We start from the raw sequence: 72,089 nt of genomic DNA on the forward strand, positions 1-72,089 counted from the left end.
TTCTTTATTTTCAGTCATTCTAAAATTCACATGTATTCATCTAGAATTAGAGAAAGTGAAATGGATCTTGTCCAAGGCAACACACAATCCAGGGGGTAGAGCCAAAATTTAAATCAGGCCCATCCGATATTGAAGCTATATCCATTCTACCACATCAGTTGTGGTAAACTGAGAAGCTACCGAAGTGTCAGGTAGGGTCAATGAGCCAAGGAAATAGAGTGTCAGTACTAGGAAATGGTGGGGACTCTGGCATCTTGCAGGCCACATGCTCCACCTAAATGGGGCAGCCACTCCTCTCTTCCAGCTGATCTCTGCTAAGAGACAAGGCAGGTCCCATGTGGCGAGATCTTTGGATTTTTTTCAAGAAAAGCCAGAAATCCAGCTTTTGCATATTAAATCTCACCATATTTAAATGTTGATAGCTAATTCAAAATATTTAAAAGGACCATGCAGGTCATGAGAAGCTGATTTTGGATATCTACACCATTCTACACTGCCTCCCTACAGCCAGATTTCTGTCACCTGAATGAACCAACCAGCCATCCTAGTGCTGTTCCCTCAGGCCCCAGCCATGCGACACAGCCTCCAGCATCTGAATCTCCAGAAAGATGCCATGAGCTTTGATCTGATCGCTTCTATTTGACACACCAAAAAAATGAAACTGACTTAAAACAATTTTTCATAATAGTATTTCCCTGAGACATGGTTTAATCAGAACTTCAGATTTAATCAGAAGTAAAAAGTGATGACATGGCCCAGGCAGTAATTTAATCACTACCGCAGAAGCAGATATTTTTCTGGGTAGAAAGTTGGGATATCAATATCTTTTCCCCGAATGATACTTTACAGGTTATATCATGTAACATGAGCAAAGATAGAATAAGGTGGAAACTTGCATGTGCAAAAAGACAGATGCATGGTAAAATTCCAAGAGAAAAAATAAACACTCTTGCAAAAATGTTTATAAGGCTACAATTCAAATGCCTAACCACGCGTAAAAATGTTATTCTTCTAGGAAAATCTCACCCTCTACTTATGCACCTGCTTTCTCAATTTTTGTTTTGAGTTTTATCTAAGGAGTTAGAATTGGTCCCTTACCCCAACCTGTAACAACCAGGCCCTAATGGAGTAGGCGGCATTTTCTACAACACAGGAGAGTGTCTTTGTCTACTTTTACATAGTAAATCTCAATTCACTGGGAGAACGCTCTGCAAATATTTTGCACACTGCAATGTTTAGGTGTTTCCCAAGACTAATTGTTTGCTAATACCCCAAATTACCCTCTGCAGGTACAGGCGGTTGTTTTTCCTTCTTCAGCACAGTGCTTTTATTTCGACAAGAATGTGACAAAGGATTAATTGGACCCGTTTATTCTTCAAATGCTGTACTCTCGGGGAATTCACTAGTTCCACTTCTAATCAAGAGATAAACTGGCAAGTGGGTTGTTAGCCAAATTGACCACACATCTGCAAATATCAAATGTCTGCGAACAAGACCAAGAACGCTCGCTCTCCTTTCTGCTCAGATGGTTTCATTTAAGATCCAAAGGGTCAAGGGTCACAGCATGACCTCATCAAATTAGACCCAACTGAGAGAGGTGTTTAGCACAACAGAAAGGAAATAATCTGAAGGACATTAAATGCAAATGAAATTGCCATCTGCAAACTTCAAAAAACACCTGACCTAAAAAAATAAATCTCCCACTTAGAGCTGGAACCCGCCTCCTGCCCTCCTCCGGAGTGGACACAGAAGTTTGGTCTTGTCACTACCTAACAATCACTCAACCTGCCAAAGTCCATTTGCATTTAACGTTCCCCTCCCGACTTCTTTAGTTGAAAAATTTGGCAACGATCTCCGAAGAACAAGAAAAGGGATGTTCGAGCATGAATATTACTCCTTCGCCCCTTGTGCCTAGATGACCAAATTGGACACAGGAACCTTCGCTTTTTGTCACTTTGGGGCAAGTTTATGTGACCATCAGTGGGAGAATGGGCAAATTCATAGTACGGGGCTATGAGATGGAGGCCCTGAGGATGATAGGAATTACCGTTTATTTTTTATTTACTCAGAATATGTCTTTATACGCCAGGAGTAGTGCCAGGTCCTGGGAAAATACTGCTAAGCCAGGCAGACAAGGTCCCTGTCCTCACAGAGCTGACAGACAATTAAACAAGCAATTACTGCAAAGTGTGACAAATGCTGGGAAAGTGTGGTTCATCACAGTGGTCACTCTGAAATATCCAAGCACCACCCAGGTGGTCTTGTTCTGTCCTGATTCATTGTGGATAGAGATGAGAACAAGGCAGGCGGTGGCAAGCAACAGTGTCTGAACCCTCGCTTTTGTCTAGGGAACAGAGTTTGAAAAGCCCTTGGGTGACACTGTTGCGGCTCTGTCAGCCCTGTTAGGAGGCATGACCTAGGCAAGACAACTCACCCGCCGGGCCCTGAAGTCACCATCAGGCTGAAAAAGAAGACTGATAAGGTAGAAGGAGAGCTGTTCCATTGGTATAAGAACTTCCTAATAACGTAGACTTCTGGTAAAACCCAACAAACTGCTTCATGGGAAAGTGGGCTTCTCTCTGACTCTGTACCAGAAAGGAATGGAAAACCAGTAGCTAGAAATGGTGGGGGGCAAATGAGCGGGGATGGGTGACAACTAAAGCCAGTTCCAGCTCTGGCATCACAGAAGATGAGAGGTTTTTTAACTCTTTCTTCAGTTGTAGAACTATGATTCTATTCATTTGAGTAAAAATCACTGTGAACATCTTACCCATATTACATTAGAGGAAAACTCTCATTTTCCCAAAAACATCAAGTGGGTGGTGCTTCCCAGAGTCATCCAAGGCTTTGACCTTAAAACAAGTAACTTAAACATCCCCTTTCACAAAATTTAAAGTTCCTTGGGAGACTATGTCAAATAACTTCTTCAAATATCCTCCAATGCCTTTTATAGAACCTACGCAATCAATAAAGACTTGTGATTGTGATTAAAGTCTGTGAGATTTCTTCTGATGGCAAGGAGGGTTGTCCTTGTGGCATTGTCGTTTGTGTCATGCACAGCAGTGGGAACTGGGAGACTTTGGAGTCAACGGCTCAGCCACTTGCTAGCTCTTTTATCTTTGGCAAATTCCCTAAGGTTTCTGAAACTCAGCTTTACTATATATTGGTGGGATAGTAAAAAATCTGCAAGGGTTTTATAGACCTTAAACAACGATAGAAATGAGAGGGACTACCACTGTTCTTTATCAGTGTTAGGCGCCAGGTTTCCCATGAATTACGGTGAGGAAATATTGGGAATGGGAAGACAGATCTGACATCAAGACTCTTAGGTGTCCTTTTGTTGCCAAAGTGATCCGAGGGATGAGCGATTGACAAATCCTGCATCAGAGATAATAGTAAGCTCGCAGTTCTGCCTCCATTTTTCCATGACCTTCCATAGAAGGCAAGTAGGGATCAAGGCTCATAAGAAAAAGTGAAGGGAAAAAAAGATTACTCTCCTGAACAGTGCTTTGTTTGTCGTCTGGCCAGGGTCCACATGCATTGGTCTCAGCAACTCATTGCTTGGAGCTTGCTAATTTATCCTACGAAAGCATCTGGCAGTCAGAAAGAAAGAACTCTATCATGCCACAGAGCTAAATTCGAGAGATGGAGGAGGTTCATTCGATGATTCAGTGCCACCAAGTTTTGGGTACATAAGATCCTGGGCTTAGCACACCAGTTTTCTCTAGGACCCATGCCAGGAGACGCAGGCAACATGCATGTTGTATGAGTACACGGAACAGCGGAATAGAAGGGAGGGCAGTGACAGGAGCAGAGGGGAGTAGAAGGAGGTATAGATGAAGAGAAAGGAGGATCTGACCCCTCCCAGCTCTACCGTTATCTGTTTGGAAATACATTCATGAGCTGCATAGCAACATTTCAGTCAATGATGGACCGCATATACAACAGTGGTCCCATAAGATTAGCACCATGCAGCCTAGGTGTGTAGGAGGCTATACCATCCAGGTGTGTGAAAGCACACTCTATGATGTTCTCACAACGAAATCGCCTAATGACTCATTTCTCAGAGCATATACCCGTTGTTAAGAGACGCATGACTCTTATTTATCGGATAATTATCAGGAAGTCTTGGGGGCTCGGTTTACTCATCAAAACAAGAAAAGGATTGGACCAGATGCCCTCCAAAGACTTGGTAAGGATTCAGTGGAAAGTTCACAGGATTAGGCACTGGAAGGCCTGGGTTTGAAGAGCCAGCCCTGCCATTTATGGGCCATGTGATATTATACAAGTCACTTCTACCTCTCTGAGTCTTGCATTTCTCATCTGTAAAATATACCAGTCATATCTATCTCACAGGGTTGTAGAGAGGATTAAATGAGAAAATCAAGATGGAAATCCTTAGTTAAGTGCTGTACAAATGTCAACTGGTTTAGGCCCCAGAAGTGAAGGGAAAAGAATGAAGGAACAGAAAATGTGCACTGACATATACAAATGGTTTCTCACTAATAAGATGGATATGAAATATTAATAGCTAAAACTGGCTCGCCTGGAGCCAATGCATTATATTCAAGAATTTTTTCATCACTGAGCATTTTTTAATGCATCAATAGGTAAGAGAAATATAGATCCTGCCTGCTAAGTCAGATCCTGATGATAGGACTGTACATCCATGATGGTGTTTTGGCCTATGTGGATAGGATACAAAAACATATCCCATGTTGCTGTGATCAGGAAACTTCTCGGACCCAGTGGTGATATGGGATAACTTCATCAGCCTGGTGCTTGCTAGGAAAGGAGAAGGAGGATTTGGGCAGGGGGCCTAGCTGTCATCCTCTTGGGTTTGGGGATGACGACACCTCATCGATCTTGTGTCATTCCAGAAAATGGCCAATCGCCTCCCTGCCTTGGAACTGGGTCAGGGAGCAGCGGGCCAAAGAGGCATTTGTTAGCGGCGAGAAAGCAGTCAGCGCGGGTAGCGGGCGATTTATGAATTTGAGCACAGGAACGCTGGGTGTGGGGGGCGCACATCTGGCCACAAGATGCTCTCTGGCTGCCTTGTGGATGAAGAGGCTTGGTCAAAGGAGGTCACGGCAGGTTCAGGGGGATTGCCAAGGGTGGGGGCTGCAGGCAAAGTAAACAAGCTGCCCTCACGGCGTCAGGCTTCCCCAGAACAAGGATGAGAAAAGGGGGTGCGCATATTTATTTTCGAGATCACTGAAATATTTCTAAGCTCTTGGAAACTCAAAGTTGAGAAATCTGTCCATCAATCAATATTGAGAGTTTTGTATGAGCACAATGACAACAAAAAAGCCACCCAAATCAGAATACTGCTCTAACATAGTTACTAAAAGGGTTAAAGGAAAAAATATAACCCTGTGGGCTATCAGTAAATCAATAACCAATTCCACATAATTTCTATGTAATACTTCTTGTAGTTTTCCTAGGTTAATTTGAAAATTATTTTGATAAAGATTTGGGTGAATTTAATAAGATTTCTTTGTACAGAAGATAGCTCTACTATATATATAAGATAGACCTACTGTATAAAGGAGATCAACTCATTTTTGAGAACTATAAAAATGAGTCATTCAATGAGATAGAAAGGACTTTTTATTAAGGCAGAAAACAATCATGTTCTCCTGGTATTTCTTGTATAGGAGTGTTAAGTTTTTTATGCTTATCGTGGACTTGCACAGCACGCATCTCTCATACCAATTTCTGTGGATTATGTCACCAAATGGAATGCCAGCTCTGGTTCCACGTAGACAGACGTGCCTGGCTACATATGCAACTTCAGCCTGATGCATTTTCCCATTGAGTATTCCCCCTTGAGCATGGTCTTTCATCAAGCTCAATAAATGTTTCTCCTGGAGTGTTGCTCTGCTCCCCATCTTTGAGGTGAAAACATTTACTGTCAGGATATGAGGTACATTGTTAATAAAGATAAAGTGTAATTCATCAAAATTCTGGGGCCTGGAGTCAGCCTGAGAGAGGGGCTCTCATTCACTTCCTCACACACTGAAGAGGAGATGGGACATGTTTTCACACCATCACTGTGTTTTCTTTTCTTAGGTGACACCTAAGAGAAAATGCTTTGGTTACCAAAGATTTTGGTCCAGGTGTAAAATGTCTTCGGATTCTTTCTTAGAAATCTTTTCAACCAGAAGAAGAGAGGAGCGTGAGGAGAGTTGTCTTTCTAAGAAATGACCTATAGGCTGGGCCACACCAGGCAGAGCAGCAGACACTGGGGAAAGAAGGAGTCGGGTTACTGCAAACACTTCATGTAAATTCATGCTCTTCTGAAGACATGCTTAGCAGCGGCAAACAAATAGGCAAAAGTTTCAAATACTCTCAAGGATTTCTGAGTCAGCTATAACCAACCCAATGCTGATCCCCCCAAATTAGAATATTCACCATTGAAGTTTCAAGCTGGTGGCTATCTTTAAGACCTTTCTCAATTCTCATCACATAATTTTTTATTCATTTTCCACCCATGAAACAAAGACACCATTCCTTCAAAGAGAACCTGGTCAAAGTTTTGAAAATTTACTTCATAGTAACCATTAAGTTTAAGACAGAAATTGATATTTCCAGAAGGTAATACTAACACTCTATAGGACAGCTTAAAAACAGATCTGAAATTTATACTCAGAAGAGTTGCTTGGCCCTTGCTAAGGACAACATATGAATTTGTGAAGTAATTCACATTTTGAGGAAAAAAATTTTCTTCTTTCTTTGTACTTTTCTAAATGATGAAAATTCTTCATGATAAGTATGTATCACTTTTATAAAAACTAGTACTTTTTCTTAATTGAGGAGAAAATATATTAATAATGATTAATTCTAGGTACTGGAAATATAGATGATTGTTATTGTCTTCTGTGAATTATTCTATGTCTTTTAAATTTCCCAAAGTTAAGTATTAAGAGAAATACACAAGTAGAGATAATGTAATAACAACATAATCATCGTTGTCCATAATTTTAAGCAGGTTTTTTTAAGAGACATTTTATTGAACGTCATCAATTAACTAAACATACAAATATGTAAGCTTTCAAAATCTATCTTATTAAGTCTTGAGTGATAGATTTTCATCACAAAGATATATGAAATTTTTAAGCTCAAATAATTTATGTGTTTTAATTTAAGACATCTGCTTTTCATTTGACTAGTTAAAATACCTTCTGTACAATGTTTGGACGTTTTTTACTCAGCATCACTTTTGTTTGACCATCCTTTGAGTTTGAGAAGTTTTAAAAGTCCCAATACGTTCAATGTACAAATCGTTAAAAAAAAAAATGCCAATTGCCAACTCTGTCCCGTCACACTACATCACTCCCTGAGCTGCAGGGCCAAGTTCTCAGAAGAGACCATTCCTCATGTCATAAAACTGTCCTCTTCCTCGACAGCAGAAGCAGAAAAGGAGAGCAACTCAGATTTCCATGAAGTTTGCTTTTCTTCCTTTATGCCTCTTGGAGCATTTGCTTTATCCTTCTGGATACAAGCCCTTCTATCGAAGGCAATAACGTGTATCAACCTGCACTAGAACCCACTGGGTACCAGGCCCTCTCTAAGCACCACAGTGGAATGTGAATAAGACGCAGTTAAATCATCAAGGAGCTTGTAATTTACTAGGGGAGACAGAGATGTAGATAACTCATCTAGTAATGGCAATATGTAGTAAGTGCCTTGATAAGGCCACAAAGAAAAATGGGAGTGCCACTCCAGAAGACATTAATTCTAAGTGTGGAAGGGGAAGTTAAGGAGCAGAAGTTTTCCGAGCCAGTGTTTGAAGGGCGGTTAGTAGGGGATGCACATTCCAAAATGAAAGACTATAATGAGCACAAAGGACTGAACCAAGTGGGACGGGAAAACTTACGGCGTGTACAAAGAATCGCAAGAAGGCTGTTGTAGTTGGTTCTTGGAAGTAGATTTGGGAGAGTTGTAGTGAAAGATAAAGTTTGATAGAAACTTTGGGGTCTACTGTGAAAAGACGTGAACAGTGTATTAAGAAGTTTGAAGTTCGTTTTAAAGTATGCCTTTTTTTGGTGAGCAGTGTTGGCCCTGAGCTAACATCTATCGCCAATCTTCCTCTTTTTATTTTTCTGCCCAAAGCCCCAGTACATAGTTGTAAGTTATTCTAGTTCTTCTATATGGGATGCCAACACAACATGGCTTGACAAGCAGTGTGTAGATCTGTGCCCAAGATCCAAACCAGCAAACCCCAGGCCACTGAAGTGGAGCGTGTGAACTCAACCACTCAGCCACTGGGCTGGCCCCTGAAATTCATTTTAAATAATGGGGGAGGAAGGGCATTGAAGGAGGTTAGGCATAAAAAGTACGTGATCAGATCTGTACTTTAGGATAACTGGCCAATAGCATGGTTAGATGGATTGGGGAGGAATACATTGAAGACTTGGACCAGTTAAGAGGATGCTGCAGTGGTCCAAGTAGAATTTTTAAAAATGGCCTGAATTAAGATAGCAGCAGAAGACATGGAAGGAAAGGTATAAATAGTTCAGATCTTGCAGAAGATGGATGGATAACTTAGAGATCTTAAAGATGCCGGAGAGCTAGAGACCAAAGATGATCCCCAGCTTTCATACTTGAGGAGCCAGAAGGGTGGTTTTACCATCAACTGAAATAATTGAGGCTGCCAAAAGAATCTTCTAAAACTTGGAAATAAGCCTTAAAAATTACAGCATGACTTTCAATGTCCTCTTGGAGCATTGTCTAAAAATATCTGACTCTCTAGGGAAATGTAACTTTGACTTACTCTTTGTTATTGATTAGGGCCCAGAGTCAGTAAAGTTATGTTAACTTGTAGACTTTTATAAGTTGCAAATGATTTCTGTGTGGTAGAGATACATATGATTTTTGCGCAATGGAAAAGAGAAATCTAAAGGTAGTGATTGTATTGACCTGTAGGACATTAAACTGTTTTGCATTCTATTTAGAAATCTTATTTCAGCATTCGTTTATTCATATCCTCGTTGAACCAGCTTTGTCACCCTGGTTCCCTCATTAATGATTTAAATAAATATTTGAACATGCTCACCATATATCTTTATGAGAAATATGATTTTAACTTCTTGATAATTACACGTTAATGGACGTAAAACCTGTAATATGGAAATACCAAGGCTCTCTTTGCATTACTAACAAAACGATATATTAAAAATTATCCTGTGGCCGGCCCCATGGCCTAGTGGTTGTGTTCGTGTGCTCCACTTCATTGGCCCAGGGTTTCACCACTTTGGATCCTGGGCACAGACCTAGCGCCGCTCACAAGCCATGTTGAGATGGTGTCCCACATATCACAACCAGAAGGACCTACCACTGGAATATACAACTATGTACTGGGGGGCTTTGGGGAGAGGAAGAGGAAGAAAAAAGAAAAAAAAAGAAAATTGGCAATAGATGTTAGCTTAGGTGCCAATCTTAAAAAAACAATAAAATTATCCCAAATGAGGATTTTAACAACCAGGAGAGAGAAAAGTATGTTTGGTTGGGAAGACGGCATATCCTAAATATTTCAGTTGTCCAAAACCCTACACACGGCTCACTTAAAAACATTTCCCATTAGTGCAATTCACCACCCTCCAATAATATTGCAATGAAGGCGGCCACATCTTTGCCCACACCCTTAATGATTTATTTAGGAAAAATTACCAGGATAGAATTGCCTGTTTGAAGGGTATGCATATTTTTCTGAGGCTTTCGATATGAATTTTCAAATTATACTGCCATTTATATTCCTACCAAATGGTACATGTGAATAGTCATATCCCCTAACAATTGGCAACAATGGGAATTTTTTCTTTCTTTAATCGATACCAATTGAATAACAGAAAAATGGTTTTAAGCTGTCTCAGCTGACAGAGAGAAAAACCTCACCTACTCCAAACACATTGTTTAAAAGCTGATAAAATATAACAAAACAAAACTAATAAATGCATAACTGAGCCAGAAACTAATAAAAGAAAACCCCAGATGCCAAGTTCTCCAAATCACAGCAGTGAGTGGAAGCAGAAGCGGATATCATTTCAGACGGACAGAAACTTAAAGACTGACAAAACCAAGTACTGGTGAGGACTTGGAGACATGCGGCTGACGGGAAGGTAAACTGATAGCGACTGCCCTAGAGAGCAGTTTGTCAGTAGCAGGTGAAACTGAAAGAGGTCAACTCTAAGACCTGGCAACCCAATTTCTAGAGAAACTCTTGCACGTGTGTACGAAGAATGTTCATTGTACATGTTTATCAGTAAAAACCCTAAAATCATCTAAATATCCACAAGTAGAGAAATGGATAAATATATTGTGGTATATCCATACACTGAAATAAAACTCTAACTAAAATAAACGAACTCCATCTAGATATTCCATCATGAATTCTTAGACACGAAATGGTGTGTAAAAAAAGGCAAGCTTGTATAATGCCAGGTATAGGATGACAGCATTTATTCAAATTTTTGAAAAACATAAAGTTGCTATTCTATATATCATTTATAGTAGCTATATAGAGAAAGTATTAAAACTTGGAATCAGAGAAAACACACCAAGTTCTTTTTAATGGCTGTGTCTGAGAAGCAAGACACAAGGAGGACAGAACTGGGAGGTTTTCTGTTTTTTCTGTAATGCTGTTTCATACCCACACCCCATACACTCACAAGAACCAAAAATGACTAGATGTCAATCCTGGGTGATGAGCACACAAGCATTTTTACATTATGCTCCTTACATTTCTATTTTCTTAACTTTACAATTAAAGTAAGAAAGTGGAATGTATCGTTTTGACTACACTCTGATTATTAGTGAAGTTAAGAAGTTTTAAAATATGCTACCAGCCATTTCTGCTTCTAATAGAGTTGCTTCTTAATATCCTTAGTCTCTTTTCTACTGTAGTTTTTTTAACTCGTTGATTTTAAACGTGTTTTTCCACTTTAGATATGGCAACCCTTTGGCTGTCATAGAGATTGAAAATGTCTATCTTTTCAGTTTATGGCTTGCCCTTAATTTTATTTATGCTCATTATTGACTTCTGGAAATTTTAAATTCTGATGTAGTCAAATCTACCAAACTTCTGTTTTCAGAAAGTCCTTCTAAACAGTCGCCTAAATTCTCATCAAATGCTCTTATGCCTTTATTTTCAAACGTAAATGTCTGGGACGTGTAGGCACTCAATAAATATTCGTTATTGAATGGAAATTTTTAATCTGGATAGAATTTAGTTTAATACATGTTATAAGGTAAGGCTCTAACTTTGTTCTTTCCTAAACAACCAGTTACTTCAGTGCTATTTATTTTAAATACCAACTTCTAAAATTACTAGTTTTTCATATACACTCTTTCATATACAATCTGTTTCTGAGTTAGCTATTCTGTTTTATTATTTGTCTTGGCTTTTTGGAACCACGCTTTTAATTATTGTACCTTCATGGTATATTTTAACAGCTGACAGATCAATTTCTCCCTCTTTTTCTTCCAATAGTTTTTGTTTATTCTTATGCCTTTATGCTTCTAATGAATTTTAAATTATATGTTAAGCCCCAGAAAACATCCTGTTGGGGTTTAAATGGAACTGCATTTCATTCATTGATAACTTTGGGAAGTGCCCTTGTCTGTACAGTATTGTGCCATCTCATCTGGGAATGTGGCATTGCTCCTCATCACTCAGATCTGCCCTAGGCCTCCACTCAGGTTTGGTCACTTTTCACCAAATAGGTCCTGGACAAGGAAATATTTATTCATATATAAATGTAGACTATGAACTGTTTTTCATTATCCTTTCTAAACAAATATTGCTGAATAAAGGAAGGCTATATTTCGTATTTGTTTTGCAACCAGATCCCTTATTGAACTTTCCATTAATTGTAGTAGATAATTCAGACTGTTTTCTTGGGATTTTCAGATTTATAATCGTATCATTTAAATAATTAAAACTGTGTCACCTACTTTCTCTCTATCTGTCTGTCCACGTCTATCTATCCATCTCACCTACATCTACCTATCCTCATTTCTTTATTTCATTTTGTTGCATTAGCTAAAACATCCAGGGGCTATGTTTATTTTCTGCCCTATTTCAGTGGAAATGTCTCTACTCTAGCACCATTAAGTATGATGCTGGCTATTTGGGAAATAATTATTCAGTATAACTCAAATTTTACAAAATGCCTTTTTTTTTTTTGCATCTATTGAGATGGCCAAATGCTTTTAATCCTTTGTTCAGTTGATATGTTGCATTATATGAATATATTTCCCAATATTAAATTTATTTTGCATTCCTGGGATAAATTGCCCTTGATCACTTTTAATATGCTGCTGAAATTTAAAGTTTTGATTTCCTATATACCTCATGAGTTATTTATTTTTATTATTACTTTTTAATTCCAAGATTTTATAAGGGTTTTAATTTATACACTTGTTATTAACTTTTTTATTGTGGTAAAACGCACATAACATAAAATTTACCATCTTAACCGTTGATAAGTGTACAGTTCAGTGGTGTTAAATACATTCATAAATTTGCACAACCATCACCACTATCCATCTCCAACCTTTTTTTGTTTTGTAAAACTGAACCTGCATACCCATCAGACAGTAACTCTCCATTCTCTCCCTCCAGCCCATGGCAACCACCTTCCTACTTTTGGTCTCTGTAATTTTGACTACTCTTCTCATATAAGTGGAATCTTACAGTATTTGACTTTTTGTAACTGGCTTGTTTCACTCAGTGTAATGTCCTCAAGCTTCATTCATGTTGAAGCACGTGTTAGAATTTCCTTCCTTTTTAAGGCTGAATAATATTCCATTGTATGTATAGACCACATTTTGCTTATCCATTTGTCTATCAATGGACGCTTGGGTTGCTTTTCGATTTTAGTTATTGTCTCATTTACAAATTTTAGATCTACTCAGCATCCCTGAGAAAGAGACTGGGTTTTCTTTATATGCAAAACGTTGAAATATCTAAAAAAATAAAACCACGGCTAAGTTAGAAGACTGAATCCCAAATCTTCCCATTCAGAAGTCCCTAAGGACACCCTGTGTCTCATCCCCAGATATTCCAGGAATTGGTGGCCTGAGTGACGAATGTTCATAGTCAGAATCCTGAGGTAGACACAGCCTTTTTTTCCTGAATGAACTTGAAATTAATTTTTATAAAAAGATTAGCAACTCAAATTTAATTAAATTCTATATTTTAAGTCTGTGAATAATATTGTTTAAGAAATACTTAATCATTTTATTTTGTTGTTTTGGATTAGCTGTTTAAAGACAAATGAATTGAGGCTCCAATTAGCTGCTGCCAAAAATTAATTTAAGTAAGCTAATCGACTACTTGCTGTTAAGCTACATACAATCTTGGTGCTTAAATAATTCAATTCCTTGCAAAAGTGGGTGTGAGCTTTATACCCTCTTATAAAACAATGCTAGATTAATCTATTACCAAATCCTATCCAGTTAAGCTCTGCCCTGGCACTTGGTGTGCCCACAGCACATACTATTATCTCTCATGCATAGTAAGTGCTCAAGAAATATTTGCTTTTGGCCTGTGGAGGACACAGACAACCATGACTCAGCCTTGCTTTCAAGGAGTTAATATTGGGAAGACAAAGCATATGAGAGATCTTAAAGGCAATATATGATTAATAACCAAATGAATGACTCAGGCCATGAGTCCAGAGGCGGGAGAGGAAGACCACTACGGAGGCAAAGGCCTGGGAAAGCTTCGTGGAAAAGGAGCAAATTGATGAAGCTGAGTGTTCCTTGGCTTTGAAGGAAGAGGAGGGGAGAAAGGACTGGGAGGAGAGAAAAGTGAAAGGGCAGCAAGAGGAAATGAGACATTTGATGCTTATCAGAGACTCCCTTACGTCGTTAGCTATTTTTTATGTGCCTATGACTCGAATATCCCACTGAGGGGAGGAATTGTACATAATGATGCAATGAAGACCATGGCAGTGACACCTACTGAGCTCTAACTAAGACCCGGGTACCCAGCCCGTCACTTTCATGTATTATCTCATCGAATAGTCACAACAGTTCTATGAGGAAACACACAAGAGATAGGCTCAAAGAGGTTAAGTGACCTGCTCTCATCATATAACTGAAAAACACAGGGAGCTGAATCCAAACCTTCAGACTCCAGGCCCAACGGCTTCACTTGTTGAGTGGCTCTTCTGCGCATTTCCTAAAGCTGTGAACACAGGGTCTTATACAAAAGGGGAGCCTGGTACATTTTCGTCAGTTGATTTCTGAGCCACTGAAGTGAAGGGTCTTCAATGGAAAGCAACAAAAGGAAAGAAAAGACCAGATAAGAAGAGGGGTCCCAGAGGCTGGAGGGCCCTGAAGGCAAAGTTGAGGGATTTAGGAAACAAGGAGCCTTTAGAGATTCCAGGGCCGAGTTTGGAGGAAGGGCTCTCTTTCAGGCCCCAGCTTGGCCATTCAGTTGTTCGCCCCAGAGACCACTCTGCCTTCATGTAAGGGAGGAGACACCACTCTGCACAAATAATTGTAAGAATAACACCTCCTGTCACTGGGGGCCCTCTCCTGGTTTCCGAAGCGTTTCACTGCAGTGCCCTGAGCAGGCTCCATCTCCAACTTCTAACAGTCTGGTTGTTTTCCCAGAGCCAATTTCTTGAAAGAGAAAGAAACTGTCCTACTTTTCTATTTCTTATGGCATAATATAATCACCCTCTGAGTTTACTTAAGGTGTTTTTTACCCCAAATAATTCAAAAGTTCATGTCAGTCACTGGAGTAATTTATTTATTTATTCAACAAATATTTACCGAGGGCCTACTATGTGTTGGATACTGTCCTCAATACTAGAGACACAAAACTAAACAAGAGGGATGTAGTCTTTGCTCTTGTAGAGTTCCGAGTCTAGCTGGGAATACAAGCATTAACTAAGGAATTAAAGAGTGAAGAGTGTTTGGAAGGGGAGATGCAGGGGCACTGGGGAAGCTTATGGTGGGCTGGGGCCAAGGGAGTTGGGGGAACTGGCTTCCTGTGGGACACACCATTTAAACAAAACTTGGAGGGGAAGCAAGAGTTAGGCAGGCTAAAGAGGCTAGTAAGTGTGTGTGTATAGGTCTGTGTGTGTGAGAAAAAGAGAGTGTGTGAGAGAGAGACAGACAGAGAGCTGCTGGGGAGCGAGGCACCGGTGGATGTAGGGAGGGAAAAGGATGAGGGTGTTTTGAGCTAGAGGAAAAGTCTGTGCAAAGGCCTGGGCATGAGGTAGAGCCTAATGTCTTCAAGGAACTAAGGAAAGTTGAGTGTCATCGCCGTGAGAGAGTGAAGATGAGCACGGTTTGAAAGCGACTAACGGGTCAGTCCATCTGGCACCTACAGGCCTTATAACCCACATGACAGGGTGTGGACTTGATTCCCAGGGAACGAGAAGACGGTGAAGGGCTTTAGGCTGGGATGGCGTGATCAAATTTGCATTTTTGAGCATCACTAGCTATTAAATGGAGAATGGGCTGGAGAAAGGTGTGAATGGAGGTGTGGACACCAGGCAGGAGGCTGCTGTAGTCACTTAGGGAAGAGATGTGGACAGGGAGGAGTGGATGGAGCCCGAGCAAGGCTAGAACCAACAGGAAGTGAGGAGGGATTCTGCAGGGAGGGTCCCTGCTGTCTCCCAGGCTTCAGGCTCAAGCAGTTGAATTTTTACACACAGCTCATCTCATTGCTTGTGTTGTCTCCCCATCTTCCTACTGCATGTGGGAGAGATCTACTCGGAAGTGTGGAGCAGGAAGATGGGCCATTTGCCTAATAATTCATACTTTCTGTAATATTAACTACCTAAATAGTTTCTCTGGCCATGCCTAAAAATTCTTATTCAAGAATTTATTGTCCAAGAAATGAGAATATTCTGTACTTTCCTTTCAAAGGCAGGGACTTACTGAAAGCGCTCTTCTTACATTCCTGGTGTCTTTCCATCCATTGAGATCAAAGTCCTCAAGAGTCATTGGCTTGGGTTATAATGACCATTCAGAGTTTGGGTAAAAATTAATGAAGCACATATTTTGGTTCAACGTAAGGAAGGACTTTTCAAAGAGGAAATGAGCTGCCTCAGGGGGCAAACACTATTTACTTCTAAGACTCAGCTCAAAGATCACCTCTTAAGATGCCAGCCCTGAGTCCTCCAGGCAGAAGTCCTCATTCCAGCCTCACTACCCCAGCGCATTGTGTCCTTCTCCACTATGACATTCACCTCCTCTTGTTAAATCTTATTACAAAAGACTGTCAACTCCTAGTCTTATCCAGCGTTGTGGCCTGGTGTATAGAAAGCACTCAAATATTGAATGGGTGAGTGAGTGAATGAATGATGTTAGAGATTTTTAGAGGTTGGGTGATGACATGGCTGTGAGGTGAGAAACTCAATTAATAGCTAAGATGTTGGATTATAAGACTTTTAAGATTCCTTCCACAAAAGTTGGTGCTCTTCTTAGCCATGAGCAGCCTCCACTCTTCACCCGAATCTCTCAATCCTCCTGACCGGGGACCAAGGCCTTGGGAATCTCTCCTCACACTGCAGAGCCTGAGTCTCAATCTACCCACCTTGCTGGTCCACTTGTACAGCTTTCACTTTGTAATTGGTTTTCACTTCCAATTTGGATTTCGCAGTCAGGACACACCTTTTCAGTTCTTCCAAGGGGTGCCAGGGACGTGGCTTTCATCCTCTTTGCTCCACACTCTCCAGCCAAGGACTAGTTTCCCACAACACATAAGCCTAGTCTCAGCTCACCAAGCCCAGTGAGAGCCCCGGACGTCTTCTAAGAGAAGGGTTTAAATACATTTCACGTGACAGTCTCTGAGTGCTACATCAGGAGGGATGTTAAGGTGAGAAAGCTTAATTAATATTCAAGTCTTGTGCTTATTCCTCTATAATTGTTCCCCTACAAGTATCATATGAAAACCCAGTTGAAGAAGCATTTTGTGGCACTGACCAGGTGTATTAGTTTCCACTGGCTGCTGTAACAAATTATCACAAACTGGGTGTCTTAAAACAAGAGAAATGGATTCTCTTACAGCACTCTGGGCCAGACGTCTGAAATCAAGGTGTTGGCTGGGACACACTGCCTCTGAGGGCTCTAGGGGACAGTCTGTTCCTTGCCTCTATGTGTTCCTCAGCTTGTGGCCACATCACTCCAATCTCTGCCTCCTTGACCACGTTGCCTTCTACTCTTCCGTCTCAGAACTCTACCTCTTTCTCATAAGGATACATCTGATTGTATTTAAGCCTAACCCAGATGACCCAGGATAACTTCCTCCTCACAAGATCCTTAACTTCATCACCGTTTTTTTGCCATACAAGGTAATAGTCAGTCTTTTGCCATATTAGGTAACATTTACAGGTTCCAGGGGTGAGGACATGGATGTATCTTTTGGGAGCCACCAGCTTGCCCACACCATTAGGTGTAAGTTACTTTGTCCTATCACTTTTTGAAGATGTTAATATTATTGAAAAGGCCATTGTATGCTAGAGCTGGGAAGCCACTGAGAAAGCAGCTGAAGAAGCCTGAGCTCAGAGAGGTTGTCACTTGCCAAAGTTTACCTGGTAGTAGAACCGGAACCAGAGGGAGGACTCCAGCCTTCTGGTCCTGGGAGCTTCAGTTTCATATCATGCAATAATTCCAGGAGAAATATTACATATGTATGCATTTAGTTAAAAAAATGAATCCCTGTATTGAGTTTGTGTGGGTGACAAGATGACAAAGCAAGGCTGAAGCCATTTCATTTATTATCATCCCTTTGTTATCAATGAGGATAAAATGAAAATGGCTAAATATCTCACTCTGTGGTACTTAAGAGTGATGTGAGCAAATTTCACAGCATAAATTTGCACGAAGAGCAGAGCCTATTGTTTTCATTGCAGAGAGCATGGAGGGGCTCAGAAATGGACCAAGAAAGGCTTGGATCACAGTTCTTCCACTTCAATGGTGGATCGCCAGTAAGACGATTGACATCATCTGCAAATGGAGAAAATACCCACCCCGGTGGATTGCAATGAGACTTAAACATAAAAAAGCACCAAGCGCAGAGACTGACACGTGGCCGACTCTTGATCAGCAATGGCACTATTATTAGCATCCCTATATTGATACATGGGGGGAAGCTAAGGGCCCTCTAAACAAATTGTGTATGTCTATCTGAAAATGACAAGAAAAACATAAGGCCAGATCTGAAAAAGACAAGAAAAACATGAGAAAATACTTGGAGACTCATTTTAACAAAGGTTTTTTTTTTTTTTTTTTTTTTTTTTTTACCAAATCATAAAATTTGGCTGGCTATTTCTGGGACTAAAGTTATTTTCAAACTTCATAGGTCTTAAGTACTCTTGGGTCGTATTTCAGTCTACAAAAAAATGCAATATACTTATTTATGTCAACAAAATTTCATTAAACACTTAGCATGTGCAAAGAATTATGCTGGAATTTACAAGTGCCAGTTTTAAAATTATATTGAAGGCAAAGAGCCATTTGGCCAAATAAGTAAGGGTTCTAAATGTACCCAGACATTTAAGGATAGAACAACTTTAAAAAAATTGTGGAGCCCATGACGTCCATGGAAGTTTCTCTTTCTGCTTTTGCCTGCAATGGGATAAGGCAAGAATCATTATATTAAATAAAATAGTCACAGGATCAGATGAGAAGCGTAGCCTAATGACCACTGTATAACTTAACATAGTAAAAAAATAAATATAGTTTGATATTCAAAATACGGTATGAAAATCAAAACAGAACAAAACTGGAAATAATTGAATTCATTTCAAAAGAAGCCATATGAGGTAACAGAGAGCACAGCTTTGAAGTCAGACATAGCTGGGCTGGAATTCCGGTTCTGTTCCTCACTGATAAGACTGAGGACAAGTGACTTCTCTTTCCTGAGCCTCAATTTCCTCATGAGTAAAATGGGGATGAGAATGACTGCTTCACAGGATTGCTGTGAAGATAAAGCAGTGCTGAGGATTAGGTTTAGTGAGTATCTGGTACACGGTCGGTGCTCTGTGGATGCTGAAAAGAGTCATTAGCAGAGTTGACGTCATTGAGAGAAGCATCGGTCAATATTTGCATCTGAATAAAAAGAAGCATCCATCCTTATCCTTTGAGGTCCTATTTTGTTTGTGTTAGTCAAGATATATTGTTACCAACTAGCAGGGTGTGTTTCACTGTTCATTTATTTCCTTCACATATTCATTTCATACATCCACAGAAGGGCATATAGACTCAGACTCTTAGCTTCCCATGTACCACAACTCTGCACTGAAAAGCATACTCATCTAAATGTTAGGTCAAAGTACCCAGATATAGCTCTCCTCCTCCGACATCCTTCCATTTTATGCCCAAAAAAGACTCAGCCTGCCTTATTGTTCACTGTAAACCCTGGCAAGAAGTTCAGCATTTTCTTGGAGGAAACATCTTCTTTCCTTTTCAGAGTTTGAATTTTATAGAGGACAGCCCAAATGTTCAATACAATAGTGTTAGGTATTTTTTCTGATAGGACCTACATTCCCAAGTGTGAGCTAAGCCATATTTCCCCATGGTCCTTGGACTGGAACAGAATCAATAAATCAATAAATCTCACTTTGACCTATTCACTATAATTACTCCTTTCATGAAAACTTACGCTAAAGTTATTAAAAAGGAAAAAGCTGGTGGACCTGAAGTAGAGTTTCATCCATTCAGTTTTCATAATTGATACTAATAAGAATTAGTAGCTTGTTTGTTTTTGTGGGCAAAGTTCAAGGGAGAAATGAGTGCACTCAGGTCATAATGAAATGGGATTTTTTTTTTTATTTACCCCTGGCCCTTTGCTCTGGATAAAGGAAAAACAAATTGCCACTGCCTTCATTCTATCTCAAAGGTTGATGTACTGGCCAAGAACTCTGCCTAAGAATATGAACTGGAGCAAATTAAAGAGGAAAGCAAAATTGCAAAGCTTCTGTTAATGTTCTGTCTTGCTAAGGGTGTAGAATCTTTGGCCCAGGAGAGCACTTCCATAGGTTTTGTTTGATGCTTGAAAGTTTGGAAGGAGATGGTTGATACAAAGGCCCAAATTTCATTAGATAATAAGATGAAAAACAACAACCACCACAACTAAGAGATGTTCCTCAGCAGTAGATAGGAAGGAAGCTTTGAAGAGGTGGTTTCTCTGATCTGGAAAGAGAGGGAGCAGGCTCTGGCAACATGGCAGCCTGTTAAGCAGATCCTGAGGAGGGAGATGGTCAATGAGACATCCCTAGTGACAGGGATGACAAAGGGTCTTTCAAGAAAAAGCGATGACTACTATTTAATTTTCAGTGATATCTTGTCGTGCATGAGATTGTCATCTTCTCTAATGTTATCAACCTTCTGTGAACGTCTACATTATGCAGCAGCCTGGAGTTTGTGGTGCTCTGGAGAATAAAGAAAGGATAGCGACCGTAGAGGAGGTGAAGTAGAGGGAGAGAGGACGGCACCAGGATGCAGGATGAGAATTCAATGGGAAGAAGAATCAGGAGTGGAAATCTAGTACATTTCAGTTACACAGCATTCCCGATAAATATTCGTTGCATGAATGAATCGACCTCTGGAAATATTGGGATAGAAATGCTTGACTTCCAAGAGCCTGCAGTATTAGAGGTGTGTCAAGTCATTTTATTTAGACATTAATAAAAAGAATGCTCTCAGAAGCTTGTAGGAGTTGGGGACATCCAGGCTCAAATTGTTGAGACCTAGATATTGGAAAATGATCCATTTGAAGAGGATGCTTTAAGGTTGAGGATGAGAAGTTGAGGCTGCTGATTCTAGAGAACTGTGTTTTGTATTTCTGCATCTTGCTTGTGTTTCTGGGAGGGAGATATGGGAAAATGTTCTTAGATGTTTCTTTAAACTCTGGATTACATTGGAAGTAGAGAAGCCCAGTTCCATTAGTGAGAAAAAATATTCAATGACATTTCATTTCTCTCACAGAATATAAAATGTTATGACAAAAAAAGTTATCTTGTGAGCCCTAGGATAGGGTAGACAAGAGTCATAAAATCTCCTAGCCTTGGAGTCTCGGACTTTGGGCAGGGCATCTGTTTAAAATCATAGGGGCATTCTACTAAACCATCCAAGGGAGGCGAACAAGGGAAAAACAACTGGTTTGCCAGTCCAACTTCTTGATGTTGAAAGCATATACGAAGCTGCCATTTTTGCTCTCTATCCTGGAACTCTGGCATTTAGCCAACCTCAAACCAAAGTCACAAGAGAATAATGGCATTATGTTCTTTGATGAAATGAACATGGTCTTCCAAAATTAGCAAACATAGTATTCTCCACTAAAATTCCCTCAAAATAAAATATATGGTGGGTGAAATGAATTAATAGCTGATAGTACTTATTCTTAAACTCCTAGATTTGAGGAATATAACTGCCTATTTTTACTTCTCAAAACATTTTGCATTTTAGAATAACCCCATTTCGGACTACGCTCATCTGAAACCCAGAAGCCCAGAGGAAAGAAAACAAGAACGTCCCTTAGCTCTTGGGTTCTCAATGAGGGGCACTTTTGTCCACCAGGGAACACTTGGCAACGTCTGGAGATTTTTTTGGTTGTCACAACTTGGAGGGGTGGTGCTAGTGGCATTTAATGGGTAGAAGCTAGGGATGCTGCTAAATATCCCTCAAGGCACAGGACATCCCCCGACAACAGAGAATTGTCCAGCCCCAAATGTGAATAATGCCAAGGTTGAGAAATCCTGCCTTAGTACTCAAGGCTTGAGGTGCTTCCAATCACCCTTCTTTTAACAGCAAGCACTTACTGAAGCTTACTGTGTATCCAGTGTATCCTGGGGACTGTGAGTTCAGAAGTCTGCTCTGGAGGACTTGCCAGTCCATTCAAGGTCAAAACTGAGCCAAGTACAACAAGGAAAACGTGTTAGCAAAGGCATATATGATGCCTTTCGGCAACACAGGAGAGGGAAAGAGTAATCGACAATGAGAAGTGGTTAAGCGTTTCCAAGGATTGAATTGTCATCCTTTGTTAATTTATTCACTTAACAAAATTTATTAAACAACCAAGATGTGCCAAGCTTTGTGCTGTCTGGAGATAACGATGTTCTGTGACTCCTTGATTGGTGGTTTTGGATGAAGCCAATCCTTTGAAAACTCATTTGATTGAAAACCCTTCCTCTATCCAGATAGATTTGAGGTGTTTTTCCTTGTGCACAAGTAGTAATATTTCAAACTGATTTCCTCGTCTCCTGGGTTCCTTGGATTTGCCTGAGAGACTGCCCAGGGTGGGAGGCCATAAAGGGGGGGGCATGTTAATATGACGGACTTCAGCTTCTCCCATCCCTACCTCTGCCCCTCTTCAACAAAGCAGTTCCGTTTCTTACCTGTGTACATATAATGAAGTACTTTAAAGGATCCTTTTTTTAAAAGTTTAAAAATCATTGGCTTAAGGAATTCACATTGCCATGGTAGAAACGAAGATAACACTGACATGAGGTTTTAAGGACAACATGGTATAACAGGAGGAATATTACACAGGCAATAAGAAGCCCAGGTTCTAGTCCAACTCTGCTCTTTATAAGTTGACTGACCTTGGGCAAGGAGCTTCATCTTGCCAGGCCTCAGATTCTTCATCTGCAAAAGGCAATGATTATTTTAAATTATCTCTGAGGCAGCTTTCAGTTATAAGATGCTATTGTGTAATTATATGATAATTCTGATAAAATAAACAGGAAGAGAAAGCATTTGCATATGACAAGGCAAATAAAATCCTTAACCTAAAGGTTAGTTGGCATTGTCATTTAGTCCTATTCTATGAAAATGGAAACTTCAAATTTGAATCCAAGTAGTAAGCTGGTATACAGAAAGTGAAACTTCCTAGTGTTCCATTCAAGGTCTGAGAAACATCCTTAGATCTTTCGTTGGTCTCACTTAACACACAAAGCAGAAAAAAAATCACTGCTCTCAAGATGACATGTAAATATTGAAGAGCAATGGAAGATATTTATAAGAGAACTCTGCATTTAACGTACAGAGTATACGGTTCAGTGGTTTCATCCAGGCATCTGGCAAAACACCAGATGCACAACACAGTCGGCCCTCTTTTGCTGGTGATCTGGCCTACCCAGGAGAAGCTACTGAAGGGCAACAATCAAGCAGGAGAGAAGGAGAGCCTTATTTCCCTTTTCCTTTACCTTAACAGGCTGCACGACCTCCTTAAGTCACACAACTCTGCTTGCAACTGTGCTGGCTTTAACTCATCAGATGAGCGTGTTTCTGATAACAAGAACTATCACTCCTTTCATTCATCCACTCGTTCAACAGAGATTTATTGAACTGCTATGTGCCCCAGAGGTTAGGTGCCCTCTTGTTCTTACTACCAACCCCTCAAGATGAAGATGGTTCCAAAATGATGACCAGTGACCCTTCCTGCGATCTGCATTGTCCAGAAGCATTCTATTTTCTGAAACCACAAATCACCGAACCATAGCATTGCAATTTTCCCTTTTTATGTTTTATAACTCCATGAAGTCACGTCTCCCCTGGGCTATCGGAACAGTTCAGCTGAGCCTGAAACCTACCAAGAGAGAAGAAATTAGAAAAAGAGGGGAGAGTTAATGGCAAAACCTATTAGCATGGCGCCACCCCTACAGGACCAACAGGTTCTGTGATATCCTTACAGGCTTGGTTAGTGAGGCATGCTTCCCTGGGGAGGTGCTGGGACGGCCAGTCTCTCTAAAGGACCCGCCAGGCCAAACTTCCTGGAGAAAAACCCACTATCCATAAAACACATTTTGAGTAACACCAAAGTGCACAGTGACCCTTAGCTTTCTTCTTCTGAACAAATTGTTTAAAGACCAAGATGTGTTGGGGAGATACCGGGCACTGGAGAATTAGCAGCAGGTGCTATTTATAGAGCCACTGGGCTCTGCAGAGTTCCCTCTGCCCAGGGAAAGCCATTAATCTTCTCCAGCAAAAGAAAAAAGAAGTAATAAACTTAATAATGATTTAGAGTAAAGGAGGGAGGAACGCACTGAGGCTAATACTAAGGTGGATCTAAGCCAAGAGATTAGTTTCTCCCTGTGGAAAACAGCACGCGCACATGCACACACATGCACACACGCACATGCATGCACACACACACACTCAAACATGCAGGCAAGCCCGTTCCCTCCCATCTCCCTAAACCCACTGCTCCTATTCAGCCTCTCAAAAGAAGCAGTTAAATGGCTTTTCTTTTTCTGAGGCTGACAGACATATGTCTCCAAATTACACACTGCTATAAAGAATACTGTCTAGATATGCTGCACTTAAAACAGGAAAGCCAAGGCATCCAGGGCTTATTAAATCCCACAGTCTTGTTGCTTACTGTGCCCAATAAACAAAATGGAATGAATTAATTCCTAGTCGATTACCAAGAAAATGCCAAGATGTATTTAAAAACATTTATATTTCAGCACAGTTTAACTCACGTTCCAGTGTGAAGACCTCGTATGTCACAAGAAGCTTGAGAAAAAGGTTTCTGTTTTCATACACAAGAGATTTGGCCAGGTATATGAGCATTAAAGCTTCTATCCAATAAAGGGTCTTTTGCATTAAGAAATTCCCTTTTTTTGTAAAGTTCTCGTGAACTGCAAACATAAATTAAGATGAGCAAGATACACAAAGAGAGAACTTTTTTTTCCAAAAAGATGCTTAAAAATAAACACACTTCCAAAGGAAGTGACTGTCCTCATTTAAGTCTTTAATGTTCTCAGAGTGCCAGTTAGTGGGAAGTATTTTCATTGCAAACAATTCTGCCTTTTTAAATGTTAAGTATCCTTTATTCCTGGACACCAACCAGAGACAATAGAAAGAAAGAGAGACCTGGGCATCCAGGCAGAAAACAGGCCTTGTAACGCAGCCAAAATGAATTTAGAATTCTTGAGCAATACAATGTTAAGGCAGGAGTGTTGAGCAGAACTGTGTAATGAACTCCAAGTGGCTGCCTTTCAGATCTCAAGAGCTGAAACTGACTTGACGCCGGGGACCGTTGCTTCCCCCGCTCAAGTATTCAAGTGACTATGGCACCCGAGAATAACAATGAGAAAGGCACAAAGACCACCACTTCAGCGCGGTGTTCACGGATGGAGACGGGCCAAATGGGCAGAGGCAACAGACCCCAAAAGCACTTTGTGTGTAACAGTTGTTAAAATTTGACATAGCCTAAATGTCACAAAAAAAAAATCAGGGATGGATGGCCATCGAGTAAGTTCGTGTCACTTTGGGGAAGCTCTTTGATGCAAGAATGCTAGATACTTCACATTAATATCACATAAGAAGGAGAAGAGTATATCACAGGACTTTAAGTAAAACTTCTCTTATTAGACATGAAATTGTCATGTTGACTAAATCGTTAGTTATATGAAAAACATGTCATGATTTATTTATGTTAATAATGCCTATTCTCTCAGTTATTGTTCGTCATGACAAAGCTGTAAAGTACACATGGCAGGCATTGTTATCTTTACTCTGCAAAAAGGAAGCTGTAGTGTAGAGAACTGATTGTTCCGTGTGAATAGGATGCTAATAGCCCCCATGCTGGAACCTGGGTGTCCTGCTCTCTATTTTACTGATCATTATGCCATAGCAAATTTCACATAGAGCACAAAGTCTCCAAATGAGTCTAAATGTCTCTAAATGCAGTTATGGTGTCATTGGGTCAACTGGTTGGAACACGGTGCTGATAAGTCAAAGACAATACCAACTGTAGGCCATACTGTAAAAAGGAGCAACTCGTCTTGCTCAGTTTCATGGCCACAAACCACATCCCTAACTCTATTCAGCTACTTCACAAATATATACTTGGGATCAAAAGTATTTGAAATAAAGCAAGAGGATGGATAGAGAGATCAGCAGAGATTTCTTATCATAAATGGGGGAAGAAAAAAAAAATCAAGATAATTTTGAATTACTTGTAAGTCAATGACGAGTTTTCATAATAAAAGACATTACATCACCATAAGGTCACAAAAATAAAATTAATTTAGTTTTCTACCCGTATGGGAGAACAGAATACCACACCAATAGCATAGTCCTCGCCTCCTGTTACCGCCAAGACTTTCATACTTAACTCATTCTCCAAACACAATTACCCTGATACTTTGTACAATCATAACCCAAAGGATAGAACTCAGATAAGGCAGAATTGCCTTTGTTCCCATTGAAGGCAGTTTAGAACTTTCTCCTTATAAGAGTTTCAACAATTATAAGGACCCGTGGCTCAATTTCACAGATGACATTATGGTGAGACTCCATCAATGGCTAGTCCACAGTGCCATCGGCATCACATTACGGTTTTTTTTTCTGACAATTTCTTTATTTTCTGTGTAATGGCCAATGCCTCTAATTTACATTTCCCACTTTTGGCAAATGCCCTTTAAAAAACTTGCTGACTAAATAGAAATGTTCCAGAAACTAGTTAATAAAGGTAAGAAGCATTCCCATTTTTACTTCCTCTCATACAGGATGATGTTTCTGAACACGCTTTTTCAAGGCTATGAACAGACCATACCCAACTTCCATCATGTGAGTTTCATCCTGTGGAAGTTTGTTTTGATGGCTCCTCCATCGTGAACGTAATTCAGAGCAACATGCATTTTTTACCTACTCAGGTTTGTACGATGCAGGATTTTATCAGAGGGAGAGAGGAAGAGGGGAGAGGGCCGAAACAGTGCCATACTCTGGATATGAGAATAATATGGAATTTCAGAATATCTGTATTCTAGAAGAAAACTCCGGTGATGGCTCAAAATAGCAACATGAAGTATGGAACCCTGAGAGCCCACTTTTATTTTTTTTTTAAAGATTTTATTTTTTCCTTTTTCTCCCCAAAGCCCCCCAGTACATAGTTGTATATTCTTCGTTGTGGGTCCTTCTAGTTGCGGCATGTGGGACGCTGCCTCAGCGTGGTTTGATGAGCAGTGCCATGTCCGTGCCCAGGATTCGAACCAACGAAACACTGGGCCACCTGCAGCGGAGCGCGTGAACTTAACCACTCGGCCACGGGGCCAGCCCCCTGAGAGCCCGCTTTTTAAATGTCTTCTCTCTTCCTGGATTACAGACCTAGTTAGAGACAGTGAGCAGATTAACCTCTATAGTCTGCTCTAAATTAGGTCCTTGGCTACTACTCAATATTACATCAATAAGGTTTTATGATAGTATCAAATGAATAATGCTTTGTGTCAAAGTTTTCCCATTTATTTTTCAGAGATTCCCTGCCATTGATTACAGGGAAAAAAACTAGCCCTGCTGATTTGTGTTTCTGGTAGTCATTTCTGTAGATACTGTAGGGTCCCTAGGCAGTGCATGAACATGTTACTACTAAAAACAGGCAGTAGGGACCCTACTAAGAGGATTCAACCTGAAGGGAAGAAGACAAGCTAAGAATCTGAGTTTCGTGTCAAAAGAATGGGTGAAATCAAACACATTTAATTCTCTCTTTGTTTAATCTCACAGATTGTGCCATTTCCACATATACATATCAACATTTGTTTTAGGTGAAAATAAGCAAAAACAGCAAATTTACATATGGCTATCCAACATTGTAGTTAAGATATGCCCCATGGAAAGGTGTTTTTTTCATAAGATCTGTGAATAATACTATAAAATAAATCCTTACACTGAAAATAGCCTGTTTTTCTTAAAATACAGGAAAGTTCATGGTCTAGATGGCTTTTAAAACTCATCTCTGGGTTGTCATTGAGAGTTTGACAGGAGGAAGATGCGCACCCCTCACAGAGAGTGTAGCCAACTTCAACACCCCTTAGGAAGCTGTCGGTCCACCCACAGCACCCATGAAGGTGGAGATGGCGTCCGGGAGGCGAAGTCCTCCATGTAACACGGCTACTGAGAAGGTAAGAAATAATCCATGTGGCAAGGAGGTGACCCACGTTGTTCCACTTCGCTTTCCCAGCCTGCAGTACCAACCAGAAGAACAGGAATGGTGGCACCAGCCTGACAACACCAGCATACTTTACCATGCGCCCCCAAGCAGGTGGATGAGTGCCTCCTTGACAGGTTGATTAATCAGTAATTCAGGGAGATCAAAATCACAAAATTAAAAGACAAAGTTCAATTAGATCCTTTAACAGAAGGAATGTCCTAATTGCCACCGTGCCCAGGACAGGATATGAAGGCAGTGTGAAAGGCAGGCAGGCCACTCCTTCCCTCACCTGGCGGAAGCGATTTAGCAAGTCGCTTTCCAGCGAAGCCCGAAAGGTTCCCCACCCCAAACCCCCAAAAGATGCAGTCCACCAGACTCTTCCTCTTGCTGCCAAGTAAGGCTGCCGTGCCGGCAAACTGCTAGGATTTACTTCCCTAAGAATTGTCAGACAGACATATCAAAATTCTCACACTGCATCCTAATGGACACACGAAGATTCATAATTTGGCAACAGTCTCGGGTCCTGCTTGACACTCATCAATGGCCGATTCGTGAAAGCAGGACTGCTCCCGCAAATGGTATCCAGTTCCGTGCGAAGAGTGACAACATTCACACAGTACCCCATCCGGCTGTCCTGAATTTCATGACAGCCTCACACCAAGACGGCTCCGATGCCTGATCCTGGAGCTAAGGACACGCTGTATCCAGTCCGAGGCCCTGAGCTGCAGTGTCTTGTTGGCACCCACACGGTGGCCACTGCTCTGGCACAGGTCTCTGCCTCACGCTCTGGAACTGCATCCTCAGACCAGAACACAGTGAAGCCATTTAGGCAACTGCTCCGCTCTCAGGCAGCGTTCAAAAGATGGGAGCTGGATTCTGAACCTTCCTCAGCATGTATTTACCTCTGGCTAATGACGACGCTTTTGTGACTATTAGTAGAGACGTTATCTCAACAGCTTTCAACTTGGCTTGATGAATCATGTAGAATGTTTACTTGGGCTTTTTACATTCTACTCTGAATAATATTGAGTCTCTCGTATGTGTTGCTTAAATATGCTTAGCTTTCTCAGTGATGTCACATGAAGCATGTTTTAAAAAAATGTTTTCATCTCACAACTACATTCTGCTGGGACAAGCCAGATGCTTATTTGCTTCTGTCCCCTTGCAGGTGTTTTGAACGAGAAACCAGAGTTGATGCTACAACTTAACTAAGTAAAGCCGGTGAGGTATTACTGGATTACCTTACACCCAGTAAACAGCATCATATTTGTTTTCCCTACCTTTAAGAGGACATTTACTCCAATTTTTTTCTTAGGCAAGATTATCTCATCATTTTATAATTTCTGGGGAATGTAGAAAACTCCAAGGCCATTCTGTTAAATGCTATATTACCGCTTCCAGATGAGGAAACTGAGGACCTATTTGTTAAAGGATCACAGTGGCAGAGCCAGGTAGGGTCGTATGGAAATTCATTGTCCATGTATTAAAACCCAGTTGAATGTGAGTCCCTCCTCACTGAGATGAGACCAGAGCCTAGCACCCCATCAGCCTGACCCAAAAGAGAGAGTTGGATTGGCTGATAAGAATTTCAGTGCAGTCATCATACGAAAACCACAGTCGTACAAGGCAAACTCTTCATGGGCACATTTCCCTATGCTGGATATTATTTTTATCTCCTGTTTTTCATCTTCATCACTTCCCTAACTCAGTTGCTTTCAGTGTCTTTTGGAATTAAGCGACTTTTGTAATTAGACAATGAGAGATGATAAAAAAAGAATCAGAAGGAGTAGATCTTAAAAATTCTCATCATAAGAAAAAAATATGTAACTATGGGCGATGATGGATGTTAACTAGACTTATTGTGGTGATCATTTTGCAGTGTATACATATATCAAATCATTAGATTGTACACCTAAAACTAAGACAATGTTATATGTCAATTATACCTCAATAAAAAAATCAGGAATGAACTAAGGAAGTCCAAAAATTGCAGTCCTCTAAATTAAAAAATACATATATGTGTGTGTGTGTGTGTGTGTGTATGTATGGATGTATATGTGTATATATGTATATGAATTAACAAGTCAATAATGGGAGTGTCACATTTGTCTTTTTAAATAATTTTCATGGCTTATTAGCAATTGAAACATTAGCACAAATGAATACACTTAGCACAGTCTGCCAAATTTAGGTGCATTTGGGGTGTGGGATCTCTGTAAGTCTATATGGTGAATGTACTTGGGATATTTCACAGCAATGTAAAGAGCACAGCTCTAGTTCTCTGCATAGAACTGTAGCTGCTTGAGCTGACGCGCCCTCACACCCAATTTCGTGCCACGTCCTGCTCTCCACCCTACCCAACAACGTCTGCGAGATGCTGTTTGTAAATTTGCATAAAACAAACATAATACTTAAGAAAACTGAGCAATAACGTATATGATATTAATATACAATATTATACAAAACATACAATAATAATGTCAAACGGAAAGCCTGGTTGCAAAAGAGAAAAGTAACAGAACTTATGTGGCCTTCATAGCGGGATTATAAGCTGCCCTTAAGCGACACCTGGTGATCCTACACCCCCAAATCTCTTTGCATTTCACAGATGTTTCATGATCGTTGGCCTTTAAGGGCGCTTAGTCTTTCGGCAGTGGGAGCCCTGCAGACCCAACACAATGATTTGCCAGAAAGGAGGGGTGAGGTTTTTCTGGTGAGAGGAGTTTTGTTCCAAAGGGAAAAATCCCTGCAGATACATTGATTGGATATTTGAAAACTATTCAACGATTAGCTTATACTGTGCTTAAAGTGGAATCGGGAAGGTCCTCCCTGCCTAAATGTGTTAAGACTGAGTGTCTCTGGGGGAAAAAAAGGAAGAAAAAGAAATTCTCATTTTTATTTGTCTCGTCAATCGACAAATCAGTAGCAGGTGCTGGATGATGGATTTCTCTTTGCAGTATTGTTGCTCAGGTATAATTGCTGACGTCTTTCAAACAGAATACATGTCAGTGAAAACATAAATAGGTAACCATCATAGCTAGTCAAGGAGGATTCTAGGGGAGTCTTTTCAAATGACCTTACCTCAAATATCATCTTTTACTGACATCTGAGCGCTCTCTCAGCACAGAGAGCAGCTCCCTGTATTGAAAGGCTATAACTGTTCTGTGACAGAACAATCGATCTTCCTTTCTGATATGACTTCACATAACACACCGAGATTCACAACCCACATCCGTCAATACAAAGTGATTTTTAAAGAGCTCAGATTGGAGTCATTTGTGGGCCACATACGTGCATAAATATCCGTCATTGATTTTTTTATTCCTAAGACTAAAAAATAATAAGCACATCGTAATAAGATTAACTTCTTTGTTTGATGAAAAGTTTTCCTACTTTATACCGTGTCATGTTCTTTTCAAGCTGAAAATACTGGTAACTACCAACCCCCTGGGAAGAGTGGACACAGGGATGTGGATTTCCCGCTTGGATTTTAATAATTGCGTATTCATGGAAATTACTATTCTATTTTTTTAATTAAAGAACCTTGCCGTCAAAATGCTCTCCTGCGCGTCGTTTTGAGATAGGTAGCACGAACCCAGTTCGAGATGGAAAGAGGCCGCACAATGCGCTTATTAAGGTACTTCCCTGGCGGACCACTGCGGAATATCATAAAGGGTGACTCGTCACATCTGCATCAAGTTATGAAAAAAGTACGGCTTGTTAACCTGCTGTTTGGAAACCAGAACACTTTTATCAGTTCATATAATTGCTAACCCCTTATTCACTGCTCAACACTGCAGAGTTCTTTGCCTCCTAAGATCCCACTAATTGCTGACAGATTTGATTTCTCCCTGACAGCAGGAGTCCTGTTTCTGGCCTTTACATCAAGTAATTGCTTTATTTTTCTCCCTCTGCTCTAAAAAACGGAATTCCCTTCTCCCCTGCTTGAACTCCTTTAATGGCTTCTTTCTCTGTTATTAAATCCTTGCCATTTAAATCACATTTAGCGATGTTTTGAATAACTGATTCCAATTACTAAAGCTCTTACCAAGAAGCAGCTGAAAACGCAAGTCATTACTTGCCCACAGACAAGCGGCTCTACCTTGCAGCCAAGTCTCGGGTGAACTGTATTGTGTTTCTCCTCAGTATGGGGCAATTTATACGCACAGGAGGCTGATGTTCAGCAAATAGACAGCCGCCGGAGCTCTCCTGCACTATCATTTGGGCATAATAGATATTAGACTTTATATTTATTTTATAAATAGCCCAATTCCTGAAAGAAATCATTCCCTTCTTCCCATAGTGGCCGGGGTAGGTCACTTGGAACAACAGTAGAGATGAGCAGCTGACCGCTCCATGACCCACCGTGAGGCTGGTTGCTCTTCAAAGGTCTAGCCCAACCCACGGCTGCGGGCCCCAACAAAACAGCGGACCCGAGCGCCAGGCCTGCCAAGCACAGCACTCAGCTGCGTCAGATTTTGCTTTGACAGTCCACAGTTTGTTTTCCCTTGACATTGTGGAGTTAAAAAAAATCTCTGCCATCTTGTCTTCTCCTTCTTCCCACGCTGTTGGGTGTTGCTGTCCTTTTTTGTGTTTTGATTTCCTTGGCAAAGGGACGCATCTGATAAATTTCATGACAGGACCATATTTCTGTTATCAACTCATCATTTCAGGCTTTGGGTAGATCCTGTTTCTCAATCACATGGGATGTAAGATGACCAGAAATTCTACTCTGCTCATTTTGGTAAATCTAATCTGACATACTATTTTGGTCTCACTAATATTGTATATTTTCTTGCTACATTTGTAGTGATGAAACATGATTTTGTTGGGAATGACATTTCACGCAGGAAAGCCTCTGTTACACAAGGTAATTTAGCAGGCGTGGCAGAATTTATACCTTTTCGGCCTTCTTACTTTAAACAATGAGTAACCAATTAATTGTATAAACACATGTATAACGTGTTGAGTTTAAACTGTTCACCATGTAATCTTGACACAGTCTGGCCATCACAGCTACCAGGCATATTTGACTTAACGAACTGACAAATGTGAAGGCGGGCTCATACTTCTCATTTTACTCACTAACTGGATGTCTCAGCTGTGACTGGGGCTAAGGAAGGTTATTACTAATTTCAAACTTGAGATTGTTAGAGAAATGGAAAGGTCTCTCAATTTTATATAGTACGTCTAAATGTGAAAAGAGTTTTGTGTGTGAGGCTGTATTCAAGAGGTTTAATAAATATCGTCACTATTAAAATAAATGATTCATGTGACAGTTAATTCTGCTCTATATTGTACTTGATTTTTCCCTACTTCAGGGGTCCTCCAACAGAGCTATAAGTAAATTCTATACAAAATAGAGTGGTAACTTTTCTTCCTAAAATCATGGACATTTGGTTTCCATCCTTGTGTTGAAGTAGGTAATTTAAGTAGGTAATGTCACTTGAAATCCATTCTTCTATTATTTGACCCTCTTCAAAACGATGACAAAAGCACAAGTTGCTAGAAGAATTTAAGTGAGGTGTCAGAGTGACAGTGTTTCCGAGGCCTCACCCTGCCTGACGTCCCCGTGGCGATGCGGGTGGGGCAGAGGCACACAGAGAGCCGAGCAGCAAATGCACCTGGGATTTTGTCTTTCACAATTTTAAACATTGCCTCTTAAATTATTTATGTTTGATATTTGTGAAAAGTGCTACCTTGGATGGCCCAGAAACACTAGTCTTCTATTTGTATGTGGACAAGGATGCCAGGGGGCCGGCACTGCCCATCCTGGAGACTGTATTATTAACGTGCTTCGAACTTCAACTCCATTATCTCATTCCCCTCATCCAGCCTCAGAACCAGGGTGGTGCTGATTCACCCATAGGGACAAAAACCTTGTTATGATTCTGGGACTATCAGCAGAAATAGTCTAACCTCCCCAGCAACTGTTATAAATTGGTAGCCCTCCATTTCTGCCCAGCACCCTGCCTACCTCTTACCTCCTTATCTGCTCTTTATTGAGAAATTCATTTGCAAAGGAGCTGCCAAAACCTCAGTGCTTCTCTTATGAAGGTTCCCCAAGGAGCTCTGTGGGGCAAACGGTGTACTGCAGGGCTCATCAAGACAGTGCAACTTTTGGGCTCTAAGTATCAACCTCATCAGGTCAGCCTGATGGGGGACAAGGAGAGTCTTATTAGAGCCATTTCAGTGGTGATAAAACAGGATGAATCGTCACTACAATGACAAAGTTGTAATGTACATGAATGGTCCCTATAGTGGTTCAGGGCTCAGACTCAGGAGCCAGACTGCCTGGATTGGAAATCTGCTATTTGTAAGCTGTGTAAGCTTGAGCAAGTCTTTTCAGGTGCCTAGTCTTTCACTCTCTATGTCCTCATCTCCGGTGGGGAGGATTATAATAGCTCTGCCTCATAAGATGGAGGACTGTGTGAATTAAGCCTGGAGAACACTGAGAGCGGTCATGGCATGGTATAGACTTCAAAGTTACAGCTTTCATTAGTCAACCTTAGCACTGCATCTCCCTGATCATCTCTTCTCCCTAAATGGTACTCCCTTCCCCTTTCCTGCTGGAAGCACCCAGTGTCCTCTGCGATATGCTTTTTCCTTCCCTATCAAAACTCATGCTCTAAGACTTTATTTAGCTTAAGGAAGAAAATGACTGATAGGTTATTCTTACCAGGGGTACCTGTGCATTAACAGGGATCTAAAACTAGCATAAAAGAGATAGAAATAGTGTTCTCTCAGATGCCAGCTAAGAGGTTTGTACGTATAGGGGTATAGGAGGGGTCTTTCTAGGGTCCTGAAATCATGCTGTTCTGGGAGGCTGCCTCCTTTGTCTATGTGTTGAAGGTTACCCTGACTGTTGGACACTCCCTGCGGAAAGAGAAAGATGTTCATCCACCACATTATTTTGCTGAACAGCCCTGCCTAGCCCACAGTGCTTTTTGATCTGCCTGTCTGCACCTAGAAAATCCTCTGATGAGAAGGAGATGAAATTGGTGAACTGCTTCCTGGGCATGGAGTCAGCACCATCCTTCCCTTGGTTGAAAAGATGCAACTTGACAGTCAGATCCTACTCATTGGAGTTCATGACAAGGGTAAAGGACAGTTTGCAAAATGCTTTCATTTGCATTTCATCACAACATTTTACAGAGGTTTCATCATTCCATATGGCAAAGTTGCTTTTTGATCCGGCATATCTCCATGGAGTAGTATCAACAAGGATGGAGGAACTTGCATCTTTCTTCAAAACTCAGGCTTCTTTTGAAGACAAGTTTCATGTAAATGTCATTTTGTTTTGTTTAGTCTAGGAGAGGTGCTACGGATCGAGGAAGAGCGGCCATGAAGGAGCCAGTGCATGCTGCCTTTCCTCAGGACAAGGGAGCTGTCCTGCTGGTCTGGGGGAATAGGCCCTGGACTAGGATTCAGAAGACCTGGCTTCCCGCTGGGTGGCCTTGGGCAAGTCCTTTCCTTCTGGCCTGAGTCTCTTTAGTCACAGAGCATTGAACTAAATGATTCCCACAGTCCTTTCCATCTTCAACATTTAATGTTTTGAAATAAATCAGTCTTCTGTTTCTAGGAATCCAGATTTCGCTTGCTTATCCTTTATCACTAGGTAGTCTCCTAGAGAGAGAAGCACACATACTATTATTAAAGAGTAATAAAATATTCTAAAGAATTGTATCAGACTCTGTGTGTGTGTATGTGTGTGTGTGTGTGCGTGTGCACATATGTGTATGGACGTATTCATCCCTAGTTATTCACTCTAAGCTGGCTCCACAAAGACCATCATTGCTTCTCTAGAGCTAACCTTCATAAGATATTTTATTTTATTATTTTATTTTTATTTTTTCAGATTGGCACCTGAGCTAACAACTGTTGCCAATCTTTTTTTTTTTTCTGCTTTATCTCCCCAAATCCCCCCGGTACACAGTTGTATATCCTAGTTGCAGGTCCTTCTAGTTGTGGCACGTGGGACGCCACCTCAAGGTGGCCTGATGACCAATGCCATGTCCGCGCCCAGGATCTAAACCGGGGAAACCCTGGGCCGCCGAAGCGGAGCATGCGAACGTAACCACTCGGCCACGGGGCCGGCCCCGAGATATTTTGAAAGAGCATCCAAGAGGCACTCTGGGCTTATCAGAGTACAGTGCCTCAGAGGTACAGTGTTTCCCTAAATATTTCATGCCATTTATGAGAAGGAAGGAAACTGATAAGGCTATTGCATCCTTACCTCTGCAGTTCTCCAAGGAGATAATTCTGCACAGCTTTCGCATTTGAAATCAGCCTTGGAACTCATCAGGAAGGTACCATTATTTTCTTCCACAGTAAATATTTTTGGCTTGAATTTAAAGAGAGGCCAGACAATAAAATACATTTATTATTTATTAATAATTTATTAATACCATATATTATTATATAATAGCATATGTTATATATAATATATTATGTTATACTTTATTGTATATTATATGTTATATATAACCCATCATAATATATGTAATATAATGTTATTAATAATAATAGTTATAGAGCATCAACATTGACTAGAATAGTTGGGTTCTTGAGAGTTTGTCAGTTCTTTATAACCCGGTAAAACCATCATGAAATTCATTTGGAGCATTTCATCTAACAGATCACATCTGTGCCCTTAATGAATAGTAATTAAAACTCACAGCAGCATTCCCATTAGGTGACAGAGGGTTATTATACACACTTTCTGAAATAGATAGACTTTGGACCATGTCGCCTGCCCTTCTATGTGGGTGTCAGCACTCAGGAAGAAACTGAGACTTAATTCTAATTTTTCCATTTCTGGAGGACTAGGTACTCTTTTCAAAATAACTGGTAAGTCTGAGAATCAAAATTCTGACCTGGTTATTTGCCGCTGTCGCATGGAGTGGTGGAAAAGTACCTGTGGCAGATTCTAGCCCTGGTTCTTTAAGTGTGGTATATTGACCTAGAGTAAGACATTCATCCTCTCTGATCCTCAGTTCCTCATTTGCAGAACGAGAAGTTGGATTAAATCCTGCCCAAGATCACATTTAGCTCTAATAAGCACTGAATTTCTCTCTGCCCCAATACTCCTGGCATCAGTCACTGAGGCCAGCAACATTTTCCTGTAGCCCCTGAGCCACCTGTCCTTGGGAATAGACTCTTTCCATTAAGAAAAACACAAACAGTTGCTGAGGACCTACCCCTTCGCCTCTGAGCTTCAGTTCCTTCTTGTTCGAGGGCTGATGCCTCTTCTCCCACCTTATCTTGCCTGACTCTGCCTGCGTGGATGATGGATCCTCAACTGCCTTCTGTTATTGGCCTCTTCTGGGCAGGCCCCATCTGCTGTCAATTAGCAGGCTCTGACCTACTGTTTCCAGTGAACTTCTTAGCTATGGTGAGACTTCATGGGTCTAAACTCTTTTTGCCTTCCTCATCCTTTCCTTGACTTCCTTGGGCCCTGGTCCAGCTCTTACAGGCTGTTGCTAGTCCCCAAGGTGGCAATGATTTCTCTTAGCAAGATCTGTTTTATTTGGGTTCCTCCAGAATCTGACTCTGAAACAAGGATTCAAATGTGTAGGGAAGTGGGGAAAAGAGATAGGGAGGCAATTCAACCAAAAGCGGAACATTATCAAGCAAGTAAATAACTAGCCCTTAATCCCTACAGGGGACTCTGGAAAACAGAGTTATACTCCTGAAGGGGAAGAGAGCTGGGGTATTTACCAATTACTATCATCATTCAGCTGAAAGGAGAGACTTTTTTTTTTTTCCATTTCTTTTTTTTTTAATTGAGTTAATGATAGGTTACAATCTTGCGAAATTTCAGTTGTACATTAATGTTTGTCATTCGTGTTGTAGCTGCACCACTTCACCCTTTGTGCCCGCCCCCCACCCCACCTTTCCCCTGGTATCCACTAAAGTGTTCTTAGTCCACATTTTTAAATTGCTCATATGAGTGGAGTCATACACAGATTGTTCTTCTATATCTGGCTTCTTTCACTTAACATAATTCCCTCAAGGTCCATCCAAGTTATTGCAAATGGAATGATTTTGTTCTGTTTTGCAGCTGAGTAGTATTCCATTGTATATATGTACCACATCTTCTTTATCCATTCGTCTGTTGATGGGCATTTAGGTTGCTTCCATGTCTTGGCTATTGTAAATAATGCTGCAATGAACATTGGGGTACATAGGACTTTTGGGATTGCTGACTTCAAGCTCTTTGGATATATACCCAGTAGTGGGATGGCTGGATTGTATGGTAGTTCTATTTTTAATTTTTTGAGGAATCTCCATACTGTTTTCCATAGTAGCTGAACCAGTTTGCATTCCCACCAGCAGTGTATGAGGGTTCCTTTTTCTCCACAACCTCTCCAACATTTGTTACTATTAGTTTTAGATATTTTTGTCATTCTAATGGGTGTAAGGTGATATCTTAGTGTAGTTTTGATTTGCATTTCCCTGATGATGAACATCTTTTCATGTGCCTATTGGCCATCCGTATATCTTCTTTGGAGAAATGTCTGTTCATGTCTCCAGCCCATTTTTTGATTGGGTTGTTTGATTTTTTGTTGTTGAGTTGTGAGAGTTCTTTATATATTATGGATATTAAGCCTTTGTCAGATATATGACTTGCAAATATTTTTTTCCCAGTTAGTGGGTTGTTTTTTTGTTTCAATCCTGTTTTCATTTGCCTTGAAGAAGCTCTTTAGTCTGAGGAAGTCCCATTTGTTTATTCTTTCTATTGTTTCCCTTCTCTGAGAAGGCATGGTCTCCGAAAAGATCCTTTTAATACTGATGTCAAAGAGTGTACTGCCTACGTTTTCTTCCAGAAGCCTTATGGTTTCAGGTCTCACCTTAGGTCTTTGATCCATTTTGAGTTTATTTTGGTGAATGGTGAAAAAGAATGGTCAATTTTCATTCTTTTACATGTGGCTTTCCAGTTTTCCCAGCACCATTTGTTGAAAAGACTTTCTTTTCTCCATTGTATGCCCTCAGCTCCTTTGTCGAAGATAAGCTGTCCGTAGATGTGTGGTTTTACTTCTGGGCTTTCAATTCTGTTCCATTGATCTGTGCACCTGTTTTTGTACCAGTAACATGCTGTTTTGATTACTGTAGCTTTGTAGTATGTTTTGAAGTCAGGGGTTGTGATGCCTCCCGTTTTGTTCTTTTTTCTCAGGATTGCTTTAGAAATTCGGGGTCTTTTGTTGCCCCGTATAAATTTTAGGATTCTTTGTTCTAATTCTGTAAAGAATGTCATTGGGATTCTGATTGGGATGGTGTTGAATCTGTAGATTGCTTTAGGTAGAACGGACATTTTAACTATGTTTATTCTTCCAATCCATGTATACGGAATGTCTTTCCATCTCCTTATGTCATCATCCAATTCTCTCAGAAAGGTCTTGTAATTTTCATTATATAGGTCCTTCACTTCCTTAATTAAATTTACCCCAAGGTATTTTATTCTTTTTGTTTCGATTGTGAATGGTATTGTGTTCTTGAGTTCTTTTTCTGTTACTTCGTTATTAGAGTATAAAAATGCTACTGATTTATGCAAATTGATTTTGTACCCTGCAACTTTGCAGTAGTTGTTGATTACTTCTAAGAGTTTTCCAATGGATTCTTTGGGGTTTTCTATATATAAGATCATGTCGTCTGCAAACAGTGAGAGTTTCACTTCTTCCCTCCCTATTTGGATTCCTTTTATTCCTTTTTCTTGCCTGATTGCTCTGGCCAGGACCTCCAGTACTATGTTAAATAAGAGTGGTGATAGAGGGCATCCTTGTCTCATTCCTGTTTTCAGGGGGATGGCATTCAGTTTTTGCCCATTGAGTATAATGTTGGCTATGGGTTTGTCATATATGGCCTTTATTATGTTGAGGTAGTTTCCTTCTATGCCCATTTTGTTCAGAGTTTTTATCATAAATGGCTGTTGGATCTTGTCAAATGCCTTCTCTGCATCTATTGAGATGATCATGTGGTTTTTATTCCTCAGTTTGTTGATGTGGTGTATCACGTTGATTGATCTGCGGATGTTGAACCATCCCTGTGTCCCTGGTATGAATCCCACCTGATCATGATATATGATCCTTTTGATGAATTGCTGAATTCTGGTTGCCAAAATTTTGTTTAGAATTTTTGCATCTATGTTCATCAGTGATATTGGCCTGTAGTTCTCTTTTTCGTGCTGTCCTTGTCAGGTTTTGGTATCAGCGTGATGTTGGCCTCATAGAATGTGTTAGGAAGTGTTCCATCTTCCCTAATTTTTTGGAATAGCTTGAAAAGGATAGGTATTAAATCCTCTCTAAAAGTTTAGTAGAATTCCCCAGGAAAGCCATCTGGTCCTGGGGTTTTATTCTTTGGGATGTTTTTGATTGCTGTTTCAATCTCTTTCCTTGTGATTGGTCTGTTCAAATTGTCTGCTTCTTCTTGAACGAGCTTTGGGAAATTGTAGGAGTCCAAGAATTTATCCATTTCCTCTAGGTTATCCATTCTGTTGGCATATAGTTTTTTGTAGTATTCTCTTATAATCCATTGTATTTCTGCGGAGTCTGTTGTTATTTCTCCTCTTTCATTTCTGATTTTGTTTATTTGAGCTTTCTCCCTTTTTGTCTTTGTAAGCCTGGCTAGGGGTTTGTCAATTTTATTTATCTTCTCAAAAAACCAGCTCTTTGTTTCATTGATCCTTTCTACTGCCTTTTTTGTTTCAATAGCATTTATTTCTGCTCTGATTTTTATTATTTCTCTCCTGCTGACTTTGGGCTTTATTTGTTCTTTTTTCTCTAGTTCACTTAGGTGTAGTTTAAGATTGCTTATTTGGGATTTTTCTTGTTTGTTAAGATGTGCCTGTATTGCGATGAGTTTTCCTCGTAATACAGCTTTTGCTCTATCCCATATGAGTTGGTATGGCATGCTATCATTTTCATTTGTTTTCAGGTATTTTTTTTATTTCTTCTTTAATTTCTTCAATGATCCATTGCTTGTTCAGTAGTGTGTTGTTTAGTCTTGAAGGAGAGTCTTAGTTCTCAGGCACTTTCTGCCCACCCATGCTTAGCAGAGTGGGTTCTGCTCACGAGAGAAGGCCATTGGGTCAAGAGGTACTGGAGTTTGCAGTTGGGAGACAAGGAGCATGCGGGCCAATGGTAAGACTGGAAGGGATATGTGCAGGCTCCCACAGCACACCTGGGTTCAAACCAAGCCACTGGGATTCCATCACTTTGAAGATTCTAACCATCATATAAAAGGAACTCAGTGATGAAACCCTGTCTGTCACTCTTCAGCACCAGCCTGTATCCAGCTTGGCCTCTTCTGTGCCCCCCTTTTCCTTCTTCCAAGCCCCTCACTTCTTCATCCACCTTTCCTTCTTGCAACCTTGTTCCTCTGATTGCCAGTTCATCACTTTTTTTGCCAACTAATAATCAATCTTGGTCCAACGGCTGAGTTTTCTGCTCCAAATATCTGGTATATTGCTACAGTTTCTGCTTGGCCTTTCTCCTGAACTGTTCTGAGAAAAGCCCAGTGGTTTAGCTTTCCAACATTTCCCCTGCTTTTCGTGGCTTTGGCCTCAGAAGGTAGGAGTAAGTTTTAAGGGGTCTGATAATGTAACACCTCATATGTGTAAGGCACTTTATAGTTTATAAAGGAATTTCATAGCACCTTATTGGAGGAGGATGGGGGTTAGAGTCAAAAGCATTGAGCCTGCATATCGGTTCTTATACTTACTCTGTGATGCTGGACAAGTCATTCTCCTGGCTAAGTGTTGGTTTCCTTCTCTGTAAAATGGGAATAACAATGGTGATACCTACCCTCCCAACATCACAAAGGTTGTTGCAAGGTTGAGCAGGGCAATGTGCCCCAGACAACCATCAAGGATTTGATTGACATCTTGGTTCTCTGATTTTTCACAATTTTAGTGTTCACAGCAGCCTTGTGAGAAGGTTGATAAGATGATGTTTTCCTTGTTGTAAGGATAAGGGAAGAGAGAATCTCTTTTGCCTCTAATGCCAGAATCTGCAGTTCTCAAATGCATGCAAAGAATTAGTGTAGCTTCAAATACATTTGTAATGTTACATTCTTGAAGAGAAAAGCGAATACATGACATTCTTTGAATAAGTACAGTCACAAATCGAGATCTTGGAACAATGGAAAGAGTACGGTATTTGGATCCTTTAGAGAAAATTTTATTCTCCCTCTTAAAATTAGCCACATAGTTAACGAGATCAGTCACTTGAGAGTCTAAAATGTACTAATAGGGTGAGGCTGAGAGACCAAAAACTGTGTACTTATCTGCTATTGCTTTTTTTAAAAAGAGAGTTCTCCCCAATGACTTTTAATTTCCTAGATAGGAGGCAGCCAGCCTTTTGAAGAAACTCATTTATTTCAGCATCACTCTGAGTTTCTAATGTCGACATCTTTAGGGGCTGATTCGGAGGAACTGGGACAAGACATTTCCACTACTGCCTGAAGACAACCTGCATCCCTTGCAGATGAAGAGGTTAAACACAAGCTGAAACTCATCGTGACTTCTATACCACGGGATTTTTTTATATATCATTTCACACGAATCCATTTTTTAAAGTTGAATATGTGATTTTTTTAAAGTCAAATATCTGCAAAGAAAATTGGACTGACCCGAATCTGCCTTCAATGGGTAACGGTAAGGAGGTTGTGAAATCTGAAGCAATTTTGTTTTCCATACACATATTCTTTTCCAGGAAGAACATCTTTCTTTGCTCCACATTCCTCTTTGTGCCCACAGAAATGCTTGATTTGGTTTGGTATGAGTCAAACAAACTGTTCTCATCACAGAGGAGCAAAGAAAAAAGAGAGCTTTCATTCAAGTTATGGGTTCTGGAAAAATCTGTGTAAAAGCATTCTGTGTAACTGTGGTTGTTGGCCACTCTTTTGTGAGCTATCTGCAGAATAACTATTTTTTCCTGCACCCAACAAGAAAATAACGGGGCGTGAGCAAATCCAGCCTATTAAAGGTTAGGGCATATAGGAAAGTGCTTATAGAACACCTTTTTTTCCCTCATGTGAATGTTCATGCACATCTATGGAGAATTCTTTCTCTCCTCTCTTTCCCCCCCAAATTGTGCCCTGTCAGCCTAGCAGGTTTAGGATCACCCTAAATTACCCCTTACAAGATGGGAACCACATCTAATGCTAAATTTCACGTGATGATGTGCAACACACATGAAATCTCCTCCACCACTCATGCTATGATTTGGTTAACACATTTTCTATAAATAATTACAATTCTTAACTCATAATATTTAAAGGTGAGCATTTGATAGAAGAAAGTTAAAATGAGCCAAAGATAGAAATGACATGGTTGCCATTTCCTCTAATGCAGAAAGCTTCTTAACAAATGAAAAAAGTAGCATCAATGGTCACAAGGGAAGGAAACTAAAACTTCAACAAACCCTCTTAGAGGTCGTTAAACCCAACCATCCAGTATAATAATTGGGAGATAACAGAATAAGACACAACTGATGTCAACACTGAAGCTCTTTAAAATACCTAGTGTATCAGGCAAAGCTGGGATATTAAAACTAGAGCTTGAATGGGCCTGATAAATCAAAGCAGGTTGGAACGCTCGTGAGGAGCCCTTGTGGTTTCAGTGGCAGTGGTATTGGCAGGTCAATGGAGCTTCATGAGTTCCAGGAAATGACCCAGGAAAAAACTCTTAGGATCCTAGGTCCAGGAGGAAACTAGAAATGCCATCCAGTCTGCCTACCCGCCTCCCAGCCAGACCACATCAAAACTTTGAAAAATCCCATAGAGCTTACATGTTGCAATTAAGAAGTATTGTTGGATAAGAAACATTGAAAAAAAAGGTAATCCATTTGTTTTCACTTCTGAAAAACCTACATCAACCTAAAGGAGAGAGTTAACAGCTCTAAAAGAGTCGTTCATTCTCAGATAAAGCATTGCACAGAAGAGCTGGGCATCATCATTCCTTTTCAAATAAGCTTTGGAAACACTTAAGTCTTGAATGTTTTGTCATTCTGGTCTGAGATCTAGCATGACTTAAAAACACCGACCAACAAGGAAATGGCAAAAGATGAAAAAATCTACCACATTCTGTTTTTCATAAAAAATATAGATTTAATAAGTTTCTAAAGGAGAACAGAATGGCCACATTAGAACACTGCCAAACTTATAAACTTTGACAGTCCCACATACTGAGATGAACAGGAAAATGCGTTTCACAAGAAATAAAATACATTTTTTGTCTTCTGGATTCGTTGAAGAAGAAGAAAAAACACATCTGTCCCAAATTTCTTTGAAGGAACTGAAGGGCATTCAGTTTTTCTGAGCAAATAGGTTTACTCTTTCTACTGGGTTACCTTAAAGGCCTTTTAAAAAATAATTTTAAAGCTATAATCAAACAAATCAAGGAGACAAATGGAAAAATCTCTGTCTCTATTAACATCTCAGGGCTGGAAATAAAAATTTCCTCAGATGTAGAAAGAATATCATCACAAGTGATTAAATATTTATAGGGTTGCTCACCACAGAACTGCATAAAATAAATAATTACAGCATTTTGTGGCATTATAGTATCATTTGAAAAATGAGAATAATCATAGCCATTTCACAGCTCTTGTGAAGATCATATAAATTAATGTTTATAGCTACACAAATATAAGGTCTATTTATTATTCCTCAGGTTACTATTAGATTACCGCAGCAAGGAGAACTGTAACAGCATGGACTCCACAGCCGTACGCTCTGGGTTCAAGCCCCAGCTCTATTTCTCACTACTTATTTAACCTTAGGCAGGTTGCTTAATCTGCCTCTGCTTCATTTTCGTCGTCTCTAAAATGGGAATAATGAGAGGATCTGCCTCGTCTGATTGTTGTAAGAATTAAACGAGTTAGTATATGTAAGCGCTTAGTGTCTGACACGTAGTAAATGTGCTGTGGGTTATTCCTACCTCTACTGTTGTTGCCGCTGCTGCTGTCATTATCATCATCGGTGTTGTCACTGGTGTTATTATTCCATTCTGTCTAGCTGGCCTGTCTGGGGCCAGGCTGCAGTAACTTAAGGGGTCAAGGTTACAGACAAGGATGTCTGAAAGCAAATCCCAGAGCTCACATTCTGTGCATTTCAAAGTTGGAGGTGAAATGAATGAGACTAGGTTACCAAGTTCCTAAGGGACAGGGCAAGAAGAGCTATGATCTGAGTCCAAGAAGTGTGGGGAAGTGTATGGGAAGCCCAGGATGAAGACGCTTCCTCTCCCGCTACTGGGGACCAGCACTGCTTTCTGTCTGGGTCCTGAGGCTGCAGTCGGGGGCGTGCCCTGGGAACCTGAGGTCAAGGTACTGGGAACAGACACATCCCATCACTTTACCTCCTTCTGAAGGACTTTGAAGCATGCTCTGGAAAAGCATTACAAAATAGCAAATATGGAAAATGTTTTAAAGCAATTCTCTAACATGGCAAGGAAGTCTGAATTTGGTGTTCAGGTAATTAATGCTCTTTGTAGTTGTAAATCACATACCAGGATCTGGAAGGACCCATTCAAGCACCCTCTCCAGACAAGGTTCACCTTCTGGTCCACGAGTGGGGGGGTGGGCACCACATTGTCTAATCCAACAGTACTCAACCCAGTAGAGGGCTTCACACCATACTCTAAAGAATATGTGTCTACTTTGTTAATTCAGTAAACGTTGTAGTAAAAAGTCAGATCATTGAAGACATCAGTAAAACAAGTGAGCATTTTGGCTCTTTGTAGACAAAAGGTCTCAAGTGTTGATTTTCAACTAGTTGTTTTGTCCCAGAATAAACAGAATTCCTTACTATTTAGATACTATGCTTGTGCTTAAATATAGACCTTTTCTTCTTTTAGGAGAAAAATAATTTAAAACTCAGTGGCATTGCAAATTTTTGCTTTTTCTTTTGAGAACAAGAGCTAGAGGAATATTTCCCTGGGATAGTGCCTCTCTAACTGCAGCCTGCATCAGAAATGTCCCGGATTCTCATTTGAAAATGCAGATTTCTGGGCCTCACACGATGAAAGTCAGCACTCTGACCTGTGGGAGAAAGTGGAAAGGTAGATAAAGACAGATTAGGGTAAGGAATGTCTTTCAGAGCAAGTAAAGATAGCTGGAGCGCCCCTTCGTCCACGAGATTAGAAAAGAAGTCTTGTGCCGAAATATGTTGTAGATTTTCTGATAGAACTATCTCCAAGACTAGTTCCAAAACCTAACTCCATACCAGTCTTTTTTGTTTGTAATATATTTTTATTTGATTATACACGTTCTGTTTTTCGTAACATATAGATTTAATTTCTTTCTAAAGAAAAGCATAGTACTGCTTTTTAAAAAATTAATTAGTCCATAAGTAAAGGAACAAATGACTAGAAAAAATACAAGAAGTATGAGCGGAAAAACGTTAGCTGGAGACAGGATTTTCGTCCCTTTTTAATATATATGTTTTACATAACAGGAAATCCTCTAGTTTATTTTTAGAAGGATGTGACATACATGCCTAAAGAAATAACCATAATCTGCTCTTTCATGAGAATACAGATAAGACCTGCTAAAATTCCTAAATACTCCATTTTCTGGAGAGTTCCCAGCAATCACAAAGAGAGCCTAATATGAACAAAACTAACACCATCAGATCACAGCTAACAGGATCTTCAAATTCGTAATCACCATATATTCTGTTACTCGAAGTGAAGTTTCTGAAGAGCAGAGTGTTCATTGAATTAAAATGGCCCTTCTCTTCTACTTTTGATAAGTAAATCCAGCCTGACGATTCCCCGCAGACAATGCTATCTGTGCTCCCGGGCGCTCCCACTGGCTTGTTGACACCAATGCTGATCTTCCTTCTGTCTCTCCATCTAGTTTACGTCTGAGCTTTTCCTCGTTTTCCTCCCTCTGTTATTCCCCAGCCTTTACACACTTGTCAACTCTCTGTGTGACTGAGGGTGATAGGGCATGGTTACATTCAGAATTACTGATGTGTTTTTGATGCGGCCCAAATTGATGTAAATGTGCCTTATTTCTGCAAAGAAAATTGAATACTTGGATGATATGGCCAAGTAGAAATTATACTACTTTGCCATCATGTTTGATAACTAGCCATGTTAACTGTTATTTTAGCTATCAAAAATCATTATTCTTTTATTATAAACGGCTCTTATAAGAGAAGTCTTTCTTGATCTCAAGTATCCTAAATTCTAAACCCTGCACATTATTATCACTGTTACTTAAGAAATGAGACCCACAATCTGATAGATGTAGGGGACATTTACTTAGATATATCTGAAAGCAAAGATGAGTAGAGAGGGGAAATTATGGGAACCAATGTCTGTATCTGTATTGATCTGATAACTTCGTGATATAAGAAAGCTAATCAAACAATTAAGCCATCTGATATCATGATTTTCATTTCCATTTCCCATAGACTGCATAGCAAGGAGAAAAACATTACTGGGACAGAGTCAGGAGCCTGGGTCCTAATTCTGACTTTATGACCAATTAGTTCTATAGCATTGGGCAAATAATTTAAATTCTGTTGGGTTCAGTCCTTTGATTTGCAAAATAAATGGATCAGACTAAATAATCCCCAAATTCACTTCTAGTGTTAAAGCTTTAAAATGGACATGAGAGGGGGCTGGCCCCGTGGCCGAGTGGTTAAGTTCGCGCACTCCACTGCGGGCGGCCCAATGTTTCATTGGTTCGAATCCTGGGTGCAGACATGGCACTGCTCATTAAACCACGCTGAGGCAGCGTCCCACATGCCACAACTAGAAGGACCCACAATGAAGAATATACAACTATGTACTGGGGGACTTTGGGGAGAAAAAGGAAAAAAATAAAAAAATCTTTAAAAAAAATGGACATGAGAGTTTCTGTTATATATATATGTGTGTGTGTGTGTGTGTGTGTGATTAAGACTCTTCCTTATTTCCTTCTTTACAAAAATTCCAGATAAAGACCTTTTCTCCACAACTAACAACAAAGCCAACTAACAACAAGGAGACGAGTAACCAATAACATTTTTCAATTTGTCCAATTGAATGATAAAACCCTATGCAGATATTTATTATTTTAGAGAAATGCCCTGAATCTGTGAGGTATAGGAGTGGAACAGCAGACATAGTTAGATATCATCTCTCAGTCATACCAAACCAAGAAAAAAAATTAGTTTGACGTGAGTGATAGAGATCTTCTTGGAGCTGTCCGTTCAGAAAGCTCTGGCAGGAAGAAGCAGGAGCTTGCGTGCTTTGCCCAGAGGGTCCTTTGCAACAACAGTGGACAGTTTGTTTTGAAAAATTACTTTTATTCCTCCAAAGTAGTTTATATAACCAAGTGAAAATATACAGAAGTTCTCTAGCTACATAAAGAAATTACATGGGTAATGGAGATACTTTCCCAGATACAGGGTCAGGAGGAACAGAAATGTTGGATGCTTGAGTTCCTCAGATTGGCATTCCATCCCAAATGACCCACTGACTCAACTCCTCACGGCAAAAGGGAGACTCTTTGTTCTTCAAGGCCTTAGAGAAAGTAAAGAGAACCATACCAGCCAACAAGCACATTAAAATGCAATGAATTCTCCTTTTGAAGTAAGTGGACATAAGAACTTGTGTGGTATAGCCAAGACTTGGAAGTAGCCTAAGTGCCCATCAACAGATGAGTGGATAAAGAAGATATGGTATACACACACGTGCACGTGCACACACACACACACAATGGAGTACTAGTCAGCCATAAAAAAAGACAAAATCTTGCCATTTGTGACAACATGGATAGACCTTGAGGGTATTATGCTAAGTGAAATAATTCAGACAGAGAATGACAGTTGTCATATGATTTAACTCATATATGGAAGACAAACAAACACATAGATACAGAGAACAGATTGGTGGTTACCAGAGGAGAAGGGGGTAGGAGGAAGGTGAAAGGGGTAAAGGGACGCATATGTATGGTGAGGGATGGCAACTAGACTTTTGGTGGTGGACATGATGCAGTCTATACAGAAATCTAAATATAATGATTTACACCTGAAATTTATACAATGTTATAAACCAATGTGACCTCAATAAAAAGAAAATTTGTGTAGTGTACACAGATATGCTACTGCTGCATGAATTTCTATTCAATGCCCTAAAAAACGATGAGATGTGCTTCTTACTATTGGAGAAATGTTAAAAGTTTACCCATCATTCTTGATCTTTCCTATTTTTCCATAACTTCTGACTCAACTACGCTGCTAAAGCCTCAGAAACTTCCACTTGGATTTTTCTATTGAAAAGTGCAGAGCAACATCAAGAACTAACCCTGTGATAAATAAGGGGCCAGAGATGAAGGAGGGCAGTTTGGAAGCACAGCCTCCATCAGAGGCATCACCATGGTAGGCCAGTGATTACATCCCCATCCAAGATGACCAATAAGCTCTCAAACTCAAGGAACTCCATCCAACCTAGCAGTGCACAGAGTTTGCCTCTTACCAGATAATGGAGCTTTCATCATCTGCAGACAAAGCCGTCTTCTGTAGCCCAAGGACCACCCTCCGAAGAAGAGCTTCAGACTCTGGGTATCTGAAAAAGCACACAAAAATGCAAGAGGGAGTGTACAAAAGAGGGAGAAAGAGAACTGATGGGAGCTGAGTGGAACACCAACGTTATCTACCATATCTGCTGTATCCACCATGATCCATCCTATTTTGCCAGACAGGTGAAATGCACGGGGATATAACAGAGATCATGTCCTCTGCAACCTTAAGTCTTTGAGGCTGATGCTAGTAATTCCCCCTTGGATGTAGTATTGCTTCTGATTTACTGCCTTGGCCCAGGAAAGCAATCCTTCCTACCATATAGGTCAGCCCTTCCTACTACAGGTCAGGGAACCCAGGTGAGGCTTGTGCCACCTACTAGTGTACTCATTCTAATTACATACTGGGGAACTGGAGAAATGACTAGAGCCATTGGACCAAGAATGGAACTTAAGCCTAAACTCTATTTATCACAAGACCTGCATTAGCTCCTACTCTAAGTGGCAGATCATGATGGCATTTCTGGTTCCAAAATATTAGTCTCAGATCAGACCTTCTATCCAATAGTCTCTGAAAAGTCTGGGTATTCCCCTTTCCACTGGTTCCCTGGCTGCATGTCCCTCTGGAAAGATTTGGGGAATATTTATCATTTATCATGTATATTGTAATGACATTGCAGGGACCCTCCTCTAGAACAGAGTTTCTAAACTGTAGCACTATTAACGTTTGGGGTTGGTAATTCTTTGTTGTGAGAAGCTATCCTGTGCATTGTAGGATGTTGAGCAGTTTCCCTGGCCTCTACCCACTAGATGCCAGCGGCCTCCTACTCCCCTCCCCACCCTCAAGTTGTGACAACCAAAAATGTCTTCAGACATTGCAAAATATCCCTTGGGGTCAAAAAATGTCCCCAGTTGAGAACCACTGCTCTAGAGGACTCAGCCTCTTTTCAATCAATGGGCTCTGGATCTATGAACTGACTTTAGATCTGGAAATTGGGTGAGGGAACATGATTTTCTAATGCAGTGGCTGATAGCTTTCTGCTTACCAGCTCATATTTTTGAATTATTATTGTTACATCAGCCAGGTAACTGGTGAGTGGGCTGTCCAAGTATCTCATGCTCTGTTAATCATCACCACAATTCTTGTAAAGTCAAAGCATGCTGATTACTATGCTTGCCATGTAGCCCATGTTAGTAATCACATCTGCCTGGCCTCTGATGACCAAGTGATGTCACCGGTCCTCTGCCAGTCCAAATTCCCATGATTCCCAGGAAGCCCAGTTCCACACAGTACCTCCCATCATTCCTCCCAGCCTGTAGTGGTTAAACATTTTCTATTCTTCCCTGAGTGAACAGTTTGGAGACACATTTCACACGGCTTTTATGATGGTCCTAGAGGATTGAGTCATTCATAGTGGCTTTTCCCTGCTCCTCTGTTTTACCATCCTTGTCCTTTACTCTTGATTTCTGGGGATCACATTTCAAACCACCTACATACAGCCTTTGTTGTAAGCTCTTCTTTCAAGGAGCCCAGGGTGAGACTCTTAGTATCAAGAGTGACTCTAAGAAGCCAGCCCTAAGCGTAGGACTTTGAAGCTGGATCACTCACCAACCATATGACAATAAGCATCCCATTGCTAGTGGTAAGTGGGTGGTGATAACTCCTGGCATGTAGACACAGATGAAAGGTGTCAGTGGCACTTGAACGTTATGGGGACAATAATAACTATATGAATTGTGGAGCATCCTGGCCTTTGTTAAGTGCTTGTAGAAATCTAGGGGAGGAGGAGAAACAATAAGCTCAGGTCACTATCAACTTAAGACATGCAGTGAAATCCTGAAGGACTCTAGGCATGTTAAGAAAGCCCCACATCTACAGCCACAGAAGAGATGGCTGAAAATTAGACCCAGGATCTATTTGTGAAGGGACAGAGCTATAAAAGAATCTGTTGAGGCTGTGCATTTAAGTTCATTTATAACTCTGCCCCATACCAAGAATCTTAGTCTGGGCTTCCTTAAAGAAGAGACTCAAACAAAGTCTACTGTGAGTGGTTTATTTTGGAATGTGAATCCCCTGAAGCAGGAGTAAGGGGCAAGGACGGTGAAACAGAGGAGTAGGGAAAAATCACTTTGGATGACTCAATCTGATAGGACCTTCATAAAAGGCTTATGGAATGTGTCTCCAAACTGTCCATTCAGGGAAGAATGGAAAAACCATTTAACCATTGGCTCCTATTCCTGGTTGGTAAAGGATTGCTCCAAGGAATGTTAATTGCCCTGCACTTCTGGATCATGCATGAGTTGGTTCCAACCGGTTTCTGTAGGATGTGCCACTCCATGGTGTCAGAGAAGGTCGAGGGCAGGAAGCAAGAGAGGCAAGCTTGCACTTGCACAAAGCTGGTTGAAGCCTTCACGTAACTGCTCCCCAGAGCAATGGCTAGAGTAAGAAGAGGGGCCCAGATAATTTTAAGTAATACACAAAATATATCTGATACAGCTAAAAGAAGACAGCATTTTCAGGATAACAGGAAACATTCAATTGTGTCAAATGCCACTAATAAGTAAGATGAGGGCTGACAAATGACCTTCAGCAATATTGAGGTCATGGTGACCTTGAAAAGAGCAGTTCTAATGGAATGATGGGGACCAAAGGCTGATTTGTCCACCTAGACCCAACTTCTCTTTGATTTGGCTGTGAAAATATGAGCCACAAGACAGTAATCCCCTCAACTTCTACCATGTAACCTTCAGATTGACCTTGGCAATCATCCTTGGCTTCTTCCGTTTAGACGCAGAGGAGGAGGCAGTCCTCTTCCTGTCTAAGGATTATCCTGTCCTCTCCCAGCTTCTTAGGGTCTTCAGCCTCTTCAATATTCACTTTTCCTTCTAGATATTCACCATCTCCTTCTCTGTTCAGTTTTTCCCATCCTGAAGCCACCATAGAACATGGTACAGAGTGCTTCCCAATTTATGAATAAAAAGTGTGAAATGTACAAGTGCAAGTGCATTTAAACATGCTCAGGTCTTCCCCAGCTCATACTCCCTTCTAGATACAACTTTCTTTTCCTTGCCCGTCTTACCTTGAAAGAGCTTCTACCTTCACTGTCTCTGTGTTCTCACCTCCCACTTGTCAACTCCTTGCAATCTGGTTTCTATTCCAACCACTACACTGACACTGCTCTTGGCAAGCTTGTCAGTGACCTCATTGTTGCTCAACCCAAAGAATGTTTCACTCCTCTTTCTGAACCTCTTTGCAGCACATGATTCCTTTGACCATTTCCTCCTTCCTGACATGTTTTCTTCCATTTGCTTCTTTGACACGGCATTCTCCTGGTGTTTGTCCTACCTGTCACCACCCCCCAGCCCCAGCCCAAGCCCTGCCAACTTCTTTGAAGTCTGTTCTTTCTCTGCCTAAACTACAAGGTATTTCTATCCCTGGTCTTCACTCCTGATTCGTTGGTTTCCCTCTGGTGCTGTTATTCAATTTCCTGGCTTCCATTGTCATTTCTGTTTGCTAATAAGTCCCAAATCCGTATCACCAGCTCAGTCCTCTCCAAGACCTAGATGACGCCTGCCCTTGTATGTCTTAAATGCACCTTGAATTCAGCTTGACCCAACTGAACTCAAGACTGCCTACTCCCACTCACCAAGCCTACTCCTCTTGCTGAGGTCCTTACCTCGTTAAATAGTGTCACCATCCATCCACTAGTATCATCTATGGCCCTTTTCTCTCTCTTTTATTTCTTTCATCCAATCAATAAACAACTCTAAACTCTAAACTCTAGATTTCTCTAGGATCTATCCAGTCTCTGCCATGTACACAGATAACATTCAGCTGGTATGTGCCAGTACAGCCACAGCAGTTGGTACAGCCAATGTCCACTTGGATTGTCCCGTGGCCCTACAGTACCAACTGTTAAGTATTATTAATATCCTCCCTATCTTCCACCTCTTTGCCAGTACAGGCTGCCACTAGATATTGCCTGGAATAGAGCAACACTCCCTGCTCCTCCTGCCTTCAGTCTCTGATTCATTCACTATTCATTGGTCAGAGTGATGTTTCTAAAATGCAAATTTGTTTATATCACTGCCCTGCTTAAAACCCTTTGGTGGTTTCTTATGATCTTTATGCCTAGAAAACTCTCTTCCCCTTTTCCCAACTGTTTAACTGATACTCAGCCTTCAGGTCTCAGCTTAGATGTCAGTTCCCCTGAAATCTTTCCTTGACCCCCTACTCAAGTCCTGGTTTCCCCTCCATCTTCTCTCATAATGTACTATACTTCCTTGATTGAGACTGTGTTGGCCAACACTCTCCCCTTCTTCATCTCACATTCTTTCCGTAACCCATGCTGCTAAGCCTTTCATCCTCACTACTCCACTGAAACCGCACATGTCAAAGTCACCATCTTGCCAAACTCAGTGATGAAGCTGCTGTCCTCATATTCCTGGACTTCTCAGCAACATCTCACACTGCTGGCAACAATTTCTACCTTGAAGCACTTTGCTCTCTTGACTTCCAGGATACTACACTGCCTTGATTTTCTTCCTACCTCATTGTCAGCTCCTTCTCAACCTCCTTAGCTCCTCTACCAGACCTCTAAATGTTGGAGTCCTCAGCTTTCTTCTCTTTTCTATGTTCACCTTCCCTTAGGCAATGTCATCTAGCCCCATGGTTAGTAAATACATTTATATGCTGATGAATCCCAAAAGTATATCTCTAGACCTGACCTCTACCCTGAGCTCTAAACATTCTATCCAACTGCTATCTGACATTTCCATTTAGATGTCTAATAGGCATCTTTGACTTAACATATCTGTAGCGGTTTGAATGGTGGTCCACAAAAAGATATGGCCACATTTCAACCCTCAGAAGCTGTAAACATGAATTTATTTGGAAAAAAAAGGATCTTTACAGATGTAATTAAGCTAAGGATCTCTAGATGTGATCGTCCTGGATTATCCAAGTTGGCCCTAAATCTAATGACAAATGTCCTTAGAAGAGAGAGAAGAAGATAAGACACTAGGAAGCCAGATGAGGCAAGGAATGGATTCCTGGAGGCTCCAGAGGGAGCACCGGCCTGCTGACTTCTTTATTTTTGACTTCTGGCCTCCAGACTGTCATTTTAAGCTACCAAGTTTATGGTAATTAGTTACGGCAGCCCTGGGAAACTAATAAAATGCCCAAACAGAATTCTTGATTTTCTCTCCCAAACCTCTTTCTCCCCAGTCTTCCTCATATCACTCAAGTGTGCCAGTTTCTCAGGTCTAAAATCCTAGGAGTTATCCTTGGTTCCTCTCTTTCTCTCCCACCTCATGTTCATAAGCTTTATCCTCTGTATTTTAAAAAATGATTCTAACCCTAATCCTTCTCATCAAATTAACCGTTACTACATGAGTTCCAGCTGTTGTCATCTTTCCTTAATCTCCTAGTTTCCCTATTCTGGAACCACCACAGGGCACTCAAACTCAGATCTCATTTCATCCTTGATTAAAAACTTCCAATGAGGGCCAGCCTTCTAGCCTAGTGGTTAAGTTCAGTGCACTCTGCTTCAGTGGCCAAGGTCTGGCTCCTGGGCACAGACCTAAACCATTCACCAATGGCCTTGCTGTGGCGGCGACCCACATACAAAATAGAGGAACATTGGCACAGATGTTAGCTCAGGGAGAATCTTCTTCAGCAAAAACAAAACAAAACAAAAGAAAACAAAAAAACTTCCAGCAGCTTCTCAAGTCCTTAGACTAACCATTGTATCAAAACAGACTCACAGGCCCCAAAAGATTTGCCCCTTGCCCATGCCTGACTTCATCCTCCACTACTATCCCTCTTGGTCACTCTACTACAGCCACTCTGGCCACCTGTCTGTTTCTTAAAATCACCAAGCTCTTCCCTGTTATAGAGGCTTGCACTTCCCACTTCCTCTGCTTGGAATGCTATTCTCCTCATGGAAGATTCTTCCATGGCCTGCTTCTCTCATCATTTAGACTTCTCTCCTCCAGAGCCTTCCTGGGACATCCTGTCTAAAATGACCATCCATGTCTTTTTCACATCTACTCTGCTGAACTGATTTACTTTCTCCACAATACTAATTATCTGAAATTTCATTATTATATACTTACTCGTTTATCGAGTAATCCCCTATATAATGTAAACTCTGTGAGGGAAGGGGCTTTGCTTGTTCATCAAACAACCCCCAGAGTCGAGAACAATGCTTAGCATACACTAGACCCTCAATATATATTTGTTGAATGATCAAATAAATGAATTTTAACTGCTTCTTTACCTATATCTTGCTCGCAATAGTCCCTGGCTAGGTATACTTGTTAAATCAATGGATGTATGAATGAATGAGTATTTTCTTGATTACCCCAGATGGAAGAAATGTCTCCCTCCTCCGAACTCAGACTTTACAAATGTTGACATTACTTATATGTCAACACATTACTCATCTTTGAGTCAATGCATTTATACATGCCGTCTCTCTTACTGACTATAAATTCCTCAAGCTCAAGATCAGGATCTCACTCATCTTCACTTCCTACACAACATATTTTGTCACACGTTACAGAGAGTGGGGTTTCAATAGATACTTGGTGACTGAACGAATGAGTGAAGAAATGAATAACCAAAAAGGACATAATCTGGCAACTTGTAAACTTCCACACGCTTAAGACTGTTGAATCGCTTCCTGCTTGTCCCAGATCTGCTGTAGCTCTCCACCAAATCTGCACCTGAGGTACTAGGGAGTCAAAAAACTTCATTTCTTGGGGCCGGCTCAGTGGCGCAGCAGTTAAATGCACACATTCTGCTTCTCGGCAGCCCGGGTTTCGCTGGTTCGGATCCCAGGTACGTACATGGCACCGCTTGTCAAGCCATGCTGTGGTAGGTGTCCCAGGTATGAAGTAGAGAAAGATGAGCACAGACGTTAGCTCAGGGCCAGGTTTCCTCAGCAAAAAAAAGAGGAGGACTGGCAGTAGTTAGCTCAGGGCTAATCTTCCTCAAAAAAAAAAAAACACCAAACTTCATTTCTTCCTTCTGAGCTGTGGATACAAGAGGTAGCAAGTAGCAAAACACTTACGATACCCATGGGCCTATTGGATTCTTTTTGGGCCACTAACTCACTTAATTTGGTGTAGTTTAGCACATTACAAGATTGTTCGAGAGTACTATAAATGATGTCAGACACCATCAGAAACCACTTCAGAAAATCATTGCCTGTAGCCGGATCAAAAGGTGAACACCTGGAAACTGGCAATGCTAGAAAAAGAGAATAAATCATTTTTTCTTCTCTACCTCTTAGAGATTTGCACCTTTTTGCCCTGAAGAATGTCCATATTTTCTTCAATTTTAAGCTTCTGTCATATATTTATAAAGCATTTGTACAATAATAAAACATTTTGGTACCTGATTGAAGTGGAATTATCCTAGTTTCCCTCACTCCTCTTTGCAATTATTCTGGGCTGTTTTCAGGTCATTTTATTTATTCAGGTCATTTATTCAGGTTATTTTATTCTGAGGCTATCTTAAATAAGCAAATTACACAACACAAAGACAGTCATATTTATGCAAATCATCATCATCTTCATCTTGAATTTTCAATAGATAAACTTTACTGAACTTAAGTGTTTTAAGTTGACTTTAAAAAGCAATGCGGTGATGTCGAAGTGTTTTAAGCATACCAGTTTAGGCAAAATTCAAGGCTCAGAACAATGATACTTTTACATCTTCATTTTTTTCTTTCTATCTCACAAGAGAGTTGCCAAAACAAGTTGGTCACAGGGAGTTCTTATATAGCCAATAATTAATGCACCCCAATTTTAATCCAATCATTTATTTCTTAGAGTGTTCAGTTACTCTCTACTGCCTGCTCTATGCCTCATGAAATGGTAAACGTGTCAAGATGACCTCACCTCAGTCTGTCAGGGTGCCTGGGAAAACTAATTCACAGTAAATTGTGACTAGATTAAGCCAGCACACAACAGTGTATGTATCTGTAGCAATCCCCTTACCAAGAGATCCCAAAGCTGGGCTTTCTTAAAGTAGTGTGGGAAAAGGAAATGAGATGTGGGAAAAATTAAGACTTTTTTTTTCGGTCGTTTTTTATAGCTTGAACGTGGTTTATCTGAAATTTTGTGAACTTGATATGCTATTGTGTTAATGCATCAAGGCTGTAGAGTTCAAAAAGAGATGGTTTGTTTGAAAGTATGGCACCGAAATGTGTTTCCACTTAGGATTTTACAAAACAAATGCTGTGGAGATTTGGAGAAGGGTACAGTGCAGAAAAAAAGAACTTTCCAATTTTGTTTTAACATTCAGTTCTCGGTCCTCAGAGGAATTTGGTCCCAGCAGACTATGACAATCACATGCGTCAAGCTCCTTTTGGATTCATCTCAGTCTAGAATGGAACATTCATATACCCAAGAGGCTTTTGTTCCTCTGAAAAATGAACCTGCTTCACTCTGAAGACATTTCCTAAAAGATTGTTACTTTCTTGAAATGTTACTTGACTGAAATATATTATGAACTATATCTTGGACTCCCTTGTTCAAAAAATGTAACACTACGGAATTAATGAAATGATCAAAAATGTGTTTCCAAGTGGACAATTTTGTTTCAAGATATTTTTTCCTGCTTTAGCTTGAAGGATCTGCAATACAATAGAAAAGGAAAATTTGTGCGTGTGTGTATGTGTGTGTATTGGGGGGTGCTCTGTTGTGGCTGGTAGTTTTCCCCCTTCCCTGGACCTGGATGAAATATGATTCATTTATTCATTCCTCTGCCTCCACACCATTCACAGAGAGGATAGGGGAGGGAAGAGAGACCTGTGAGAGTGTTAGAGAGGGAGAGATGTCGAAGGAGCACATGCACTTTGAAAAAGTCTCTTCTGCTAAGAATACACCCCCATTCTCTTCAAATCGTGCCCCTCCACCATTTAGCTTTAAAAGGCTGAAAGATAAACATATAAACAGAAGCTTTTGGTAGAGATGTATTTCCTAAACTTGTCATTCACATACTACCTTCAGAATTTTTGACACCTTCAAGTATCACTATCCTGTTAGTCACTTAATCCTTATTAGCAAATTTGACTCTTTTTTTTAAGAAAAAAATAGCTAAATAAATTTATTTTGTTAAGGCAAAATTTCTTCCACTACCCAGCATAGATGTGCTGCTTACATATATATTTTTACATTTACATACTTTATACATTTAATTTATAATATATTATATATTATAAATTATAAATGTATAATGTATTGTATACAATACAAGGTATTATATATTTATATATTATATTTACATGTCATATATATTTTTCTGAAATATTGCACACTAAGTATATAAATATTCAGAAAAAAATTTGCCGCCTGAAAACACCTCTCTTTGGGAAACATTGTTTTGAAGTATTCAAAAGTAGGAAGATTTCAAAAGAAAAGCAAGAGGCTTAGGTGTGGAAGCCCCCACAGTCCCGTGCGGGAGGCACCTCTAGTCGATGCTGCCCTTTCTGTGCTTAATGACTCCCTTCTCTTTTTCTGTTCCCTCTGCCGTGACTTTTTCCAGCATCCCTCTCAACAATCATGTTTTCCCCTCCTTCCATCCCTTACCTTACATACCTCACAGAGATTTCACATAACCTTCGTTTTCTCAAAAAACAGGCATGACGTGTTCACATACCCAAAGGAGAGGAAGCTGTCGGTTGTACAGTAGACGCCCCCTTATCCACGGGGGGATACGTTCCAAGACCCACAAATGGATGTCTGAAACCGTGGGTATACTATGCTGTTTCGTGTACATACATAACCATGATAAAGTTAATTTCTCAATTAGGCACAGTAAGAGATTACAGTAATAATTAAAAAGAACAGTTATAACAATATACTGTAATAACAGTTACTCATAGATGTTAGCAACCTCGGCATATGATTTTTTTTTTTTTTCCTCATTAAGTTGAGAACTTTCACCTTTTCACTTAAAGGAAGCACTTTACTTTGCTTTACTGTAGCTTCTCTTTGGCATATTGGAATTGCCAGCATCACTACTCTTGCACCTTGGGGCCATTATTAAGTAAAATAAGGGTGACTTGGACACAAGCGCTGTAGTCACTCAGACAGTCAATCTGATACCGGAAACAGCTACTGAGTGACTAGTAGGCGGGTAGCACATACAGGGTGGATACACTGGACCACTGGACGAAGGGCTGAATCAAGTGCCCTGCGGGATGGAGGAGATTGGGGTGAGATTTCATCACCCTACTCAAAATGACGTGCAACTTACCACTTACCAATTGTTTATTTCTGAAATTTCCCATTTAATATTTTTGGACCGCAGTCGACTGCAGGTAACTGAAACCGTGGAATGGGAAACCGCAGATGAGGGGGAATTAGGGTACAAAAACCTTGTTTCACTCTTGGAAATGGATCCCCAAATCTGACTCAACTTCCTAGTGCTCCATGATATTGTATATTAATTATACGTGGTCATCAAAATATTGGAGACACGAAATCAAATTTTTAAGTTATAGTTAAGACTTTTTAATACCTTAACTAAAATCTTAAATTAAGGTAAACTTTTTATTAGACAGTGATAGGAAATACACCTTGTTAACAGAAACATTTAAGGCTATACGTTATCAACCCTCCACTTCACTTCATTTGAGTACATAGAAAGTTATGGTTGGATTTAGAAACATGGCACTTACATACTAATAGAGAGAAATAAAAAAATGACTATAATTTATTCCCTTTAGTTTTCTTAATTCATTTAGAAAATGGTGACACAATGAAAACTAGGAATTTTTTGTTTTGATTTGTTTTTGAGATGAAAATTAGATATAAAAGATTGCCAAAAATAAGCAGTTTTAAAGTGTTTTAAGCCTAATACTTTTAAAGTTAACTTTATTTTTCTGTTTACCAGCCTGACACTGATGGTTTGGTTCATAATACAGGATGCTTCAGTAGGACACAAGGATCTTGTTTTAAATAATCCATAAATACAGTATTCTGTTCATTAAAAAAGAAAAACTTCAATTCAGTCAAATGACAATTGACTCCACCCACTCTGGTCCTCAGTTTCCCCATTTGTAGAAGGAGTGGATCTAATGAGGGCGTCTCCAAGCCCCTTCCAACTTTAAAAGTTTATAATTTTGAGATCCCCTATTTTTCAAAGATATCAAATATTGTATTTTAATATTGATCAGATAACTAAAGAAGCAAACACAAGTTAAAATATTAGAAAAATTATGTACTTCTTAGTTTATTAATAAATTACAAACCCTAAGGTAAATATTTGTATATTCACAATTTCCTGCCTTGAAGTGATCTCAAAGTCCAGTGACCAGCCCAGCTAAGTGTCATTTTTAAAATTGTAATTAAAAATAAAACAACTGTTCAATGTTGTCATGTACCAAAATTGCATTCTCTGAACAAAAAGTTAGTGAGTCAAATTGTAGCCATTTCCTATGTCTCGCTTCGGGGCTCCATTCCAGTCTGAGACAGAGATACAAACGGCCGCATATGTTTAAACTAAAAAACAAAATTGGGAGTGTCTCTTTCGGATTTGATTTAAGGCTTTAATGTTACTACACTATTTTATAGACTCCTTAAGCTAAAAAAATTAGCCAAGATATTATACAAACTATAAGTCTAAGCAGTTTACCCTCAACAAAGGCTGAGAGGGAAAGGAGAAATGCTATTACTTCATCTGAAAAAGTGCAGATGAGTGGATTGACTTCTACGTAAGACCGAGACCCAGCACGAGTTCGGGGTGGGAGGCCATGGGCAGGGGGCGAGATTTGTAGGAGCCTCTTAAGGCCCAGCCTGGGGCCTTGAAATTTCACTTTGGAGGTTATTTCTAAAAGAGATTAAACGTAATGTTATTCTATTTACTTTGTGTTATCAGTATTAAGTTGTTAAATATAATCATTTAAAATTCTCTAAAATTTAGGGGAACTGATTTTGCCATTTCTTCATTTTTTGTGTGTCTTCAGAAGCCTGGAGGAATACAAGTGGCTTGATTGTGGCTTTCTTATTGGTTTCTGGATGTTTGTATGTCGGTGACCACCAGAATCCAAGCTCCACGAGAGCTGGGAGGTGTCTCTATCTTACTTACAGGTCTATTCCAAGCGTCTAGAACAGTCCCTGGCACACAGTAGACACTCAATCAAAATTTGGTGAATAAATCCATGAATAAAAGGAATGAGTATATTTGTGAACCCCTGTTCTCAAAATGTCCATATTGTCTCTTTCTCTCTCATCCTTGGACTCAGAAAAAGCTTCAGGAATTAACTGATAAACAATGTAGCCTTTTTCAGTCTTTCTATGGGATAGCCTTCAAATTGTGTTTTGCTCTTATCTTTAAAACCAGCGAAAAGTGAATTAGCAAATACCCAGGAAAGTTAGGCAGCAGCAATCAATAGCCCAAATAAATGAGGAAGCAATTTTTTTTTTTCTCAACTTGACCAGTAACTCTCAAATTCTCTCTCACTCAAGGTTGTTTATACTGGGCAGAAGAAAATGAAGGAATGAATGTATGAGGTTGGAGAAGGTTGACTATTTTATCTCCCCTTTGGAAACTTAATCATAGCTATCATGTAAAAGGAGCTTAATTTACGTCAGGCTCTATTCTAAGGGCTTCGTATTTACCCACTCATGTAGTTCTCACAGCCACTCTGAGAGATATGCCCTACTTCCAGCTCTATTGTGCAGACGAGGAAACTGAGGTACAGAGATGTTGGGTGAGTTGACACTTAGTCAGTGGTGGAGTCAGGAATCAAATGAAAAAGGAGCTCCAGAGTCCACACTCCTAATCACTCTGGTCCACTGCCTCTGAGACTCAGCAAAGCAACATCTTCAGCTCTCTTTAAACCAGTGTTCCTAACTTTTTTGACCACAATGGACCAAACAATATGGCTAGAACATAATTTGGCAAGCATTGAAGCAGAATATTTCTTTGGTTATTTACAAATCAAAATATCATAACAGGAAAATGAGTTATAATCAGAAATGTTCTCCTAATTTCAGGAGAAAGTTAACATGGATTGAGTTTGAGTTTTTATCCTCCCTATGCTCTATAACTCACCCATCAAACAAGGGAAGGAGCCAAGATACTCTTTGCCGTTTCTCAAAAATGAAACTTAACTTCTTTGATTGATATCTGTGAGATATAAACCAAACAGAACTATCCAGAATGTGCATTGCTGGCAAAACAACTTGACAAATGATACCGTGAAGTTCATGAGCAAAGAATGCTAAGAAATGTTCAATTCTCCAAAGTAATTGAAACCTGGGCTTTTCTATCACCCATGAGCCATTCCAGCTGCCAGAGTCCTTCTCGCAGCGCCAGAAGGACCTGGATGGACCCCAGAACCAGATCTAATATAGAGCCCTGCTTGTTTGCACACACCAGCACATACCCTTTAGAAGGGGAAGTAGGTTTGGCTAGGTAAGGGTGTATTTCTCGGGAAGGTAAGGAAGATGAGCTTGCTCCTGTGAGGGGCACACAGTCCAGGTCTACCACATGGAACAGGGAGCTTTGAGCATCTTTAGCTGTATTTTGAATTCCTACTCCCACGCACCAGGATCAAGTCTAAGGTGGGGAAGGGTGGCAGGTGGGAATGATTGAAAGAGCAAGCCCACATATAGGAAAAATAGCTTCCAAGTCACTCCATCTTCACTCCCAGTCACCCAAGATGGACATCAATGCCAGCTTTGTCCTAAAGGAAAGCTTTGGTCAAGCAGCGCCTCTTGCAACACACACCAACAGCTTTGGTTTAGTTTCACCACTGCTGACTCCCCGATGGGACATGAATTCAATATGTGCTCAAACGGAAAGGGCTTGGTGAGATGAGGCTGTCTGAGTTTTTCTTGGAGCTTTTTAATTAAAATTCTGATTATTGCTGGTCTGCAAATAAGATAGTATCAGAATCTAGAATATATGGCCACGCTTCGTAATGCACGGCATGCGAACTATACTGCAAACCATGCAATTTTAAATAATGAATAGAAGAAAACTGGTTTTTAGCTATCTCACTAATAAGCTCTAAAGTTTATTTCATATATATCACTTTTAAGATTATAAGCTGACATGGCTTTTGAACAAAGAAAACATCTAATGTTGCCGACTGTAAAGAATCACACGCATATCCACTCTCATAGTCTTCCAAAGTGAAAGGTACAAGAGGAGATATATCATTGGAATATACAAAGGAATCCTTGAGTGGTTCAATGGATGGCTTGAATTAATAAAAACATAGGGAAATTATTCTTTAAAACCATGAATTCACAACTACAAAGCCTATTTTTGCTTTGCTATTATTAATACAATAAGAGGTTTGACTTTGACCCCAGAATCATAAACGTGGAAAACATTAACAGTATTATATTGACATGTTCTGAACCTCTCTTTTTCTGTGTTAAACTGAGGCTTCTGATAAGTTTAGAGAAGTCCCCGTGGCACCGAATAAACCTAAACAATTCGTACAGACTAAGATCAAGGAGGTTTAGCGAAGAAGAGATTCCAGCTCCTCGAGAAAAGAGAGTCTGTTTGAAACCACTGGCAATTATTAATGTTTTAAAACTATAATTTAAGAAACCATTCTTTCTAAAAATAAATATTAAGCTTTCGGAAAATTTATCCTTTATAATAAGCTCTATAGCAGGGTTTTCAAAGACATTTCAGACTTATGTTGAAAAAAATGTCTTTGTATTATTACCTAGCCTTTTTCCTTTAGCCGTGACACGTTTAAACTCTCAGAATGAATTGGAAGGCTGCAGTTGTTTTCAATGCAATAGCACATCCCTTATAATAAAATAAGCCACCTTTTAAAGTGTTATACTTTTTCCTAGAAGTATTTAATACTTAAGGTTAGGTTTTGGCAGCATAAAATAAAATGAGATTTTTGTCTTCCAGACTGCCAATGAGTCTCTGGGGTAATAGAGGGGCAGTTTGTTGTGAGCTGTGAGTTTTGCAAGGCCACTCTGTAACACTGCAACAGGAAAACGCATGTGGTGTCACAGATTGCAGAGGAAGACACAATGCTGTCTTTCTCTTGCTTTTCAATCTAAATAGACCAGTAGCCATGAAACACGCTTGGGATGGAACATACTCCAGAGATAGGTGTATAACAGAGAAACAGCTGGGAAGCAATTGTCACTGGTCATCTGGTCGTGATATCTCAAGCAAGTATTCAATACTAGCTTTCCCCAAATAGGATAACAAGCTGGAGACTTGATTTGAAGTCTGTCACAGTCTAAAAAGAGCTTGCATGAATCCAAGAGCCTATAAATATTGCTGACTACAGCTCGGTGATTCTTTAGACATCACGTTTTCTTAGGTTGCCTGCTGAAATTACCACTTTCGGAAAGCTTGCAAGATGAACCACGTTTCTGAAGACAATTTTTGTCAGAGAAATAAAGCAAAAAGAAAAACATCATGAGTCTTAAGAGGATATTTCCTTTTCAGCCTAGTTAAAGTCTATGCAATTCTAAAATATTAAACTGTAGTGATGTTTACAAATTATCAAAATGGGCTTCAAGACTGTTGGTTGTTAGCCACATGCCAGAGGCAGCGCTGCATTGAGATGTGAGTGTGGAATCCATTTTTTAGCTGAAAATGTTAGTAAATGTTGGTTTCTTAATGGCTAAGGTAAGCTGTCTCCTCAAAACAACAACACAAAAAGCAGCTGGATTGATCTCCTCAATCTTAAAGGATGTGTTTTCATTCCAATGTGTGTATGCTTATGGTGACTGACATGTTCTCTTGATTTACTTGACAACAGTTAGTGGGCCCCATGTTACCAGGATAATCTGACCCCTTTTGAAACTCCCTAAGTGGAGATATTTTCAAACATCTTGGGTTATAGTTGATGTCAGTTTTTGGTGTCCTTTAGAATAGCTTTAGTTTATCCAAAAGACTGTGTCTCAGCTTATTTTTGGTTTAAGCGATAGCAGTTCCATTTACCCAAGGAAAATCTTAAACGTAAGGTTGGGTTGTGGCAACACAGAACAAAACGGGATTTTTGTCTTCCAGATCATCAATTAGTCTCTTCTGTGGCAGCAGACTTTAAGTTCAGCTCACAAATCTCTTTATGTATAAGTCTAGCAAATGTTAAGTTTTGTAAAAGGGTTTTGAATAATATTTGGTTTCATTAGTTAAACACCTTCAAACATTTTAAACTTTGTTTATAAATTTAATATATTATATTTCTATTTTAAGTACTTCAATTATCTGAATTATAGAAACTTCAATGTATACTTACATCATTTTTGTATATCTAGTACATTATACTTAATGACACAGTGACACTAAAGTCCTCTTAAATGATCTGATATTGTAGACGAGTTTAGCAAGATTTCATTTTAAAAACTCAAGTCTAAAGAAAATTACCAATCATCCTAAACTGTGGGGTGCCCAGGATGCGAGACTTTCCATTTTAAAACAAAGACAGTCCTGAGCAAATCAGGACAAGTTGGTCACCCTAAGTAAAAATCACATAATTACAAATTTTTGATTGAAGTTACTAGACTTTCCTTCCAAATAGGCAAAATACATAAAATAACAAATATGAACAGCTTCCTTCTTAGCCCCCAAATATTAATACTTCAATTTTAATCATCATAATCCTTTCTATACTTAATTCTAAATCTTCCCAGGGTTAAAAGATTACAAGCCACTAAAGGAGGCCTGTTAGCGTCCCAGGTAATTTAGGTCACCTGTGTACGCAGATTTTGGCCTGGATAGGAACTGGACTTTTATTAAAGACCCTGATGAGTCTCACTGAATCTTGTTTTATGGTTGAAATGTCATGGGCTTCAAATCATAAAGGTGAACTCAACATTGCTACCCATTATGGAAAGGCAAATAAAACCACAATGAGATATGACTTTGTACCCAGTAGGACGGCTACTATCAAAAACAAACAAACAAATAAACATAAAATACCAAGTGTTGGCAAGGATGTGAAGAAAGTAGAACCTTTGTGCACTCTTGGTGAGAATGGGAAGTGGTACAGCCGCTACGGAAAACAGTATAGCAGTTTCTCAAAAAATTAACAATAGAATTACTATGTGATCTAGCAATTTCAGTTCTGGGTATATACCCAAAAGGAGTGAAAGCAGGGTTTCTAAGAGATATTTGAGCAGCGATGGTCATGGCAACCTTATTCACAACAATCAAAAAGTGGAAGCAACCCGTGTGTCCCTCGATAGATGAATGATTAAACAAAATGTGGTAATATACATACAATGAAATATTATTAGGCCTTAAAAAGGAAGGAAATTCTGACACATGCTTCAACATGGATAAACCTTGCAGGCATTATGCTGGGTAAAATAAGCCAGTAACAAAAAGACAGCACTATATGGTTTTACTTATATGAGGTATCTAGAGTTGTCGAATTCAAAGAGACTGAAAGTAGAATGGTAGTTTCCAGGGGCTGGAAGTATAGGGGAATGTGGAGTTGTCATTTAATGGATAGAGTTTTAGATTTGCAAGATGAAAAGTTCTGGAGACTGGGTGTATAACAATGTAAAAGTACTTAAAATTACTGAGCTATACACTTAAAATTGGTTACTATGGTAAGTTTTATGTTGTGTGTATTTTACCACAGTCAAAATTTGTTTTGAATTATATTAAGAATCAAAATTTCTATAATCACAAGCATTGATGAGGATGTGTAATGTAGAAATAAGAACCTTCATACACTGCTGTTGGGAAGGAAAATGGTACAGCCACTCTGGAAACCGTCTGTCAGTTCCTCAAATGATTAAACGTAGAGTTGTCATATGAGGATATGTCAATGGAAACTTCCAAAACTGAAAAGCCAAGAGCAAAAAAATCTGAAAAAGATGGAAAAGAATATTCAAGGACTGTAGGACAACTACAAAAGATGTAACATATGCATAATGGGAATACCAGCAGGAGAAGAGAGAAGGGAACAGAAGAAATTTTTGAGGCACAACGACTGCGAATCTCCCCAAATTAATGTCAGACACCAAACCACAGATCCAAGAAGCTCAGAGAATACAAAGCAGGATAAATGCCAAAAATACCACATCTAGGCATATCACATTCTAACTACAGAAAATCAAAGATAGAGAAAAAGAAATCTCGAAAGAAGCAAGAAGAAAAGTGAGTGAAGTACTGACACACACTCCAACACGGATGAACCGTGAAAACATCACGCTGAGTCCAAGAAGTCGGTCACAAAAGTCCACACATCATATGATTCTATTCCTATGGAAGTCCAGAACAGGGAAAATTTATAGAGACAGGAAGTAGAATAGTGGTTGCTTAGGGCTGGGATGGGAAAGTGATGGGTTTGTAGAGAGCTGAAAGCCAAAGGATGTGAGGTTTCTTTGTGAGGTGATGAAAAACGTTCTAAAATTGACTGTGGTGATAGTTGCATATACCTGCAAATATACTAAAAACCACTGAATTGTACATTTTAAGTGGATGAATTGCACCATAAGGGAATTATATATCAAGAAGGCTGTGAAAAAATTTTTTTAAATGTGAAAGTAGTTGGTCTCTTAGCTCATTTTGCCTAGTTCTTTGTATACTCACAGAGGTCTGAAACTCCTGCCCAAGTGAAGCCCTTGATTAGATTTTACATTTCATTTGACCCTTACGACATACGCGCATGTTCTAAAATTCTACAGACCTTTGCATCCGACGAGAGCCTTAGATATACGAACGCATTTTCTATGTAACCTGGTGGAATTTTGTATTCCTTCCTATTCTTAGGACCGTACAACTCTTAGGAATATTTAAAGGGATAGTCGAAGAATTCTGGAGACCTCAGCTAGATTGGTATCACTACACACAAGACCATTCTACTGCCAACTGTGGTGTTGGTGAGACTACGGCTATTCCTAATGTGCTTCTCTGTGGCTGATGGATAATTTACAAATAATAGTAGTTCTCTGAATCACCAATTTGCCAAATTTATAAAATTTACCAAAATTATTTAAAATCTGATTATTTGGCCTATCATTATTTTGCCATTACATAAATTAGTAATGGAGGGGATGATTTCTATAGCTTTAACAGGAATGCTAAATGTATCAAAAGCTAGAGATCATAGGATGCTTTAGTCTTACAAATATACTTAATATTCAGAAAAGGAACCAAATTTTCAGTAACTCATAGCAAAGTAATAAATGGATATAGGTTCCTGTGGGATTTGTGGTTTTTAATTCATATATAGAAATTTTGTAGTTCATACTGCTATGGGTTGAATTGTATCCCCACCAAAAGCATAGGGTGAAGTGCCCTAACCCCCAATGTGACTGTGTCTGGAGATGGGGCGTCTAAGGAGGTAATTAAGGTTGAATAAGGCTCTAAGGAAGGGGCCCTAATCCAATAGGACTAGTGTCCTTACAAGAAGCAGAAGAGACACCAGGAATGTGTGCACACAGAGGAAAGGCCATGTGGGGATGCAGAGAGAAGGGGGCTGCCTGAAAGCCAGGGAGAGAGGCCCCCCCAGAAACCCACCCTGCCAGCACTTCTGTCTTCGACTTTCAGCCACTAGAATGACGAGAAAATAATTTCTGCTGTTTCAGCCACCCAGTCTGTTGGTATAGTTAGAGCAGTCCAAGCAGACGGATATAATATCAATTTTTTAGAATTATTTTGATGCCTTTTTCTATTTTGACAGATCTTTTGGCCTCCTTTAGGATTATTTCACCAATTTCCCAAGTCACACTAGCAACTTCAACTTGCTATGTTTATGAACCAGAGGCCAAAATTTAATATGCAGTGTGGTGGCCCCTGTGTCTTCCTAGTTATCTTTATATTTGCTTTTGTCTTACTTTTTTCATATTTTAGCATTCTTTAAGGATTTTTTACCAGTTGACTCTTTCTCGCATAATTCTTTCTTTATTGCTAATGTATTTGAAATCTGAGGTTCTACTCACAGTGAGTATAGCAATCCCCTCTCAGCGTGCCCACTTCACTTGTGCACGTAGACACACTGTCCAGAGGGTATAACCCCATGGTTCCTGTTGGAAAGCAAGATTTCAGCAAATTGTGTGGCTGAAGTGTTCAACAGTTTATCAAAGTTTTGGTTTTAGTCTTTCTGTATTCCTTTTGCCCTTGTCGTTTGCAGCAGACTTCTCAGCGCAGTTCAGTTACACGTCAAATTCATGTGTGTTTAATATTTGAGGCATACAGCACTTTGCAAAAGCGTAAAACACATGCAAAATGTTTATATTGTATTGGGCTGGTTAACTAAATGGTAAATTAAGAGAAGTACAAAAGGCTGGATTAAAAATATGTTAAAAGGAAAACCCATCCCACTGTTTATAAATCATAAGACAGTTAATAAAATTACATTTGTAATTTGAAATATACAAGATATTTTTACTCCTAAAAGTCAGAGTATGGTAAAATCTATGATATTCTGGTTTGGCTAACCACTGCAGCTGAAGAAAAACTAAAGCTAAATGAATGCTTTGGAAGAAAAAACAAAATCCCTGAGTGTTGCAACCATCTCAGGCATCACGGTTACTAATAGTATTAGACAAAGTTAATGGAAACTATTTGATTTTCAGCAAATTGCTCATTCGACAAATTGGTTTTCCAGCAAGCTGATTTTCTCCTCTCCCTTTCTGAATGTTTGCCCCCCAATAATGAATCCACATGGAAGTTTAAGCTGTAAGGGAAACACAGTAACTGAGTTTTTTACTGCATATCATCCCCATAGTTGAAACAGAAGGAAAGGAACTCTCAGTCAAATAACGTGATATATTGCCATCTGAAGAGATCTTCAAGTTGGAAAAGTTTTAAGCTTAACTGAGGCTCCTAGTGACAAATTTAATCTCAATGGAAACATTTTTTTGTGTAGTATAGTACTAACTAGCAAGATAGTTTTATTCAGCTGGACACTTTAAAGCACTTAGTAAAAGACCTACTTGACATTTAACATTTTTCCCCCTTGAAAACAAATTTATCTTTATAAGGGTTTGAAGTGATAAATATACTGAATGTAAATGAATACTTCACAGTGACTTCACATGCTTATCCACCCTGCCCCGTTCATGTGTAATAAATAGATGTTTTAAATATTTGCTCCTAGAGGTCTCTTCTTGAACTTACACATAAGTTATCTAAACAGTTGAAAAAAGATTTATAGTTATGAAGAGGCCTATATGTCAAGGAAAGTTTTATGATATGTTCCATAATAAATTAGCAATAAATGGATACAGGTGACTGTGGAATTTATGACCTTTAATGCTTTAATACTGCACTAAAGAAAAACTAATTATTAAGGTCCTAAAGGGTAATATAAGAATACCATCTACAAATTGTCAAATTAAGCCATTAGTGCTAGGTATTTGAGGTAGGTGCTTTTTATGTGGCTCAACCAGAGAGGCAGATGTATATAAATACAAGAAAACTCAACGCCCTCAAATAGCAGAGAAGCAACAGTTACGCTTTCTAGCCGAAACTAAAGAATTACTTCTAAAATTTTTTCTTCTGCTTAAAAAAACATCATTCTTTTGGCACTTTAGTGAAGTGGTACTTGTACTGTTAAAAAATGACTAATCTCACTAGATTCTCTCACAGCATTTATTGGTCATTTTTCGCCCCAAGGACCCATGAAGATGTTTGAATACAAGAGGTCCCGGAAAAAGTTATCTGACTAAAAAATCAAATTTAAGCTACTTGCAGGTTTTAGAGCTGTCCTGGCCATGAGAAATTTCAATTAAGGCGCTCGTTGTGGTGAGGCATCTCCACTTTCATCTTCAGTTTTTCATAAGAAAAAAGAACTCCCCCTTTTATTCCTAATTTGAACCTCACCAGGAGGTAGATGAGTTTATTTCCTGGAGGGAAGAGGCTATTGTAAACGTCGGCCTCTAAAGTGATCTTCCAGTTTCCAATCTCTCACCCTTTTAATCCATTCTCCACACTAACACCAGAATGGTCTTTATTTTTAGGGGAAAAAATGTGATTATATCACATCTCTACTTAAAATCCTTTGACGGGCTTCAGCTGCTGAGCCTAACTCCTAAGCAAGGCAGACCCGCTTTGTGATCTGGTCCCACCCATCCCTCTAGGCTCATTGCCTCCTGGAACCCTCTGCTCGGGTGTGTTGGACCACAGGTCGTGTCCACGTGGCTTGCTCACGGCTCTCAGTGTGTGCATCCTTTCTTTCTGCTGCCTGATCATCCTTTCTCCTTCTTTTTCTTTCAAGGACCAGCTCAAACCCCACTTCATGTGTCCTGTCACAAATGTAACAACTGTCCTGTCAGAATCCATTGCTTTCTCAATGCTTCCATGTCATTGTATGCCTTTTCTTGCATTACAGTTAATTGTGTAAGTGACTACCTTGTTACTAAATTGAAAATGGTGGAAGGCAGCGACATCATCCTGCATCTTTTCATTCCTAGCATGGAAATCTATAGGGATATAATAGTGCTCAGTAAAGGTTTATTGACTAAAAAGGCTGGGGAAAATGAGCTGAAAGAGGGAGAGGTGATGGGAGATGGAGTATGAGTCTGAGACACGAGTCCCTAAACCTTTCTTCCCTGTAGGTCTAGAGTGGACGGGAAGTCTTGGATAGAAATCAAGTGAGCCTTTTCGTATGTTTCACCATTTCCTTAAGAAGCTACTAAGTAACAGCATAAAAAAGAACATACAGGGGCTGGCCCCCTGGCCGAGTGGTTAAGTTTGCGTGCTC

The 72,089-nt window shown here is 39.9% G+C and overlaps 2 long non-coding RNA genes across 3 annotated transcripts; one reads left to right on the forward strand and one right to left on the reverse strand.

Moving 5' to 3' along the window:
- Positions 1–17,155: 17,155 nt before the first annotated feature.
- On the forward strand, positions 17,156–18,266 carry LOC138923156 (uncharacterized). The gene is made up of 2 exons (XR_011436380.1): positions 17,156–17,318; positions 17,880–18,266. It is a non-coding gene; the product is annotated as an uncharacterized lncRNA (long non-coding RNA).
- LOC138923155 (uncharacterized) lies at positions 17,653–24,856 on the reverse strand. 2 transcript variants are annotated; one of them, XR_011436379.1, is made up of 3 exons: positions 24,453–24,856; positions 23,175–23,557; positions 17,653–22,614 (listed from the first exon to the last, which is right to left on the reverse strand). It is a non-coding gene; the product is annotated as an uncharacterized lncRNA (long non-coding RNA). The 2 variants fall into 2 exon arrangements; XR_011436378.1 differs by having other exon boundaries at positions 17,653–22,256; positions 22,365–23,557.
- Positions 24,857–72,089: the final 47,233 nt, after the last annotated feature.

The sequence above is a fragment of the Equus caballus genome, chromosome 1 (genome assembly GCF_041296265.1).
Source record: "Equus caballus isolate H_3958 breed thoroughbred chromosome 1, TB-T2T, whole genome shotgun sequence".
Taxonomy (NCBI): domain Eukaryota; kingdom Metazoa; phylum Chordata; class Mammalia; order Perissodactyla; family Equidae; genus Equus; species Equus caballus.